The following is a 70,664-nucleotide window of genomic DNA, read 5'->3' as shown; positions in this document are numbered from 1 at the left end:
CCAGGAGCACCCACACCTCGAGGCTTCTCTCAGGTGCCACCTTGTGCCACCTTGTGCCACCTCCTCAGGGCTTTGTCTTCCCCAGCTGCTCCATCCTCATCCCAAGGAGCCAACCCAGCATCTCCTCTTTCCAGAGGAGGCTCAGCCATCCAGCATTCCCTCTTTCCCAGCATCTCCCTACATCCTCCTCCACTTCCTCCCTCTTCCCTTTCTCCCTCTCTCTCTTTTTTATTTTTTTTTTTTTTTTTAAGACAAGAAATGAGTTGTCTTCCCGCAGATGTGACTAAAAGCACTCTGGAAATGTCAGCCACTGCTGGAAAGGGACCCAGATAACATTTAGCTTTAGGTAAGAGAGTAGATTTTCTCTGCACTAATTCATATTTATAAGCTCTCGTGTTCCCGGGGAGAGCGCGGCGCTGATGGCACTCGCTGATTGCCAGCGCGCGGAGCAGGGAATTGTTTTCATATCCAAGATTAAAGAGTGCTTTCTGCTCCCAGTGGCACCTGTGTATTTACACTGGTCATTCTCAATTCATTCTTATAAGATTAAGATGGAAATGGGAAATGGTTATAAAGTGCTGAGCCCGGAGGGGTCGGGGGACGTGACGGGGACGGGGCAGAGCCCGGACACTGAAGTGGGAGCAGCCACGGGGGCTCTGCTCTCCCAGGGTGGGAAAAGTCTGTCCAGGGGGAAATTCCTCATCCAGATCCCATGGGATGGTCACTCTGAGTGACCCCAGAAAGGATGGATGAGGATGGATGAGGATGGTTGTGGATGGATGGAGATGGATGGGGATGGATTGGGGCAGAGCCCAGACCCTGCAACGGGAGCAGCCACGGGGTCTCTGCTCTCCTAGGGTGGGAAAAGTCCATCCAGAGGGAAATTCCTCATCCAGATCATCACTCTGAGTGACCCCAGCAGGGATGGATGAGGATGGTTGGGATGGATGGGGATGGATGGAGATGGACGGCTGGAGCAGTGTGGACAGCAGGATGGACACCGACTCACCACAGATTAGCTGAGAGCTTTATTTCTATTAAGATTAGGTAAAAGATTTATTTCTATTAAGATTAGGTGAAAGATTTATTTCTATTATGACTCGCTGGAAGATTTATTTCTACTATTATTATTTTTCAACACATCCCGGGGTTTGTGTCAGCTGATTAAAAGCAAACAAGTAAAGCTCCTCTTCTCCGTGGCGGATCAAGGATTTGGGAACTTTTAGAGCTTTATTTAGTTTTTCTCTGTTTTATTTAATTTTTTTTTTTAAATCGTGTTTGTGAAGTGGCTGAGCAGCTCCAGAGAGAGTTGGAGTGTAAATATGGGGGGAAAGGGAAAAAAAATACCAAAAACCCTGGGTTGTGTCAGGGATTGAGGGGTTGGAATTAGGGGGAGGAAAGGGGCAAAAAAAAGAGGGAGGAGGCGGTGGGGGATGCAGGAGGGGTTCGGGGTGGAAAGGGAAAAAGGCGAAAGGAGAAACAAGACAATGGCAGAAGGCACCCCGGGGACTTCCTGAGAGGTTTTAGAAATTCAAAATACGCCTTAGAGCCTCAAAGCTGTGTCAGTCACAGCCCCGGCGCAGGGATCACTAAGGCTGCGGCCAAACAATACCAGATTGTGTGAGGAAGGTGGGAAAATCGGGGGTCTCAGCGGCTCCCGCTCACACCAGCGGTTCCGCCCGTCAAGCACGCGTTCCACATGAATCAATTCTGGACAGAGCCGCGGCATAATCCCCGCCAGCCTCGCTATGACAACTTGAAGGAGAATTCGGCGGCTGAGTGACAGCAGACGGAGAACTGACAAGGCAAAAGGCCGCAGGACTTTCCTGCCCTTTTTTCCCCTTTTTTTTTTCTTTTTTTTTTCTTTCTTTTTTCTTTTTTCCCTTTCATTCTCCCTTTTCCCCCCCCCCACCCCATTCCCCATCCCAGGAACTTTTCCCGGGCGGCTCCTCGGGGCGCACACGTGTCCCTGTGCTGCTGCTGGGGCCTTTGCTCCCTCCCTGCAGCCCCTCTGCCCTTTCCTTGCTCCCAGGGACCCTTCCCACAGCGGGATGCTCGGGGCTGTGGTCACCTCTGCCACCCAGACGGTCACAGGGGGGACACGGGGCTGTGACCTCCAGCCAGGGTGTTGGTGACAGAGGACACGTGGCGCTGGCACTCGGCTGCAGCTGCAGCACAGGGTGGTGGGACCCCCAAACTGGGGGCTCACAGCATCCCCCTGCGGGGCTGGATGGAGCCTGGAAGAGCAGAGTGGCTCCCCCAGCCCGGCCAGCGAGGCTTTAATTACTCCAGGCTCATTATTAGAGAGGTGTAATGAGCCCTGTGGGTTTTCCAGTTTATCCTGGGCTGTGGTCACCCATGTTGGGGGTGTTTGGAGGTCGTGACAAATTCCACCCCTGAGCCAGGGGACATTGGCATCACCCACTGCATTGTGCCAGCAAAGCCACCAGCAGAGCCAGGGCTGGGGTAGAGTCCTGGGGGTGTTTCTGGGGAGGGGAGCAGCACCCCTGAGCAGCTCCAAGCCAATATTTAAAGATTCCAGTGGTTAAAGCTGCTCCTCCATCCCCACAGCTGAAAGGAGCACTAATCACCTCCCCGCGCCACCCCCCGCGCTCCCGCCTCGTTAGGTAAACGAGTGTATTATTAATAATCATATCAAGGATAAAAAGTGCTTTTGTCACCTTTGGATCCCGCTCCTTTCCGGGCTGCCCTGTTCCGGTTCCACATGCCTGCTCAGGGAGGAAGGAGGGAGAAAGGAAACTAATTAAAAATTGCCAGTGTCTTATGTCGGAGCGTTTGGGTGCGTTGGGTGGTGAAAGACGAGCGGCTTGTTGCAAGAAAATCAATTTTACAGTTACAGGAGCAGAATAAATAGAGGTGGTGCGTTAAGGCAGGAGGATGAGCAGCCCCTGAGGGCTCCGGCTCCGCGGGGATACGGAATGAGCCAGCCCGGGATGCTCCGGGTGTCCCCACCCCATCCCGCAGCATCCCAGCTCCATTTTGCGCACAACCTGGTGGAAAAACCACAAAAACTGCTTCTAAATTCAGGCTGGGTGCTGCAAACGGGGCAGAAATTAGGGAATTTTTTACAGGAAATTAAGAATTGGGACCCAAAAGCCACCCAGAGCATGGCTGGGAGGTGCACTGGGATTTAGGGGGGGGTCACCTCATCCCGACCCCGGGCAGCCCCGGCACGTCCCAGCCCCTGCTCGGACTCCATTCCCATCCCCGCCGCACGAGGCTCCATCTGTATTTTATTCCTCTCGCCTCTCCGCAGGCCTGTGGCTAAAATCTATTGCTGTCGTGCAGGATCTCATTGTCTTTTTGGGGTCAGGGAAACGCCGAGGCAGCCAATTCCCCTTGGCGGGGGGGTTAAACGCTGCTGGCCCCGCTCAGCCGTCCCGCGGGGGCCCCGATGCCTGGGAATGAGGGAGCAGCAGCCGGGGGTCCCCGACCAAAATGACTTTTATGCTAAACGGGATGCGGGAGGGCTGGAGCCGCTGGGAGCGCCTCGGGATCTCGCTGCTGCTTCCAGAGGCATCGCCCGGGACCCCTCCTGCTCCTCAATCCCTTCCCATCTCCTCTTCACATCCTTTTTTCACCCTTCCTGGCCTGGCTGGGCTCGCTGATCCTTTCCCAGCCTGATTCCAGCCCCATCAGATCTGTCTGTCCTTTACTCGTGGACATGACGATCCCTAATCCTCAAATCGTCCCTCGCCGGTTTTACATCCATCTCTAAGCTCCTCATAATAGATTTGTTTAAAAAAAAAAGGAAATAAAAACCCTCTGTGGGTTATTAGGGGATGTTTTGGTTTTAATTGAAAAGTAGCCAGAGAAGAGGGGCTGGATTTGGATCCTCCTCGGTGAGAAGGATGGGGCAAGTTTATCCCAAATGTTACAAGCATCCCTTTGCTGGGAAATAGAGGAGGGAAGGAGCTTGTGAGGGACTCCTTGGTGGGGTCAGGGAATCCCCAAGTGGGGTCAGGGTGTTGTGTGCAGGGACAGAGCCCACTCCATGCTGTGGATCCCTGGATGGAGTTTGCTGGAGCTGCTGCTCAGCTCCCAAAATGTTCCTGGAGTTTGCTGGGCTGGGATTTTTTTGACCAGGAGCTGCCTGGAGCAGGCTCTGGCCTGAGGAAAGGGAGGTCTCTGGGTGAATCAGCATTTCCGAGCTGTGCCAGGCATCCCAAATCCCCGCTCTCCATTAGCACCTAATAAAAACGCGGCTAATTAGGAATTAGCGCCGGGATGAAAATGTTTTGGTTTGTGCTCCCCGGGAGCTGCTCAAAACCCTCGGCCAATTTGGAGCGAAGGATGGACAGCATTCCTCGGCCTCAGGGCCAGCGAGGGGGGACAGAGCTGGGGACAGCCAGAGATGGGAGAATGAAGAGCTGGGGACATCCAGAACTGGGAGAATGCAGAATTGGGGGCACCCAGAGCTGGGAGAATGTGGAGTTGGGGGGACCCAGAGCTGGGAGAATGTGGAGTTGGGGGCACCTAGAACCCAGGGCAGAGCTAGAGACACCCAGAGCTGGGAGAATGCAGAAATGGGGGCATACAGAGCTGGGAGAATGCAGAACTTGGGGCACCCAGAGCTGAAAGAATGCAGAACTGGGGACATCCAGAACCCCGAGCAGAACTGGGGGAACACAGAGCTGGTAGAATGCAGAACTGGAGGCATCTAGAACCCAGGGCACAGCTGGGGGCACAGAGAGCTGGGAGAATGCAGAAATGGGGGCACAGAGAGCTGAGAGAATGTAGAAATGGGGGCACCCAGAGCTGGGACAATGCAGAACTGGAGGCATCCAGAACCCAGGGCAGAACTGGGGGCACCCAGAGCTGTGAGAATGCAGAACTAGGAGCACCCAGAGCTGGGAGAACGTGGAGCTGGGGGCACCCAGAGCTGGGAGAACACAGAACTCTGGGCATCCAGAGCTGGGAGAATGCAGAGCTGGGGGCATCCAGAACCCAGAGCACAGCCGGGAGCACACAAACTTGGGGACACTCAGAATTTGGGGAGCATCAGGACTGCACTGCACAGGGGATCCTTCCACGAGGAATCCCTGCACGAGGCACGTTGGGATCAGCAGCATCCCCAGATGAGCAGATGCTGCCCACACCAGCTGTGTGAAGGGCACAGCGGCTGCCCTGGTGCCACAACCCCTGCCCAGCGTGGCCCTTTTGGGGTCCCAAAGCCTCCTGGGCCACCAGGATCAGCCCCAGGCTGGCAGGGGCTGGGCTCAGAGCTCGTTGTGGATTCACGGCACTCCCCGGCACAAATGGGTTTAAACTACCTTAAGTGTTTCAGCAGGGAACTGGCGCTGGCGGTGTAACACTGTATTACCACAGCATTAGGAGTGAAGTATTGATCCTAATCCCCTGGTTCAAAAATAGGATTATCAGAAGGGGAGGGGAGGGGAAGGAGGGAGGGGGTGCGGGAGGATCCCCAGCCCCAGCCCCCGGAGAGCCGGTCCTGCGGTGAGGGGAGAGGTTGGGGCACGGGGGTGGCACCAGGGGGATCGGGGGGGTACCCAGGGATCCATCAGGGTGGTACCCAGGGATCCATCAGGGAAGTACCCAGGTATCCATCAGGGCTGTACCCAGGTACCCATCAGGGCAGTACCCAGGGATCCATCAGGGTGGTACCCAGGTACCCATCAGGGCAGTACCCAGGTACCCATCAGGGCAGTGCCCAGGGATCCATCAGGGCGGTACCCAGGTACCCATCAGGGCTGTATCCAGGTACCCATCAGGGCAGTACCCAGGTACCCATCAGGGCAGTACCCAGGGATCCATCAGGACAGTACCCAGGGATCCATCAGGGAAGTACCCAGGGATCCTTCAGGGCAGTACCCAGGTACCCATCAGGGCTGTAACCAGGTACCCATCAGGACTGTACCCAGGTACCCATCAGGGTGGTACCCAGGTACCCATCAGGGCGGTACCCAGGTATCCATCAGGGCAGTACCCAGGTACCCATCAGGGTGGTACCCAGGGATCCATCAGGGCGGTACCCAGGTACCCATCAGGGCTGTATCCAGGTACCCATCAGGACTGTACCCAGGTACCCATCAGGGCGGTACCCAGGTACCCATCAGGGCAGTACCCAGGGATCCATCAGGGCTGTACCCAGGGATCCATCAGGGAAGTACCCAGGTATCCATCAGGGCTCTACCCAGGTACCCATCAGGGCAGTACCCAGGGATCCATCAGGGCGGTACCCAGGGATCCATCAGGGCTGTAACCAGGGATCCATCAGGGCTGTATCCAGGTACCCATCAGGGCGGTACCCAGGTATCCATCAGGGCAGTACCCAGGGATCCATCAGGGCAGTACCCAGGTACCCATCAGGGTGGTACCCAGGGATCCATCAGGGCTGTACCCAGGTATCCATCAGGGCGATACCCAGGGATCCATCAGGGCAGTACCCAGGGATCCATCAGGGCGGTACCCAGGTACCCATCAGGGCGGTACCCAGGGATCCATCAGGGCTGTACCCAGGTATCCATCAGGGCTGTACCCAGGGATCCATCAGGGCGGTACCCAGGTACCCATCAGGGCAGTACCCAGGGATCCATCAGGGCTGTACCCAGGGATCCATCAGGGCGGTACCCAGGTACCCATCAGGGCTGTAACCAGGTACCCATCAGGGCGATATCCTGGCATCCATCACCCCTGGAATGGCTGCGTGCCCCCACATCCAGCCTCACCCCTCATGGATTTGCCCGCCCCGAGTTCTTTGGGGTGAGCAGGAGCTGCCACCGCCTTGGGGCTTCTCCTCCCCAAAGCACCACGAGGGGCAGCCACCGTGGCAGGAGCGGTTCCGTCTGGCTGTGTCCAACATTCCCGTCGCCGTGAAAAGCCATCTCCCCGCCTGATCGATCGCCACGCCGGTGCTCCTCATGGATTGATTGATTGACCGACGGAGCGAGCCCGGGGCTTGGAGAATTCCCCTTGCTGCCCCTCCTGTTACTTCTCTACCTTCTGGAGCAGGGCGAGGGGGGAGCAGCGGCTGCTGCGGGGCACAGCGGGAAGGGGAGGGTGCGAGGAGTGGGGTTACAACAGGGTTACACCGAGGAGTGAGGTGGCACAAGGGGCGGGTGACACCGAGGGGCTGCTGCCGTGATCGCCCCAGGGGTGATGGAGCTGGTGGATCAGTGATGATGGGGGGTGAATTCCTTGGATTCCCTGGATTCCCTGAATTCCCTGGGGTGTGTCCCACTCCCCGGGATCCTGGACATCCACCTGGAGCCGTCTCCTTACTGTGGATTAATGCACATGACACAGACTGGGCAGGGATCGGGGCTCTTCTGTGCGGGGCTCTTCCTCCATACCAGCCCCGCTTTTTCTTGAGCCATTCTTACTACAGATAAATGTGCATGACAGTGGATTCTCTGGATTCCCTGGATTCCCTGGGGCGTGTCCCATTTCCCGGGATCCTGGACATCCTTCTGGAGCCGTCTCCTTACTGTGGATTAATGTACACGACAGAGGCTGGGCAGGGATCGGGGCTCTTCCTCCATCCCAGCCCCGCTTTTCCTTGAGCCTTTCTCACTATAGATTAATGTACCTGACGGTGGATTCCCTGGATTCCTTGGGTTCCCTGGATTCCCCGGATTCCCTGGGGCGTGTCCCACTCTCCCGGGATCCTGGGCATCCACCTGGAGCCGTCTCCTCACTATACATGACAGAGGCTGGGCAGGGATCGGGCTCTCCAGTGCGGGAGAAAAGGGAGGGTCTGCGCAGCCCCCAGCCCATCCCAGCCCCGCTTTTCCTTCATCCCCCTCGGCACCGGAGCCGGTCCCAGGGTGACCCCCCCGGCCCCTCCCTGGCCACGGCCTCTCCCCGCCTGGCTGACTCTCCATACAGTTCCCATTTCGCTCCTAATCTCCTCTCTTAGTTTTTAATCCCCTCTCTCCTCCCAGGCTGCCTTTCCCTGTCCTCCCTCGCCTCCTCTCCTTCCCCTCTCCCTTCGCCTCCCCCTCCCCGCAAGACAAATTACCCTTAATGATATGCTGAAGGCCATGACACCCATGTTGTCTCTTTGTCATCCTTCGCGGTGCAGCGTGAAAAGATAATACAAACCGCGGCACTTATCTACAATTGAGCGCCAAGACAACCTGCTAATCCCTTAATAACGCGGCGCCGGCCCCACGGCTGCGCTCCCGCCGCTGAATGCCAAATCGGCCGAATCGCCGCCGCTGCCGGAGCCCACGGGCCGGCTCGGGGTGCCCCGGGACCCCACGGGGCCGTGGTGCCGCTAAACGGGGGGAAAAACGCGGTACTGGAGCCCGAAAGGTGCGGGGAGAGGGTGGGAGATGGGCACGGCAGAGGATGGGGGGATAATCAGCGATGGATGGGTGCGAAAGGTTGGGGAGATGGGGGGGAAAAACGTCGATAAATGGGTGAAAAAGGATGGGGAGATGGGGGTCATTGAGTGGTAGAGGATGGGGGGAAATGCCCCACAAATGGACCTAAAATGTTGGGGAGGTGGGGGGAGAAATCTCAAGAAATGGGTGAAAAAGGAGGGGGAGATGAGGGTCAATGAGTGGCAGAGGATGGGGGGAAATCTCCCATGAATGAACCCAAAAGGTTGAGGAGATGAGGGAAAAGTCTCGATAAATGGGTAAAAAAAGATGAGGAGATGAGGGTCGTTGATTGGCAGAGGATGAGGGGAAAATCCCCACCTAAAAGATTGGGCAGATGGGGGGGAAAACCTCGATAAATGGGTAAAAAAGGACGGGGAGATGGGCGTCATTGAGTGGCAGAGGATGGGGGGAAATGCCCCATAAATTGACCTAAAATGTTGGGGAGGTGGGGGGGGGGAATCTCAAGAAATGGGTGAAAAAGGATGGGGAGATGAGGGTCAACGAGTGGCAGAGGATGGGGGGAAATCTCCCATGAATGGACCCAAAAGGTTGAGGAGATGAGGGAAAAGTCTCGATAAATGGGTAAAAAAAGATGAGGAGATGAGGGTCATTGATTGGCAGAGGATGAGGGGAAAATCCCCACCTAAAAGATTGGGCAGATGGGGGGAAAACCTCGATAAATGGGTAAAAAAGGACGGGGAGATGGGGAATATTGAGTGGCAGAGAATGGGGGGAAATCTCCCATGAATGGACCCAAAAGGTTGAGGAGATGGGGGAAAAGCCTCAATAAATGGGTAAAAAAGGATGGGGAGATGGGATTATTGAGTGGCAGAGAATGAGGGGAAAATCCCCACCTAAAAGATTGGGCAGATGGGGGGAAAACCTCGATAAATGGGTAAAAAAGGACGGGGAGATGGGCGTCATTGAGTGGCAGAGGATGGGGGGAAATGCCCCACAAATGGACCTAAAATGTTGGGGAGGTGCGGGGGGGGGAAAAGCTTCAAGAAATGGGTAAAAAAAGATGGGGAGATGGGATCATTGAATGGCAGAGGTTGGGGGAAAATCCCCACCTAAAAGGTTGGGGAGATGGGGAAAAAGCTTCCATAAATAATGGGTAAAAGAGGATGGGGAGATGAGGGTCATTGAGTGGCAAAGGATAAGGGGATAATTAACAATAAATTTATGCAAAAGGATGGGGAGATGAGATCACTGAGTGGCAGAGGATGAGGGAAAATCCTCCTGAATGGATTCAAAGGATGCAGTGGTAGGAGAGGTGAGCATGGGGTGGGTACCAGCTCCGGGGGGGAAGGTGCTGGATCCCTGTGGGGCCCTCCTGATTCTGCTGGTGCCCATGGAAAACCCGTCTGAGCTGGCTGGTCCTTGTCCAGCTGCAGTCTGCAGGACATCTGGGCACATCTGGGCACATCTGGGCATCCCAGAGGGGTTTGTCCCTGGTGTCCATCCCCCAAGGATTGTCCAGTGTCAATGTGGGGTCAGTGACAGCCCCATGGGGAAAGGTGTGACATCCTTGCAGGTGCCATCCCCATCCTGCTGGTGACCCACCCCAGATGGCCAATCCCAGCAGAGAGCACGACACAGATTTGAGGTGCACCAACATCTGGGCACATCTGGGCATCCCAGAGGGGTTTGTCCCTGGTTTCCACCCCCCAGGATCCCAATTGTCCAGTGTCAATGTGGGCTCAGTGACAGCCCCATGGGGAAAGGTGTGACATCCCTGCAGGTCCCATCCCCAAACCTGCTGGTGTCCCACCCCAGATGGCCAATGCCAGCACAGACTCGAGGTGCACCAACATCTGGGCACATCTGGGCATCCCAGAGGGGTTTGTGCCTGGTGCCCACCCCCCAGGATCCCAATTGTCCAGTGTCAATGTGGGCCCAGTGACAGCCCCATGGGGAAAGGTGTGACATCCCTGCAGGTGCCATCCCCAACCTGCTGGTGTCCCATCCCATATGGCCAATCCCAGCACAGACTCGAGGTGCACCAACATCTGGGCACATCTGGCCATCCCAGAGGGGTTTGTGCCTGGTTTCCACCCTCCAGGATTGTCCAGTGTCAATGTGGGCTCAGTGACACCCCTGCAGGTCCCATCCCCAAACCTGCTGGTGTCCCACCCCAGATGGCCAATGCCAGCGCAGACTCGAGGTGCACCAACATCTGGGCACATCTGGCCATCCCAGAGGGGTTTGTGCCTGGTGTCCATCCCCCAAGGATTGTCCAGTGTCAATGTGGGCTCAGTGACAGCCCCATGGGGAAAGGTGTGACATCCCTGCAGGTCCCATCCCCAAACCTGCTGGTGTCCCACCCCAGATGGCCAATGCCAGCACAGACTCGAGGTGCACCAACATCTGGGCACACATCTGGCCATCCCAGAGGGGTTACACTCAACGCCCACCCCATAAATCCCATGGGAGGACGAGCGTGGCTGCGCCCAGCACGTGACATCGGCGACGGGGACACCGTGTGACACCACACTGCCCTGACAGACAAGAATTGCCGCTCAATTTCCGGCTCCCTTTCCCCTTCCCACCCTCGGTGTGATTTACCTCTCCCCAGAGGAGCCCAAAAGCTGTAAACACACTTTTATTTGTCAGTCGTGTCCCCGCAGCCGCGCGGCTGTTGGGAAGGTAATAAATGATTCCGGTCCTCTTGGCTTGATGATGTCGGGATTAGGAGCCCTACATATTTTATGGAAACCTCTACATGATCTTCCTTGATAAATCATTTAAATAGGAGTGTCTTTTCTTGGTGTGGGATATAAAATATTTACTGGAGCGGGTGAAGGCTGTTCATCCGTGTTTACCCTCCCGCTTCCCAGCCTGGCTCTGGTGACAAACAGCTCAGCCCTTCACCAGCTCAATGGCACCTCGGCTGTGACACGGGGACAGGCTCCTTGGGCTTGAAAGCCGGGAATTTTGGGGATTTATGTGTTCCCCAAGTTGTGTTTTGCTGCAAAAAGGAGTGATTTTGGTGCAGCATCAGAGCGTCCTCCCTGTAGCACCCACCAGCCCCATGCCAGGGTGTGTTGGGCATGCCATGACCAGATCCAGACAGCAAAACCAGGATTGCCACAAGGACAGGAGCTCACCAAGGGGAAATCTTGGCACCAACACATCCCCTCAGCTTGCGTTTTGTTGCAAAAAGAAATTATTTTGGTCCAGCACCCCAGAGCATCCATCCCGTAGCGCCCACCAGCCCCATGCCAGGGTGTGTTGGGCATGCCATGGCAAAACCAGGATTGCTGCAAGGACAGGAGCTCACCAAGGGGAAGTTTTGGGACCAACACATCCCCTCAGCTCGCATTTTGTTGCAAAAAGAAATTATTTTGGTCCAGCACCCCAGAACATCCTCCCTGCAGCATACACCCAAAACATTCCCCTACCAGGGCATGTTTTCCAGCAGCTCCAAACTGCAACCTCGGGGTTTCTCCAGCATCTCCCGCATCCCTGGGACCCCAGAGCATCCTCCCTGCAGGATCAGGGAATGTTTTCCACCAGCTCCAACCTGCAATCTCGGGGTTTCTCCAGCATCTCCCGCATTCCCGGGCCCTGATCCCCTCATCCTTGCCCACTTCATCCCCACCTCATCCCCACCTCCAACCCCCCGGCAGCCTCGGCGGCAGCGTCCTGCTCCCTCCTCCATTAGCATTCATGGCAATTCTTTTCATTTGTTACCTGGCAGGGGAATGAAAACACGTTGTTCCCCGCAGCGGGGGGTTTCCTACGGCGAGCCCCAACTTTTCAATCATTCCTTGGCAGCGCCGTGGCAGAGCGCGGCCCCCCCGCCCCCCGGGCAGGAGCCGGCGCTATTAAAAGGCTCACCCAGGGGCATGTATTTTCCATAAGACGCCGTGTACATGCTGTGCAACATTCAGGAGGATCATGCTGGAGCAATTGGTCCGGATATAATGCCGGTTACCTTGCGAGAGAGCAGCTCCGAGGGGAATGGATGCTCCCGCTCCGCGCCCGGGGGAGAAATCGCTCCCTGCGAAGCTCGGGGGGTTGCGGTGGGGATGAGCGGCACCGCTCAGGTCCGTGTTTGCCGACGGCCAAATTGGGCTTGGAAAGGGGGAAAAGGCGCAGGGAAGGTGATCTGGGGGTGGGTGAGACTCAGAGACTTCCCGCGGTGCCCTCACCTATGGGATACTGCGAAGAAATTCTTCCCTGTGAATGTGGTGAGGCCCTGGAATGGATTTCCCAGAGAAGCTGCGGCCGCACCATCCCTGGAAGTGGACTGGACAGGGCTTGGAGCAACCTGGAGTGGTGGAAGATGCGCCGGGCATGGCAGGGGTGGAATGAGATCGGCTTTAACGCCCCTTCCCACACAAACCATTCTGGGCTCCGCTGAATCGATGATTCCCAGGAATCTTGCACCACCCAGCAGCCCCCTCCCACCCCTCCACCACCCTCCCACCCCTCCACCACCCACCCTCCCACCCCTCCACCACCCTCCCTCCTCTCCCCGGCCTGCGGGGGGGATGGAACAAAACCAAACCTCCAGCGGCCCGAAAAGTTCCATTTCCTGCCCCGCCACAGAGGGAGCGCAATTACACACCCGGCTGGGTTGGCTCCTGCAAATCGATGGCCGCAAAGGGCCGGGGCTCCTTTGGCACCTGCACCCCCCCAGCACCCCCGGGCACGGCCCCGCATCCCGATGGGCCCGAGGGAGCCGCTGCTGCGCGCTCGCCTCCCCGCTCTGCTCTCCCGTTCTGTTCCCATAAATCATCCCCGCTCGGGGATTCTCCGGGTGCTCCGCAGCTCGTTGCAGAGCGCTCCTGCTTGTAGCTATCAGCAGATAAGGACGGGGGGAGAGCGATGGCCGGGCAGGCGGGGAGGGGACGGCGCTGACAGGAGGGACATCGCGCATCCCCTGCCAGCTGGATCGGGGCGGGAGCTGCTGGAGGGACGTGACAGAGCTCAGGATGTGCCGGTGAGCCCGCGGGTGTGCGGGGTGTGGGGGTCACCTGAGCGGGATGGGACAGGGGGACAAAGGGATGAGCCCTCCCAGCCCTGTGCAATGCTCAGAGGGGCCACTGTGCCAAATCTCGGTGCTCGCTGTGCCAATCTCAGTGGCCTCTGTGCCAATCTCAGTGACCTCTGTGCCAATCTCAGTGTCACTGTGCTAATCTCAGTGTCACTGTGCCAATCTCAGTGCCCACTCTGCCAATCTCAGAGCCCACTGTGCCAGCCTCAGTGACCTCTGTGCCAATCTCAGTGTCACTGTGCCAATCTCAGTGCCCACTATGCCAATCTCAGTGCCCACTGTGCTAATCTTGGTGGCCTCTGTGCCAATCTCAGTGCCCACTCTGCCAATCTCAGAGCCCACTGGGCCAGCCTCAGTGACCTCTATGCCAATCTCAGTGTCACTGTGCCAATCTCAGAGCCCACTGTGCCAATCTCAGTGCCCACTGTGCTAATCTCGGTGGCTTCTGTGCCAATCTCAGTGTCACTGTGCCAATCTCAGTGCCCACTCTGCCAATCTCAGAGCCCACTGTGCCAGCCTCAGTGACCTCTGTGCCAATCTCAGTGTCACTGTGCCAATCTCAGAGCCTACTGTGCCAATCTCAGTGCCCACTCTGCCAATCTCAGAGCCCACTGTGCCAGCCTCAGTGACCTCTGTGCCAATCTCAGTGTCACTGTGCCAATCTCAGAGCCCACTGTGCCACCTCCATCCAGGAGCCTGAGCCCTGCAGCACCCACCAGCCCCTGCAAAGCCACAATGCCACGGGGCACCCGGGGTGGCAAAGGGACAGCCTGGCCACTGGGAATTCATTTCAATGCAGCAAACTGAAGCTGGCTGTTGGATAAAAATTTATTTCCATCCCAGGGTATTGATTAAAAATTTCATTTTCATCCCAACTCCTTGCTCTGCCTCGAGCAGCCCCGCGGAGGGTTTGGCCTCCTCCTGTGGCACACAGTGGGCATGGTTGCCCTGAGCCACAGTGCCCTGCCCTGCAGCACAAAATGGGAAAATACCTCTGGAAAGCTGAGCAGGGATGGGTGAATGAATAATCCTGCCAGCCTGAATGTCCCTGCAGTGAGCACCAGGGCAGGGAGGGAGCTGGGCACCATCCTGAGCCTCCTCACGGTGCCAACCTGGAGCACAACACCACGACTGGGGGAGCTGCATCCCTGTGCTCTCCACAGCTGGAATGCTGCACCTGGTGGGATTGAGATATTCCACGGGCCAGCAGAGCACGGAGCACCCACTGCCTCCAGGGGATTAAATTTAAAAAAAACCTGATTAATGCTGAAATGCTGAAAGGAGCAGCGGGAGCGGAGACCTCGGAATGGTGCAGGATCACCCAGGGTGTGGGATCTCAGCACCTCAGGATGAAGGTGCAGAGTGGCGGAGACCACCCTTGGGGGGCTCGGGAGTCCTGGAATGTTGCCACAAGTGTCTGGTGGCAGGACTTTGATCCTACACGGGAGACGACACCTGTATGAGGATGGGAGGATTTCACTGGGTGAATGGTGGAGGGATAAGTTAATTAGAGTGTAAAACACAGGGTTTAGGATTTCTGTACAGGGGGGTCTGGAGAAGTAAGATGGAGGAATTGGGGCGTGTCCTGTCCTTCTTCTTCTTCTTCTTGGCCTCCATCTTCTGTGGTGATGTTGGCACTTTGGGATTGGTCTTTACTAGAAGTGCACTGGTTAATAAGGGTAGAAGGTATTGGGGAAAAATGATAAATATTGTATACATAACTTTGGGTATAAAGATAGGTGACCGCCCCGGGGGCTCTCAGTGTGCTCATGGCTGGCTTGCTGTGCAGACCTCTGTTGGGCTGAAAGAAAATCTTTTAGATAAACAATTAATAAACACCGAGACCGAGAACAGATCAGAAGTCTCTCCTCGTCCTTTGAAGCGCCGGGCTGTCCAAGGCCACCCTGGGCCTTTCCAGGCCACCTAAACAGCCGAGAAAGGGGTCCTGGTGCCTTTGCCCTGGAGCAGGTGGGGAGCAGGATGGCATCTCCCAGCCTGACTCCATGGAATCAGTCCCAGTTATCAGCTGGAATGACTCAGCTCCACTCCTGCTCTGACATTGCTGCGATGGGGATCCCGCAGCCCAAACAGGATCCAGCACACAGAGCATCCAGCTCTCCATCAGCACCACTCCTCGCATCAAACCTCGATGCCTCTGCAGAAGAGACTCTAAACGATGGCTCGGAATGGCTCTAAACGATCCCATTCAGGCCCTAAAGCCCCACGACTCCATTAATTAATTACTAACGACGATCCGTCTCAGCCTCGCGCCTGCCCGCTCGCTATTTTTACCTCCCTATTTCCAACTCCCAGCGTTAAAAAAATCATGAGCCAGGTCTCAGAAAACCTCCTGAGCGGGTCTAAAAACTCATTTTTTGGTCAATCCCTGCCAGGCTCTTTCGCTGGTGGTTCCCTGTGACGGAGGAGCTGGAGGTGGCACCCACGTCCCCGGTGGTGGGTGGCATCTCTCCCGCTCCTGGCACACATATGGCCTTTATTAAAAAGCAAAATTAGTCTTTCACCCTCTGGTGGCAAAACTTCAGAGCTCGGATCAGCTGTGGGAGCCTCAATTAATTACCAGCGGGTTGTTCCTATTGCTGCTAATTATGCTGGAATGGGCATAAAATGCCAGGAAGGAGCACGGGCTGCTCCAAAAAAAGTTTAGGATTTAAGAAAAGAAAGAGCAGGGGCAGAGGATGCTCGTGATGCCACCTCAAAGAAGCCTGTCCTGGCTTTGGTGGCCTGCCAGGATGTCACCTGTTGGTGTCTCATTGCTGGGGAAACTGAGGCAGTGGCAGGTGAGGAGCCGGGGCTGCGGGAGCTGCCAGCCCCGAGCGCCCACCCGCCAGGCAGCCTCGCCTCCCATAATTAAGTACTATCAACAATTGCACATTAATTAATTTAATATCCATTATTATTAATTAACAGGGTAATTAAGTCCTTCCTGTAATTAACACGCCACCCAGCAGAGAGGCCTGGCTGCAGAGCCAAGGGAAAAGGAGCAAGGATGGAACCCCTGGAGCCGGAGCCCTTTGGGGACACAACCCCAGCCACCCCCGCAGTGGGGACACACAGAGAGGGAAAAGTGATTCCTCAAAAGCAAGGGCCTCACACGACATTTATTTGTATTTTATTATAAAAAAATACAGAATCCAAATGGGCAGGTGGGGTGGGGGGTGAGAGATCCGGTTACCATCAGCACGACGTCGAGGACGAAAGCGGGAATGTCGAAGGACGGAGCGAGGCGCGACGGGGACCAGCACAGGGGGGGGGACAGCACCAGGGGCAGGGGGGGCTGCTCCAGGGGACCCCCAGCCCTCCCCCACCGCCGCCTCCGTCCTTCCACTCTCCCACAGTCGCTGTACACAATATAGATATTTATATATATAATCTATATATATATAAAACACAGACCGAAGGCCAGGCGGGTGCTGCCGGCTCCGTGGCAGAGCCCGGCGGGTGCCCCCCGCATCCCCCCCCCCCCATAAACACAATGCTTTTGTCACCTTCGGGAACCACGACCTGGTCTGGACACACGGGACAGGGACGGCAGGGAATGCGATTTTTTTTTTTTTAATTATGTAGGAATTTTTTTTTGTAATTTTCTTTTTTTTTTTTTGTAAATTTTTTTCTCTCTTTTTTTTTTTTTTTTTTTTTTTTTGGATGGTCGGGATGAGCTTATTGCAAGATTCCAGCTTCCTAGTCTAAAAAATAAAAATAAAATAAAAATAAGATAAACCCTTCCATAAAATCCATTCTCAACAATACATAAAAAAAAAAAAACGCTCACAGTATAGCGCTGTATGTACAGAGACAGAGCCCCCCCCGGCCCCCACTGCGGGATCCACTCGGAATAGGGGGGCTCCAGCCAGGTCTGAGCCCATCTCTGGCATCCTCCGGGACCACCGACCACCCCTGGCTCCTGTGGGATGAGCACAGCACCTCCCCAAGGTGGGACAGCCCCAGATTTAAGGCGAGGAGGGGTCAGGGCTGTGGGGTGACCCCTCCCTGGGGATCTGCCACCCCTGGGGTCACGGCCAACCTCGGATTGGGGGTTTGAAGGAGGGGGTTTCACTTATTAATGCAAAGGAAAATGGGAAAAATCCCCAAGCCCAGCCCTGCAATGTCGGGGGACAATGGGGGAGCACCAGGAAGGTCCCACACTGTTCACCGGCCCCCCCATGGGGGGCTCCTGTACCCCCAAGGCACCGGGGGCACACGGAGCAGGGTGGAGGAGCAAAATCCACGGCACACACTCCTCCCACCCCGGCGCCAGCCAAACGCCCTCGGAGCGATGCCCAAGGCTGGGTGAGCCCGGCCTGCCGGCTCCCAGCGCCCGCCGGTGCTCCCCGTGCCAGCCGCCCATTCCCGGTGCTCCCAGTGCCAGCCATTGGCAATGCCAGCCCTTCCCGGTGCTCCCCATGCCAGCCATCCTCAGTGCCAGCCCTTCCCAGTGCCAGCCATCCTCAGTGCCAGCCCTTCCCGGTGCTCCTAGTGCCGGTCATCTGCAGTGCCAGCCATTCCCAGTGCTCCCAGTGCCAGTCATCCTCAATGCCAGCCCTTCCCGGTGCTCCCAGTGTCGGCCATCCTCAATGCCAGCCCTTCCCAGTGCCAGTCATCCTCAGTGCCAGCCGTCCCCGGTGGTCTCCGTGCCGGTGTCCCCGGTGCTCCCGGTGCTGGCCGTTCCTGCTGCTCCCCATGCCGGGTGTGCCCGGTGCTCTCCCAGTGCCATCCTCGGTGCTGCCGTGCTGCCCACACATCCCCGGTGATGCTCCCCAGTGTCCCCAGTGCCTTCCTTGCCTGCATCCAGTTTGCTGCTCACGGAGCCACCCCGGTGTCCCACGGGGACGCGGTGACATCCTGGCACGAGTGGAGGGATGCTCAGAGGGGGCTGTGTCCATCCAGGCCCCCTGTGCCCGGGGCAGGGGGTGGCTGGGGGTGGCAGGTCCGGCTCCGTGACGTCCTGTGGCCGGGCTGGGAAGGAGCCCGTGCCCACGGAGCCGGTGGCACCACGGCTGTGTCCGGCGCTCCCGGTGGCTCTGCCCGCGGTGGGGACAATGAAGGCTCAGCGGGGACTCGAGCCCGGCCCGTGCGGGTCAGTCTGGCACCAGGGGGACCCGACGGGAACAACTCAACGAATAAAAATACTTTTTCTTTTTAAAAAAACGAACGAAACCAAAACGAACCAAAAATTAAAAAAAAAAAAAAACAAAAAACAAAGGGAAAAAAACCCCAAATGGACGAGGACTCTGTATTTGGTCTAGAAATGTAAAAAGCAACGCCCCACCGGGACAGCCGGAGCTGCGGGGCAGGGATGGAAATTCGGGACCCATTGCCCGGGGACAGCCCAGCACCGCTCCCGGCGGGACGGCCGTGCCACGGCGGGGACTTCAGGCGGCGACACGACCCTCCCGGGGCACCATTGGGGACGGGCGGGATCCGCGGAGCCGCTCCCGTGCCGGTGCTACGAGACCAGCAGCGTCCAGACGACCGGCACCACCGCCAGCGCCGCCGGCGGCACCCTGAGGCTGCAGCAGGAGTTGTTGCTGGTGAAAATGGGCTCCGGGGACTCGTAGAGGGAATCGTCTGTGGAAAAGGAAGGGACAGAGGGAGGGTGAGACGGTGGGATGGCTGCGGAGGCGCGGGGATGCTCGGCCTGGGATGGAAGCGGAGGTGCAGGGATGCTCGACGTGTCGGGATTGGGATCTGGCAGCATTCCCGCTGCTGACCCCTCCCCAAATTCCAGCTTCCACCCCCGGGATGTGACACGGGGACATCCCAGTGTGGCCCTGAGGGTGGGAATGCCGAGGGTGCTCCTGCTCCTGCCCTTTACTGGGATTAGGGAGCGTTGTCCCCCACGTCCCCGTGCGCCACGGGGAGGTGACATTGTCCCCGGGGTTGGACCCACTTGCCCACAGCCTGGGGGTCCTGTGCACATGGGGGGACACACAGGACCCCATGTGGCTGCTCCTCAACTCAGCTCACTCCAGTTTGCCACTGGATTATGGATTTTTATGGATCTGGAGGCAGGGAAAGCAGAGTCTGGTCCTGCCTGGGGATGCTCCAATGTTCCACCCAGCTGATCCCCCTGTGCCCCCAATTCCAGAGGGTCCAGGATGAAGTTTCCAGACTCATTTTTGAATGAGTCAATTCCAGACTCATTCCAGGGCCAGACCCAGTCAAGAGGTGCCCCCTCCCACCATCCCCCAGGCCCAGCCTCTCTCCCCCTTCCCTTCTCTTCCCCTCCGCGAGACAGAACAAAATCCCAATATTATTAAAATACTAAAAAATAATATCGGGAGAGATTTTTTTCTCCCCCCTCTCATCCTGAATGGAACATGATGAGTTTTTACAGATGGTTCTGTTATGTTGGGTTTTATTTTAAAGCCACCAAAGGAAGGGAGGCGAGAGCCATCGGTTACCCGGTGACATTCCGCTGTCCCCAGGGAGAGCTGCTGCCATTTGCTAATTACACGTTAACAGGAGAAGAAAATTATTAATTTGTTTTTTTAAATGGCTGATTTATGCGAGTTGGAAAAGTAGCCACTGAGCAGGGATGATTATTGTTATTCATATTTTTTTTTTTTTTCCCTATGTCTGGACAGTGCTGAGATGGCTCCAACAGAGCTGAGGGGCCCTGTCCCCATCCCTGTCACCACCAGGGTGGTAACCAAAGGCCACCACTCGTCCCCAACCCACAGGGCAGGACCTGGGGACCCCCCCAGGCACCCCCCCAAACCTCTCACTTACTTGTTGGCCGAACATAAACCTTCAGCTTCAGGCAGGGCCTGTCCACCGTGTTCGGGGGGGAGGCGGCTGCAGGAGGAAAAGGGGACAAAGGGGGTGGATTGAGGGGAAAGCAGCAAAACAAGGGTCAAGGCACTGAATAAAAATAATAAACATTGGGAGAGAGGGAAAGGGAGGAATGGCAGTAATTATCAGGGTGATACTTCCTCTCGGGATGAGAAAATGGGATTATTTTATATATATATAAAGAGATTTAATTTTCTCTTTTTTTTTAATTAAAGCAAGGGTTTTTTTTTTACCCATCCCTTTTATTTTCTGTTTTGGCGCTTCACCCCATGGAGGGAAGGGGGAGGTGCTGAGCTGAGCAGGACCCTGAGCACCCCAACTCCTCCATCCCAGCCACATCCCAGCCCCATCCCAGCTCCTCCAGGGCTCCATGGGAGTGGGGATATTTTTACCCTCCTATTTTCTTTTCTTTTTTAGTGCTGCACCCCATGAGGGGATGGAGAATATGCTGAAGTGAGAGGCACCACAGGCATCCCAGAGAATTCCATCCCACAGCATCCCAACCCACAGAATCCCATCCCACAGCATCCAACTCACAGAATTCCATCCCATAGAATCCCAACCCACAGAATTCCATCCCACAGCATCCCAACACACAGAATTCCATCCTGCAGCATCCCAACCCACAGAATTCCATCCCATGCATCCTATCCTGCAGAATTCTACCCCACAGCATCCAAACCCACAGAATCCCAACCCACAGCATCCCAACCCACAGAATTCCATCCCACACCATCCCATCACACAGAATCCCATCCTACAGCATCCCATCCTGCAGAATTCTACCCCACAGCATCCCACCCCACCGCATCCCATCCCACAGCATCCTAACTCACAGAATCCCATCCTACAGCATCCCATCCCACAGCATCCAGACCCACAGAATTCCATCCCACAGCATCCTAACTCACAGAATTCCATCCTACAGCATCCCATCCTGCAGCATCACATCCCACAGCATCCCATCCTGCGAAATTCCATCCCATAGCATCCAAACCCACAGAATCCCATCCCACAGCATCCAAACCCACGGAATCCCATCCCACAGCATCCTAACTCACAGAATCCCATCCCACAGCATCCAACTCACAGAATTCCATCCCACAGCATCCCATCACACAGAATTCCATCCTGCAGCATCCCATCACACAGAATCCCATCCCACAGCATCCAGACTCACAGAATCCCATCCTACAGCATCCCACCCCACAGAATCCCATCCCACAGCATCCTAACTCACAGTATTCCATCCCACAGCATCCCATCACACAGAATCCCATCCTGCAGCATCCAGACCCACAGAATCCCATCCCACAGCATCCTAACCCACAAAATCCCATCCCACAGCATCCTAACTCACAAAATCCCATCCCACAGCATCCTAACTCACAGAATCCCATCCCACAGCATCCTAACTCACAGAATTCCATCCCACAGCATCCTGACTCACAGAATTCCATCCCACAGCATCCCACCCTGCAGAATCCCACCCCATCCCGCTGCATCCCAGCTCCATCCCCAGGGCCAGCGCTGCCCTTGACCCGCTCCAGAGGCACGAGCGTGTCCCGGTGCCGGCGGGTTAATGGATTCCAATCCGTGGGCTCGAGGAGGAGGTAATTTCTTTTCTTTCATGTCTGCTAAATACGGTTCCTCAAAGAGGCATAATTTCTAATGTTCCGCATGACGGGAATTCTAACCGGGTTAGCAATGATCAGCTTCCCATTTACTCCTGTGTAATCTCTCCCTAACGACATTAAAAAATAAAAAAAAAATAAAATAAAATAAAAGCGGGGTGGAGGGGGGGAAGGAAGAGAGACAGAGAGAGTTGCGGCCGCAGTTATTGCGCCGGTGACATTTTACGGGGGGGAGAAGAGAGAAGGGGGGAAATGGTAATTTAATATAGATAAAAGGAACAAATTAAGTGGGCTGAAAACAGCTGCTTTAGGAAAAAGAGGAGGAATGATAAGGCGGAGGAGCGTGGCCGTGGCTCTGGAGAGGGCGGCGGGGTTGGGGTCGCGCTGCCGCGTTTGGGGTTGGGTTTTACCCCAGCACCTGCCCCCAGCAATGCTGGATTGTTTTTCCTGTGGGCTCCTCTCCCCCTCCTGTCCCTGTGGATGTTCTGGAAGTGGAAATTCCCTGCTGGGAGCCCCCATCCTGTGGCAAGCACTGGAGTTTCCTCCTGAGCGGGCCAGGCAGTTCAGGTTAGGGTGAGAATGGGAGCCCAGATTTGGGAGAGCACAGGGATACGTGGGAGAGCACAGGAATTCCATGTGAGAACATGGGAATTACATGGGAGAGCTCAGGTGTACATGGGAGAGCACACAGCATTACATGGAGCATAGAAATGCATAGGAGAGCACAGGAATAAATGGGAGAGCACAGGAATTACATGTAGCAGCATGGAAATATATATGAGAGGATGGAAATTACATGGGAGAGCACAGGAATTCCATGTGAGAACATGGGAATTGCATGGGAGAGCTCAGTTGTATATGGGAGAGCACAGGAATTACATGAGAGCACAGAAATACATAGGAGAGCATGGGAATAGATGGGAGAGCATAGGAATTACATGTAAGAATATGGAAATATATGTGAGAGGATGGAAATTACATGGGAGAGCACAGGAACTCCATGTGAGAACATGGGAATTACATGGGAGAGCTCAGGAATTACACAAGAGCACAGAAATACGGAGGAGATCATGGGAACAGATGCGAGTGCACAGGAATTACATGTAAGAGTGTGGAAATATATATGAGAGAATGGAAATTACATGGGAGACCACAGGAATTACATGTGAGACCACAGGAATATTTTTGAGAGCACAAGAATACACAGGAGTTTATGGGAACGCTGCACTGGGGCTGGGGACATTCCCAGTGCCATTTCCACTGGAATGAAACCAGTGCCTCTGGACAGTCCTGGTCATTCTCATGCTCGTTTCCATGGGATGTTTGTTTGCCCTGAGCTGGATTTTTTGAGAGGATTCTGCAGCGCTTTGCCTCAACCAACACCAACCCAGCCCACCAGGACCACCCCAAGCCCATCCCCACTCACAGATGTAGTAATACTCGTGGCCGGGTCGGAACTCGAAGCCCAGCGAGAAGGGGGTGAAGAGCTGGAACTTCTCGGAGAACTTGAGGGGCCCGTTGGGCGAGTCGGGGCGGTTGCACTCCCAGCGCTTGAAGCCGTGCTGCCGGTGGTCGCAGGACGCGTGGCCCTCGTAGTTGACCATGTAGAGGATGTACCTCTCCATCCGCTCCGGCAGCGGCTCCTCGTAGTGAGGGCAGTAGATGTCCAGGTAGTCGTTGATGCTCACCTCCACCGTGTAGTCCCCGCGGTGGAACCTGCGGAGATGTTGGGGCAAGAGGGTCACAAACTCGTCTGGAGAACCCTCCCGGCGTGGAATCGCACGGAGGTTTGGGTTGGCAGGGACCTTAAAGGTCATCCAGTGCCCACGGGTGTTCTGGTTTTGGGCTCTGTTTGGTGTCCTGGGATGGGACCCTGCCGCGCCGCTCTATTTGGGACTGAAAATCCTCCTTGTTTTGCAGGAAAAACCCAAGGAGAGACACTCCCAGGACATCAAGGGGTGGCTCCAGATGTTGGATATGAGTGGGTAAGGAAGGGCAGGTGAACACAGGACCATGGAATCCCAGGATGGTTTTTGGTGGGAAGCACCCTAAAGCCCATCCAGTGCCCATGGGTGCTCTGTTTTTGTGCACTTTTTGGTGTCCTGGGATGGGACCCTGCCACGCTGCTCTTTTTGGGACTGAAAATCCTCCTTGTTTTGCAGGAATGAGCCAAGGAGAGCATTCCCAGGAGGTCAAGTGGTGCCTTCAGCTGATCCAGGACTATCGGATATGAGTGGGTAAGGAGGGGCAGGTGAACACAGAACCATGGAATCCCAGGACCCTAAAGCCCATCCAGTCCCCCCTGCCATGGGCAGGAACACCTTCCACCATCCCAGGTTGCTCCAAACCCCATCCAACCTGGCCTTGGACACTTCCAGGGATGGGGCAGCCACAACTGCTCTGGGCACCCTGTGCCAGGGCCTCACCTCTGTGTGATCCAAAGCCTGATCCAACCCCACCAGCCCCATTAACCTCCAGATTAACCCAAATCCTTTTTGTTTCATGCCAACAAACCGGCACCATTTGGCAGGAAACCGCACAAAAACGGCGATTCCCGGCGGCGCCGCAATCCCGGTGTCACTGGTGCTCTTGGCACTGACAACCCCAGAGATTAAGGGATTATCAACACTGGAGAACTCCCTGGCACATGCCAGCAACCCCCCTCCAGCTCCTCAGGGTGGCCCCTGTGATCCCCTCCCCAAATTCCAGACCCCCAGCACCACAGCTGGTGGAGCTCAAGGCCAAATTTGCTGTTCCCCCATGGCAGCTTGGCTTCCTCTCATCGCCCAGTGAGGATTTTTTATATAAATTTAAGGGCTTTTCTTATCAATTTGAGGTTTTTTTCCTATCAATTTGAGGTTTTTTTCTATCAATTTAATGTTCCCCCCATCAGGCAGCCCCCCAAAACCTCAGCACTGCCAGTGGTCACCCCACAGTTCCAGGGTTTGGCCAGTGGATGGAGGGATCAGCACAGCCTTGGTGGGTTGGGGACAGTGACCACAACTCCCTCAACCTCTCAAAGCAAAATTTTGGGGCTCCCAAACACCCCCTGAGGCTGTGACAGCTGCTGAGATGGCTCCAGTTCATCCAGAAACACCCCAAAAGTGCAGCCCCATCCCTATGGGAGCAGAGAGTGACCCCCAAAAGGGAAGGGGGGCAAGAAGGGAGGAGGTGTGGGGAGGACTGGGGGGGGTCCTGCAGCCCCCCTCCAGCTCATTACCTGCCTCATAAGCTCTCTGATCACACAGGGAACACGCTAATTAAGGAGCAGGGTTTCTCCCTCTCCTTCCCTCTCCTTTCCCGAGCCAGTTGTGCCAACCCTGCCCCTGGCAAGGTAACATTGGAAAATGTAAAATTAATACAAAGGGCTGGAATTTACAGGGAAACAATTTTCAAATGCGCGGAGAACAATAAAAAATATTTAAAGGAGGAAAAAAACCAACAAAAAAAGCTTCTTCTCGCTGCCTTTTATTTAAAAAAAAATTATTTATTTTAATGATCGTTACTAAAGCCCAAAGAAAGGCGGGGGGGCCCCCACTTACCAGGGGAATAATAGTAGTAATAATTATTACATTTTGGGGGAAAAACTCACTTTGAGGGAGTGACAAATTGCTGAATTAAAGCTGATTAAAGCTGATTAATGGCCCAGACACAGATGGATGCAGGGGGGCCACGGGGAGGAGGTCACCCTTGTCTAGGGGGCTGTGGGGAGGAGTCACTCTCCTTTGGGTGAGGGGGTTTAGGGGACCCCCAGCTTGGTGCACCCCATGTTCTGGGCTCCCCCAGTGCATCCCAGTTTGATGCTATGGGATGGGGATGATTTCAGCACCAGGGATGCACCCAGGACAACCTCCAGATCCAGGGACACCCCAGCTCCAGAGCTCCATGCTCCCACCCTCAGGACATGTCACCCACTGAGCCTGGCTCCATCAGGTTTGGGTTTAATTTGGGTTTAACCAACAAATTCCCAGCACCGTGACACCTCTGTCCCTTCACGACAGGAGCAAGAATCCATAGAAAGGAAATTGTCTGGAATTAAAATCTCAGAGCTGGTGAAGCCCCTTTAGCAGTTCCCAACCCTGTGTGCCCTCACCATGCCGGGCAGGGTGGCAATTCCATGCTGGAAACACACTGGCTTCTCAAGTTTTTACCTCTTGGATATTCACCGTGGACGGGAGAAACCCTTCCAAGGGGAGAGGCACCCGCAGATGGAGACCCCAGACCCAACCAGGAGAGCAAATCCCACACCCAAACCCTGGTCCTGCTCCCCCAAAGCACAGCCAGTGCCTCAGTTTCCCCTCAGAGCTGCAGCAGCACCCTCCCAAAATTCCCAAATTCGGGCAGCGACCCAGCGCAGGAACAAAGCGGATTTGTCTCTCTACACCCTGCGAGACCAGCCAGTGTCCCAAGGGTTAAATAATTCAGATTTTTCTTTCCTGAACAGCTTGAAAAGAGATATGATTGCGCCCACTGGAATACAGGAGGGGGGGGGATATTATGGATGGAAAAGAGCTATTTAAGCTGAGGAACGGTGTTGGCACATAAACAAATGGGTATAAACCGGCCATGAATAAATTGAGGCTGGAAATTAGGAGGTTTGGAACCACTGGGGGCTCACAGGGGCAGAGGGGCGAGGGGGGGACTGGGGCAGGGGCCCAGGTATGGGGTCCCCCCCGCTCCAAGGGCACCCGTCCTTGCGGGGCCAGGCGCTGAGAGATTTAAAATCTCCCTTCCGCTTTCATCTCCCGAAATCTCCTTCATTCAAATAGTCACAGCGTGATCAGGAGTAATAAGCCTATTACAGAGCAAAATAAAACACAGCAGCCTCCCCCCCTGCCCACCCCCCCAAACCAGCCCCCCCCCGCCCCCCCCAGCCCTCCTGCCCTCTTTGGGGCTATTAAACACAACCTAAAGGAAATTCAGATGTGGAGAAACCAATGTCACCCCTTCCCCAGCTCCCCCAGATGTCCCCCTGCTCAGGAAATGGGGACAAAGTGGCTCCTGGAGCTGGGGGGGGTGGCAGGGAAGGGTCCCTGGGGTGCAGGTGCCCACTGGCCCCTCGCACAGCTCCTTTCTGCATTAATCCTGTTGCTCAGCTGGCTCTGTGGCCGGCAATGGAGTTCACACCGGGAATGTTTAAGGCGGTTTTCCATCTGCTTCTCCCTCTCCTTGGGCAGGAATCACTGCCAAGCCCGGAGCCATCCCTCGGGATGACAGTGGCAGCGCTGGGCAGGAGCAGGACGGGGCCACCAGGGGGAAATTGGGCCATGTGCTGGTCCCAGTGTCCTGGAGGCTGATCCCTATTCCCTGCTCGAGAGGCAGAAGTCACTTACGGAGCTGGGAGGGGATGGAGCTGGAGCTGGATGCACACCTGTGTCCACCCAGTTTAGGCCCAGTGGGTTTGGCCACCCCAGACCCCATCCCACTGCCCCGTCCCACCACCTCACCAGTGCCAAGGTTGGTTTTAACCACGTTTTCAAATATTTTCCATGGCAGAAGAGACCGTCCCCAAACTCCCTCCAGGCTGTGCCGGAGCATCCCAGCATCCCACCGTGGCCAAGCCGTGGCGCTGGCAAGGATGAGATGGCATTCAGGGAACGCCCTGTCCCCATCAACCCCAACCCCTGGGAGGGTGGCAGTGACAAATCCCAGTCCCCAGAGGCTCTGGGGTTGTCCCTGGTGGGACAGAGCGGGGACGGCGTCGTGGCTCACGGAGCGCCAGTAATGCGGGCCGGAGGGACCCCGCCGTACACACAGCACCTAAATTATTTAATTTCTCCAAACTGCTGCACCTTTATAAATCATTAAAAGCTCCTTTTGATCTGTGTTAATGAGGTTTCCTGAGTGTGGGGCTGGGAAATGCTTCGGTGCCAGAAAGCGACGCCGCTGATTAAAAAAATCAAGAGGGGGTGAGTGGGAGCATGGGGGGCACGGGCAGGGGCTGGGGGGCACGGGGAGGTGGGCACAGGGCAGGGGGCACAGGGGCTCCCCAGGGCCCAGCCAGACAGTGGAGGGGCTTTAGGGATGCCCATCATGTTTATGTTCTTTCTCTTTCAGTTTCCCTTTTCAGTTTTCCTTCCCTTTCCTCTTTCCTGGAGCTTTCCAGCTGGGGAATGCCAGGAACATGCTGGTACCTGGGAAGTGCTGGTGCCAGGCTGGGCTTCTTGGTCCTCCCGGTGCTCTGGGAAACAATTCCCTGTTTGGGGAGCAGCGGGATGGGATGAAAGCCCCGGGGCTGTCACTGGGAGCCTCAGGAGGGTCCGGTCCCGTCGGTGACCCCGTCAGTGACACCGTGGGAGCGCCGCGGCGCCGGCCCCGACAGCTTTAATGCCGATATTTATCTGTGCTCCAAAGCTCCGAGCCCGGCTCCACACCCAGGAGCTCCATCACCAGGATCGGGACAGCTCCCGATGATGGCAGCTGGGTTTGGGTTTGACATCGGTCGGGGACACGGTGGGGACAGACAGGGGTGGGGATGGGGACAGACACAAGGACAGGGATGAGGATAGGGATGGAGATAAGAATGTGGATAGAGACAGGGATGGGGACAGAGATAAGGAGAGGGATGGGGACAGGGATGGGAATGGGGACAGGGATGGGGACAGCGATGGGACAGGGATGGGACAGGCACGGGGACGGGGATGTGAATGGGGATAGACACAAAGGCAGGGACAAGGATAAGGATGGAGATAAGAATGTGGATAGAGACAGGGATGGGGACAGAGATAAGAAGAGGGATGGGGACAGGGAGGGGAATGGGGACAGGGATAGGGATGGCAATGGGGACAGAGATAGAGATGGGGACAGGGACAGGGATGGGGACAGAGATAAGGAGAGGGATGGGGACACGGATGGGAATGGGGACAGAGACAGGGATGGAGACAGGAGTGGCAGGGGGGGATAGACAGGGACAGTGATGGAGATGGGGATGGAGATAAACACTGGTATAGGTACAGGGATGGGGATAGGATTGGGGATGGGAATGGGGACAGCATGGGAATGGCGATAGAGACAAGGATGGGGATTTAGACAGGGACAGGGATGGTGATGGGACTGGGGATGGAAATAGGGACAAGCATAAGAACAGCAGGGAGGCAGGGATGTGGTGGGGATGGAACGGGGATAGAGACAGAGATGGAGATGGGCACAGGGATGAGGATAAGGACTGGGGCAGGCATTGTGGCTAACAAAACCAAATTCCATGCAGACCCAAGGGGCACTTCCCCAGCCCTGGCATCCCTGGAGCTGCTCAGGGAGCAGCACTGCCCCAGCTGGAGCAGGCGAGCTGCACCCCCAGCCCGGCTCAGCGGAGCTCACACCTCCACTGACGGATATTTCCCTTTCCCTCCTTTTAAGGTAAATGACAGAAAATCCCAGGACAGCCATCAGCCTCCGAGGTAACCTCGTCCCGCCTCGGCCGCGTTCCCACAGGACTCAGCGGCTCCTGTTACCTGGGGCAACGGCGGGGAAATGACGGCTGGCATCTAAATTGCCATCATTATGCTCCCGAGCCAACACTCCCCATTTACACTTTATTGTCATCTTTTGCTTTAGGGAGATGCTGAGATATTACAGGACGGGGTGACAGAGCGGGATGAGCGGGGACGCACGAGGAGAGAGGCGCGGAGATAAATGGGGACCCCCGGAGCTGTTATTCCAGCCTGATTGCGGATCCGCAAGCGGAGCCGAGCCCGATCCCGCAGGCTGTGGGGAGCTTTTAGCACACACAAGAAAATAAAATTTGTTTAAATGCAAGCGCCAGCCTGGCGGGGCCCGGGCACGTGGTAGCTGGGAGAGGATTCCCACCAAAACGGCGCGGAAGCAGCTCGGCCTCCTCCTGCTGCAGGGATGCTGATGGAAAAAGGGAACTGAGCCTCACCAACAGCTGCTGCTGGGCTGGGGCTGGGACCAGGCTGTGGGGCTGGCACCCCTTTGTGGGGTTGGCACCCCTTTGTGGGGCTGGTACCTCAATATTGGACAGGAATCCCATTGTGGGGCTGGTACCCCATTGTGGGGCTGGTACCTCAATATTGGACAGGTATCCCATTGTGGGGCTGGTACCCCATTGTGGGGCTGGTACCTCAATATTGGACAGGTATCCCTTTGTGGGGCTGGTACCTCGATATTGGACAGGTATCCCATTGTGGAGCTGGTACCCCATTGTGGGGCTGGCACCCCTTTGTGGGGCTGGTACCTCAATATTGGACAGGAATCCCATTGTGAGGCTGGCACCCCATTGTGGGGATGGCACCCCTTTGTGGGGTTGGCACCCCTTTGTGGGGCTGGTACCTCAATGTTGGACAGGTATCCCATCGTGGGGATGGCACCCCTTTGTGGGGCTGGCACCCCTTTGTGGGGTTGGCACCCCTTTGTGGGGCTGGTACCTCAATGTTGGACAGGAATCCCATTGTGGGGCTGGTACCCCACTGTGGGGCTGGTACCTCAATATTGGACAGGAATCCCATTGTGGGGATGGCACCCCATTGCATCTCCTGCACCCCACTGCAGTGAGGTCACTGGGGTCACTCCAAGGATACTCCTGGGCACCCCAAAGCAAAACCTGCTCTTGGTTCTCCAAATTCCAAGTTCATTCGGCCTCCCCGTCCCACTTTTTGCCCAAAGGAAATGCAAAGTTAAACTTGGGATGTCACCTCCCCATCCCCATAGGGGTGACTGCAGTGAGACAGGGCCAGGGGGAGGAACGGGGCCTTTCAAGTGTTTGCAGTGAAAAAAGAGAGAAAAAAGCAAAGAGTTCAAAACCTGAGCAACTTTCCAAGGAAGAGCCAGGGCGGCTTCACCCTCAGCCCCACAGTGCCATGCATGGGATTGAGACTGGGAGATTCCTTCCCACACAACAACAAAACACCTCCCTGAGTGGGACCCCAGAGCTCACAGTGCTTGGATAAACCCAACCAGAGCCACGACCCCATGGATGCACCCGGAGCTGGGAGCTCCACATGACCCAGCACGACACGGACACGCTGAGTGGATGGACCCTGCCATGATGCCAAGCATGGAGCACACAGGTTTTTCCCTCAGACTCATGACATCACCCTCTTGTCCAGAAAAAAAATGCAGGTGTCAGAAAGAAATCGTGTTTTTGGCACACAAATATTCCATTTTCCACATGCCACAGCCTACCCAGGGGAATGAACCCCCTCTTGGGCAGGTGGAGCCTCTTTTGGGGGAGCTCTACCAAAGCTCCCTGGAACTGCTCCAGCTGCTGCAATTCCCACCACTCACCCCTCATTAGCATGGATGCTCGTTAGCCCAGCGCTGAGACTAATCAATACTGCCATTAACCGACTCCCTGGAATTAATGCGCTTGAACCTGGCAGGCCGCAGGATATTGGTCATTTTTCCACTTAACCTGGCAGGAGGAGTTTTTCCCTGTGCTGGTGGCTGTGGATGACAGAGGGAAAGCTGGGACAGCTCATCCCTTCAGCTCCTGGCTGCTGGCTCACCACCAGCTTTGTGCTCACCACCACTTTTTGGTCGTCCCAAGCTTGTTGGAGACTCTCTGGGGTCTCCAACCCTGTCCCAAGCCATCGGGCTGGAGACCCTAGAGAGGGTTCTGGGGTCTCCATCACAGCATAGGGACACCCAGATTGTGACCCTCTGGTGCCACCCCATTCCTGCAGCTGCTCCATCCCTTCTGCCCCAGGTTCCTGGCCCTGGAGCCCCGGGCAGGCACAGCCAAGCTGCTCTCCAGGGCAGCCCAGAGCCACCCTCCCCTGCTGCTCCCGCCGCCTCGCAGCGCCTCTGGCTAAACAGAGATCAGAAATGTTAGATCTTTCTTAACATCTCCTGCCAGCACTGTCAGTGGCCCTCTCCAGAGTACCAGGGCCCTCTGTTATGTAAACACAGCACATTCTCTGTCAAAGATTAAAAAAAAAAAAAGCCTCATTTGCACATAAAAGCAGCCTCTGCACTAGTTACGGGCACTGTGGCATGTAAGGAAGACTGTAGGTTAAATTCAATAATAAAGTGGGGCGGCACAGAGGTCCTGCTCCAGCTCCTTCTCCCACAGCTGCTCCAGCCCGACCTGCAGCCACCAAGTGGTGCCAGTCACAGGTCCCTGGGATGGATGGGGACTGAGGAGGCACCCTGAGCCCAGGCTGGGCTGTGCCTGAGTGACCCCAGGCCCCTCAGACCACCCTGGTGCTCCTCTGTGCCCCCTTCATGCTCATGGCACCCCAGACTCCACCATGCCCATCTCCTCCCCTTGGCACCCCATCCAGAGCAGGGCCTGCTGCCCCACATCCCTCCCCACACGTTTTTGGGAGCTGGCACCACCCTCACACCCTCAGCACAGCTCTGCCATTGTCACGGAGCAGCTCCACACAGGGAACCACACGGATCACGGATGTGACACCGGATCATGGATGTGACACTGGATCATGGATGTGACACCGCAGATGTGACACCCCTTGCTGCCAGCCCTTGGTGACTGCTGTGGGATGGCACCGGGGGTATCTCTGGCCAGGGCAGGGAGTGCCAGCAGCCCAGCCGGCTCCGGGGATGGCGGCAGCCAGCCGGGCCCGCGGCCGGTTCCGCGCAAATCGAATCAAGAGAAACTGAACTGCCGGAGAGACGAGGGCTGGGAAGTGTCACGGTAATTGTGTTAGTGCCACAGCAGGGCTGTGGCTGCTCCAGGAGCCAGGGGCAGGGTGAGGTGGGCATGGCAGGGTGGCACAGAGAAATGGGCACACAAGGATGGTCATGATGGGATGGGCACGGCAATGCCAGCACAGGGGCTCACCAGACACCCACATCTGTCAGGCCCAGGGGGAGGGAGTGAGGATTCAAGAGGGATCAGGGCGAGGACCAGCAAACCCAGACGGCCACAGAGCCAGGTGGCACGAGGAGTCACAGCGATGGTTGACAGTGAAGGTGACAGGGACACCAGATTCCACCAGAGAGAGGCGATTCACTCCCAAATCACTGCATGTCACCATCCAGCACCCATGTCCCCATGGCCATCAGCCTGGGGATCATGTCACCATCCAGCACCCGTGTCCCCATGGCCATCAGCCTGGGCATCATGTCACCATCCAGCACCCATGTCCCCATGGCCATCCGACTGGCACGCATGACCCCAAAGACACCAGCCTGGCACCTGTGTCCCTGCGCACGCTCAGCCCTGTGCTCGCCAGCCCCGCTCACGTCTGTGGCAGCCGGGCACGTGCCAGCCGTGCGCGGGATCACGCGTGCTCATCCGTGCTCCGGCGGCTCACGCTGAGCGCCCTAATTACCGCGTCTGGCCAGGCGGGCGGGCGCTGATAACGGGCACGGGACGGAGCTGCCGGGGGTTATCAGGCGGCGACAGCCGGGCCCCCCGCCGCCCGTGCCGCAGCCCGCTGGGACGGCCGGATCAAGGCGCGCTTTGGGGGTCTCCAAGGGGCGGGGGATGGGGTAAACAGCCCCCCGAGGGGTGACCTCATTAGCACGGCCGAGCCCCAGTGTTGTTGTGGCTGGGCCTGGCACGCTGCAGGCAGAGCCTTGGGATGTGGGGTCACCACGGTGTCGGTGCCAGCCTCTTGTCACCTCCCTGCTGTGCTGGAGGTGAGGGACATCCACCCTGCCAGTCCCACTGTCACCAACCTGGAGGGAGATTTTGGGTGCTGTGAGGGCCTGGGTGGCAGCAGGAAAGGCCACTGAGGAGACAGATCAATGTCACACTCTGGTCTCTGAGCCAAACCAGCCACTGTCCTGGCAATCCCCAGAGCCGTTCCATTTCTCTCATCCCAGAGCCACAACCAGGACATGGCACAGTCCTGCTGTGACACCAGCATGGTATCCACCGCTTCCGTGCCTCAGTTTACCTCCCCCAGGGCTGGATCTTCCTGCATGCCACGGATCCAGGAGCAGGAGTAACAGAGAAGGAGCACATTCCCCCATCCTAACTGGCTAAAGACACACAAATTAACATGGATAAACACAGACTGCTGCATTATTTCACTTATTGGCCACTATTTTCAGCCAGCGGCCGAATTCCGGGCAGGGGCGAGATGGGTGGCAGCAGGGTGGGGGGGTTGGCAGGAGCACTGGTGACTCTTTAACCTTGGAGCACTTGGCCTGGCAGGGAATTTGGGGCGAGCAGTGTCGGTAATTTGATCGGCGGGAGCCGGGCGAGCGCTGGCCCCGCAATCACCGGGAAAACGCCGACGCGGTGGAAATCGGCCGCCGCTGCCCAGCGGGAGCGGGCACAGGGACACGGCTCTGAAGGAAGGACACAGCGGGCACCTGTGTGCCCCCCACCTCTGTTCAGCGCCACCCTGGCACTCCCAGGGGGGCACCGGTGGGTTCCAGACCCCCACCAAATGACACCACTGTCCCTCTGTCCCGGCAGTGCGGGGCTGCAGAGCCAGAATTTACCACACCCGCCCCAACAGCTCCCTTTGACAGGGTCTCCGGGGAGGCTGAGCAACGCCTTTTGTCTGCCCAACAATTAATTATTTCCTGGCTAATGATGAACTCCGACTTGCCAAGCAGGGAGCGGCTGCGTGGCAAACCCTCCCTTCACCCCACTGTGCCCCCTCGCCACCACCCCTCCCACGGCAGGGTGGGATGTTGGGGTACCCAGGGATAAGACTGGGCTGTGAAACCTCCCTGCATCTCACCATCCTTCTCACAGGCACGCTGCCCACCAAAAAGGGCGCCCCAAAAGCAGGAGGATGGTGCTGGGCAGGCAGGATGGGTCCCCTCTGGCAGTGCCAGCAGGTGGGTGCTGCTCTGTGCTGCGGCAGCAGGTGCTGGCAGCACTCTAAGTGCCACTGGCGGCAGCCCTGGAGCGCTCCAGGAGGGGATAACCGGCTGATGGGGCTGAGCTAATGGAGAAAATCCATTTAGGATCACTCGATACTCTCCCCTGGGCTTTCATTACACCTCAGGGCTCTGCAGGGCACCGGGCCCTGAGCCGGCCTCTGCCAGCCCAGATCCCATCGCTGCCGGCTGGATGTCTCGGCAGAGGGACTGGAGGGATGTGGGGAGGGATGTGCATGGGAAGGGATGCAGGGAGGGATGTGCATGGGAAGGGATGCAGGGAGGGATGTGCATGGGAAGGGATGCAGGGAGGGATGCAGGGAGGGATGCAGGAAGGGATGCAGGAAGGGATGTGCATGGGAAGGGATGCAGGGAGGGATGAAGGAAGGGATGTGCATGGGAAAGGATGCAGGGAGGGATCCAGGAAGGGATGAAGGAAGGGATGAAGGAAGGGATGTGAATGGGAAGGGATGCAGGGAGGGATGCAGGAAGGGATGAAGGAAGGGATGTGCATGGGAAGGGATGCAGGGAGGGATGCAGGGAGGGACGCAGGGAGGGATGAAGGAAGGGATGTGCATGGGAAGGGATGCAGGGAGGGACGCAGGGAGGGATGAAGGAAGGGATGTGCATGGGAAGGGATGCAGGGAGGGATGCAGGAAGGGATGCAAGAAGGGATACGCATAGTGAGGGATGTAGAAAGAGATGCAAGGAGGGATGCAGGAAGGGATGTGCATGGCAAGTGATGCAGGAAGGGACACAGGGAGCACAAAGCCTGCAGCCCGGAGCTTGTAGCTGCAGGTGACAAGAGCAACGCCAGCAATCCCTGCGAGGGACAGCGACAAACTGGGGTGCGATGGGGCCTTGCCCTGGAGCAGCTCCCAAGGAGCTCGGCCTGGCTCAGTGCCACAGGCAGCAACAGCGACCCCCGAGGCTGCAGGCGCTCAGGCCAGGCTCCCTGCAGTGGGAAAGGCGACAGAGCCATGAAAAGAAGTAAAATAATTATCGGGCGCTGGCGGCTCGGGCTCCCGCCCGGCGCGTTCTGTTTAAGGCTAGTTAATAGCCAGTGTTCTCTGGTTAGGCCTGAATGACATTTCCAGAGTTATAATAACTGAGCTATTACTCGCCGTATTGATGCATTCCCCCCGCCGGCAGCGGCTCATCCCGCGCCGTGCCGCCCGGCCGCCGAAAGCTCCTTTAGTCAATAGCACTTCTATTTTTCATTACTCCCTGGAAATGTGGCTCTTGGAAGCTCATCCGTCATTCAATTACGCCCTGGTTCAGTCCTATCATACACGTGTCATAAAGTTCCTCAGATCTGAACTGCTGTTAATTTTCTGCGCCATCCCAAGGGGATGCCCGGGACGTGCCTGGAAAGCAACCAGGCAGCCGAGGGCATGCCGGGTACGGGCGCTCCCGGGAGCGGGGGCTGCGGCACTGCCCGGGCACGGGGGGCTCCAGCAGCCCAGGGGTCACCCCAGAGCTCGGACATCGTCCCTTCCCCACGGCAGAGGCAGCGGGCCTGGCGCAGCACGACCTTGGCAGCGCTGGGAATTTATTCCTTGGGTTGGTTTATTCTTTTATCAGGTGTTGGTTTAACAGGGTGAGCTCCCCCCCCTTCCCCTTTAATCCTATCGGCATCTGTGTTCGGCACGTCCGTACCCAGAATAATCACCTGCCTGGCAGATTTGTCACTTCACCAGATGTAATCGGGGAACTTTTCTCTTTTTTTTTTTCCCTCTTTTTTTTTTTTTTTCTTTTTTTTTTTTTTCTTTTTGAAACTCTCCTTATTTTCTGTTTCTTAGAAGCTGCAGCTCGCGGGCAGAGGCGGCTGCTGCAGGCAGTACCTGTTCCAGGTCACCCTCCCCAAACTCAAGGGTTTGCTCTGCTCAGAGCTGGGGTTTGGCTGAGGGGAGGATGACAGGGCAGTGGCACTGAGGGTGGATGCCAAACGCTGTGCCATGATGGCTGTCCCTGCCATCCTCTGCTGGATGGGCACAAACCCTGAGCCAGAGGGGGAAAGGGGCACAGGATGAGGCTGGGGGATGTTGGGGATGGGGATGCTGAGCCAGGTCAGGAAGATGCCAGGTCAGAGGGACACAGAGGTTGCTCACAACATCGCCCTGCACAGATGCCAAGGACCATCAGGTCCTTCAGAGCCTTAAAAACTCACACCCAAGAGGTGATGTTGGTCCTGCTCCCCTTCACACCCCTGCAGGCACTGCTCCTGCTGTCCCACCATGGACTGCCTGTGGCTCTCTCCAAGCCCTGAGCATCCCTGTCCGTGCTCTCCCGTCCAGGGCGTCCTGTCCAGTCCCCTCAGCAGTGCCTGGGTGGTCTCAGCCACTCCACGTGTCCTCCCAGCAGGACAATGACCTGGTCACCGTCCTGCTCCTCCGCACTCCCACGCGCTGCTTTCCCTAAGCCCGGACGGACACACGCCCGGGTGGGACAGACACACTGTCTGGTGTTGGAGAACACCCTGCCACTTGTCAGCCCCCGGGACAGCCGTGCTCCTGCCAGGCCCCTTCCTGCTCCTTGGGATTGATAAACAAACATTCCCATCAGGAGGATGAGGCAGGAACAGCCCAGCCACGAGGGGACAATGCCCGGAGTGTCAGTCATGCTGGAACAGCTTTTACCTCGGTTCTGATCGGGGAAACTGAGGCAGGGAAAGGAACTGAGGCAGGGAAAGGGCTGTGGGTGTGCAGGGTGGGATGTGTGAGCTGGGCACAGCCTGGCATTTCCCTTCTCCCCTCCCACCCCGGGCTCCCGCTGCTCTCTGGGCACGGCTAATGACCGGCCTAATTGATCTCTGACGAGGCACCAGAGATCGATGCTGCCGGATCCCGCTGCAGGCTCTGTGAAAAGCCATTTCTCCTGCCCGGCCGGGCAGCACCGCCCCTCGGCCGCAGGGAAGCGCCCATCGATCGGGGCAGGGATCGATGGGGTGGGCAGGGGATGGAGGGGAAGGGGCCACCCCCGCCGAGGGGAGCATCCCCCGGCACCCAGCGGGTCCTTGTCACCATTGCAGGTGACACAGGGCACAGCCAGCAGCCGGGGAAGGGGAAGGGAAAGGGGAAGGGGAAAGGGAAGAAGAGAAGAGAAAAGAGAAGAGAGAAGAGAAGAGAAGAGAAGAGAAGAGAAGAGAAGAGAAGAGAAGAGAAGAGAAGAGAAGAGAAGAGAAGAGAAGAGAAGAGAAGAGAAGAGAAGAGAAGAGAAGAGAAGAGAAGAGAAGAGAAGAGAAGAGAAGAGAAGAGAAGAGAAGAGAAGAGAAGAGAAGAGAAGATAAAAGAGAAGAGGCACAGAGCCCAGGGGTCCCTGTGAGGTCACAGTGCCACCAGATCCACACCGATTTCCTCGCCTGACTCTTCCCCCTTTATCCCTTCCCCTTGTGTCCCACCGGCCAAATTTGACCTGATTTGGTGACACTGGCCGGGGTCTTTACTTCTCAGTGGCCCCATCCTCCCCTCTCCTTTCACTGGGGTTTAAGCCTTTTCACTCCATCCATTCACTCCAAGGCTAATCAGATTAAAGCCCTGCCCGGGGTGCTGCCTCCCCTCGCACAGATTCACCCCCTTATCCCCCCTCCCCTCGCTTCACCTCCTTTTTCCCCTGTCAGGTTTTGGCAGCCAACTTCAAGGGCCGGGCATGGCCATGCCAGGGGTCAGTGGTGGCACCAGCTGCCCTTGTGTCCCCAGGGAAGGGCACAGAGTGTGGGTCCTGGGGGTACACAAGGGGGAATATTCTTCTGGAACAATGAGGGTGCAAGGCAGGGATGAAGAGGGTGGCAGGGCGGGGATGAAGGCAGCACCAGCCACAGGTCTCCAAAGCCATCCTGCTCTTTGGAGAATCCCTCCTCCTCCTCAGCCTGGCTTCACACCCCAGGTCGAGTTAAAGGAGCATTTCATTCAGGAGAAACTTAGGGAAAAAAAGGGTACTTTTTTTTAACTTCTCCTCCTCTTTTCACCCAGAATCATGAGTGGGTGAGGGGGTGAGGCCAGGACCATGGTGCCCACCCTGGAGCAATTTCCCAATAGAAAGGAACAATTCCCCACTAGAAACTTCCTGGCTTCATCCCACGTGCTCCAGCCCCCCAAAAAATCACCCAATGCCCCCATCTTAAACCTTAACCATCGATTTCCATTCCCCTTGGCCCAGCCCTGCACACAAACGCATTCGCCACGGCAGGGATTGTATGCAAAGGCGGAGAGGGGAAATGAATAATTCATCTCCGCTGTCTTTCAGAATTACACTGTGGAAAAATAAATCTGAGACTACTATATTAAAAAAAATAAAAATAAAAAAAAAATTAAAAAAAAAAAATAAAATAAAGGAGAAAGGAGCCGAGGAGGGGAGGGGGGCAGCGCTGGGTTCGCGGCCCCGCGGCCGGAGCGGGATGCGGGGATGGATGGAAATGAAAAAATGAAAAGCGCCGGCGCGGCCGCGGCTCCTCTGGCATTGAGCGGCTCCGCATTGAGGCCGTGCGGAAACCGCCGGAATCCCTTCCTGTGCTTTGTTCTGCGGCCCTTTCAGCGGGGGCTTACGGGGCTGGGCAGGGGGCGGCGGGCAGGGCAGGGGGCTTTGAAGGAAGGCACTGATGCGATCGGATGGTTGAGTTCAAGGGGCGGCAAGGGGGGGCTGGAATGGGCGAGAGGGACTGGAATGGGTCAGGGAGAGCTGGAATGGGTGAGAAGGGGACTGGAATGGGTGAGAGGGGCTGGAATGGGTCAGGGGGCTCTGCTGGGTGAGAGGGGGCTGCCCAGGGTGACTGCACTGAGGTGGGTCAGGGGGGGCTGGAATGGGTGAGAGGGGCTGGAATGAGAGGGGTTGGAATGGGTGAGGGGGGCTGGAATGGGTCAGGGGGAGCTGGAATGGGTCAGGGGGGCTGGAATGAGAGGGGCTGGAATGGGTGAGAGGGGCTGGAATGGGTCAGGGGGGGCTGCCCAGGGTGACTGCACTGAGGTGAGTCAGGGGGGCTGGAATGGTTCAGGGGGGCTGGAATGGGTCAGAGGGACTGGAATGGGTCAGGGGGCTCTGCTGGGTGAGAGGGGGCTGCCCAGGGTGACTGCACTGAGGTGAGTCGGGGGGGTTGGAATGGGTCAGGGGGCTGGAATGGGTCAGGGGGGCTGGAATGGGTCAGGGGGAGCTGGAATGGGTCAGGGGGCTGGAATAGGTGAGAGGGGCTGGAATGGGTCAGGGGGGCTGGAATGGGTCAGAGGGACTGGAATGGGTCAGGGGGGCTCTGCTGGGTGAGAGGAGGCTGCCCTGGGTGACTGCACTGAGGTGAGTCAGGGGGGGCTGGAATGGGTCAGGGGGGCTGGAATGGGTGAGAGGGGCAGAGATGGCTCAGGGCGGCTGGAATGGGTCAGGGGGAGCTGGAATGGGTGAGAGGGGCAGAGATGGCTCGGGGGGCTAGAATGGGTCAGGGGGCTCTGCTGGGTGAGATGGGCTGCCCTGGGTGACTGCCCTGAGGTGAGCAGGGGGCTGTGCTGGCGATGGAGGGGCTGCCCTGCTCATGGGGCTGTGCTGAGCTGAGTTAGGGGCTGCTCCAAGACAAGACCCCACTGGTCTGGGGTGCAGTGTGCCCCCCCCAGCTCACCCAGAACCCCCTCATCACCACCCTGCCAGCACCCCTGCAGGAAGGAGGGATGCTCTGCCCCATCCCAGAGCAGTCCCAGCTGGGTTTAGGGCCATGCCCTGACCCCTCCTGGTGCCCAGAACACCCTGGATGGCACCAGCATCCCCCTGGCAGCTGGTGGGGGCCACGTGCTGCCGCACAAACGGGGAGGGGAGGAAGCGGGAGGCACTTTAATTTGGCTATTTAAAAATAAAGAAATAACGCAGGCTTTGAAAGCCCGGAGGGGTCCCAGCGGAGGGACCTCATCCCCCCTTCAAAGGCCGCCTCTGCTTTCTTCCCCCCACTCACAGCACACAAAGGTGCACGAGCACTTTCGTCTCTGTGGAAAGACCTTTTTAATTGGTTCCAGGCAGAAGGTTAAAATCTCTCCCCTTCCCTGTGCGCTTGGCTAAGAGGGGAAAGGGGGGGAAAAAAGGGGGAGGCAGGGAGGAAGGGTTGTGTGGAAGCAAAACAACTCTGCCTGGGGTGAGCAGGGGGGCACCCAGGGCCAGCGCCCCCAACACGGGGTCCAGGGTCACTGAGGGTGATGGGGATCCAGGTGGGAGCAGGGGGACACCCAGGGGGGCACTAAAGGGGCTGTGCCAGGCTCTGGGGCAGGAGGTGCTCAGGGGAAAAGGGAGATGTTGGGTGTGAGGCTGCTCGGTGCTTCCATGGGAATGCAGGGTTTGAGGGTTGTAGATTCCTAAAAAAAAAGCAGGAGGAAATGTGGTGCCTGGGGTCTTCTCATGGGGAGGAAGCTGGGCAGAGCAGGAGGGCACCCAAGGGGCTGCTGCCACCTCTGTGTGTCTCCCCAAGGCCACAGAGTACCCTGGGCACCCCAGGATGGCATCCCAGAGCATCCACCTGGAACCCAGCCCCTCACCATTCCCACTGCCATTGCCATCCCATGCCAGTGCCTCTGCCATCCTCCTGCTCCTGCCATCCTCCCAGGCCTGCCATGCTTCCAATATTTCCATCCTGATATTCCTGCCATTCTCCCAGCACTGCCATCCTCCTAAATTTTGCCGTCCTCCCAAATTTTACCATTCTCCCAGCACTGCCATCCTCCTAAATTTTGCCGTCCTCCCAAATTTTGCCATCCTCCCAAATTTTGCCATTCTCCAAGCACTGCCATCCTTGCAAATCTTGCCATCCTCCAGCACTGCCATCCTCCCAAATCTTGCCATTCTCCCAAATCTTGCCATCCTCCCAAATCTTGCCATTCTCCCAGCACTGCCATCCTCCCAAATCTTACCATCCTCCCAAATCTTGCCACCCTCTCAGCACTGCTATCCCCTATCCCTGTCATCCTATCTCAATCCTCCATCCTCCACCCCAATACTTCCATCCTTCTGGTCCTGCCATCCTCCCAGCCCTGCCATCCTCCCAAATTTTGCCATCCTCCCAAATCTTGCCATCCTCCCATCACTACCATCCTCCCTATCCTGCCATCCTCCCAGCACTGCTGTCCCCTGTTCCTGTCATCCTCCTATCCCAATTCTCCATCCTCCACCCCAGCACTGCCATCCTTTTGGTCCTGCCATCCTCCCAGCACAACCATCCTCCCAAATTTTGCCATCCTCCCAGCACTTCCATCCTCCTAAATCTTGCCCTCCTCCCTTATCCTGCCATCCTAAATCTTGCCATTCTCCCAAATCCCGCCATCCTCCCAACACTACCATCCTCATAAATCTTGCCATCCTCTTGTTCCTGCCATCCTCCCAGCCCTGCCATCCTCCCTATCCTGCCATCCTAAATCTTGCCATCTTTCCAAATCTTGCCATCCTCCCAGCATCGCCATCCTCCCTATCCTGCCATCCTAAATCTTGCCATCTTTCCAAACCTTGCCATCCTCCCAGCATCGCCATCCTCCCAGCCCTGCCATCCTCCCTATCCTGCCATCCTCCCAAATCTTGCCATCCTCTTGCTCCTGCCATCCTCCCTATCCTGCCATCCTAAATCTTGCCATCTTTCCAAATCTTGCCAACCTCCCAGCATCGCCATCCTCCCAGCCCTGCCATCCTCCCTATCCTGCCATCCTAAATCTTGCCATCTTTCCGAATCTTGCCATCCCCCCAGCATTGCCATCCTCCCAGCCCTGCCATCCTCCCAAACCTCGCCATCATCCTCTTGCTCCTGCCATCCTCCCAGCCCTGCCATCCTCCCTATCCTGCCATCCTAAATCTTGCCATCCTCCCAGCATTGCCATCCTCCCAGCCCTGCCATCCTCCCCATCCTGCCATCCCAAATCTTGCCATCTTTCCAAACCTTGCCATCCTCCCAGCATTGCCATCCTCCCAGCCCTGCCATCCTCCCAAATCTCGCCATCCTCCTCTTGCTCCTGCCACCCTCCCAGCCCTGCCATCCACGCAGCAACTTGGGTTTCCTTTCACGGAAGGGGGAGCTGAGAAAAACGCATCAATTATTGAGCCGGGGCGGCGAGCGCGCCGCGTCCCCCCTTGCTGATGCCGCTCAGGTAGAGCCGCGCGAGCCGCAGTCAGACACCTCTAACACGATTAAGCTGCAGGGCTCTGCCAGCGCGCTTCAAGGTCAACTTCTCTGAGGCTGACAAAAGGCACGGCGGGCAGCGGCTCCCCCCGCCCCCGCCCGGGGTGGCAGCGCGCCGGGCACGGGCACGGGCGGCACCCGGGGGTGGCAGAGGGGCAGGGGGGGAGCCAGGGCAGGGTGGCGGGGGTGCCACGGGGATGGGGAGGCTGCGGTGGGGTTCTGATGGGATGGGGAGGCGATGACGGGGTCCCCGCTGTGATGGGGAGGCAGTGCTGGGGTCCCTGCTGGGATGGGGAGGCAGTGTTGGGGTCCCTGCTGGGATGGGGATGCAGTGTTGGGGTTCCCACTGGGATCAGGGTGCAGTGGTGGGGCTCTGCTGGGATGGGGAGGCGATGATGGGGTCCCTGCTGGGATGGGGAGGCTGTGGTGGGGCTCCCAGTGGGTTCAGAGTGCGGTGATGGGGTTCCTGCTGGGATCAGGGTACAGTGGTGGGGTTCTGCTGGGATGGGGATGCAATGACGGGGGTCCCTGCTGGGATGGGGAGGCTGTGGTGGGGCTCCCAGTGGGATGGGGAGGCAGTGGTGGGGTTCTGCTGGGATGGGGATGCTGTGGTGGGGTCCCTGCTGGGATGGGGAGGCAGTGGTGGGGTTCCCACTGGGATCAGGGTGCGGCGATGGGGTTCCTGCTGGGATCAGGGTACAGTGCTGGGGTTCCTGCTGGAATGGGGATGCAGTGATGGGGTCCCCCTGGGATGGGGAGGCAGTGCCCAGGCTCCCAGAGGGATGGGGATGCAGTGGTAGAACTGCTGGGATCAGAGTGCAGTGGTGGGGTTCCTGTGGGGATGGGGATGCAATGATGGGGTCCCTGCTGGGATGGGGAGGCAGTGGTGGGGTTCCCACTGGGATCAGGGTGCAGTGGTGGGGTTCCTGTGGGGATGGGGATGCAGTGGTGGGGCTCTTGCTGGGATCAGAGTGTAATAGTGGGGTTCCTGCTGGGATGCAGAAGCAGTGGTGGGGCTCTTGCTGGGATGGGGATGCAGTGTCTGGGGTTCCTGCTGGGATGGGGATGCAGTGCCCAGGTTCCCAGAGGGATGGGGATGCAGTGGTGGAGCTCCTGCTGGGATTAGAGTGCAGTAGTGGGGTTCCTGCCGGGATGGGGAGGCAGTGCCCAGGCTCCCAGTGGGATGGGGAGGCAGTGGTGGGGCTCTTGCTGGGATGGGGATGCAATGATGGGGTCCTTGCTGGGATCAGAGTGCAGTGCTGGGGTTCCTGCTGGGATGGGGATGCAGTGGCCAGGCTCCCAGTGGGATGGGGATGCAGTGGCCAGGCTCCCAGTGGGATGGGGATACAGCAGTGGGGTCCTTACTGGGATCAGGGTGCAGTAGTGGGGTCCCTGATGGGATGGGGATGCAGTGCTGGGCTCCCAGTGGGAAGGGGATTTGGCACGGAGCCCCCAAGCCCAGGGCAGGGACCCGCCGTGCCCCTCTGCAGCAAAGCCACCCTTGTCACGCCGTGAGGCAGGAGTGGGCCCAGCCCTGCCGGCTGCACGTGGAGCAGGAATTGGATCCAGATGTTTCCCCCAGCAGCCGGAAACCGCCTCCCCCATCCCAGCAGTTCCTCCTACAGCCCCACAGGCCTTGGTGGGGACCAGCTCTGCCCAGCATGGAGTGGTGACAACAGGGCTGGGGTCCACCCCGGCCTGGCACAGGCAGCAGAGGGACCAGGCAGCTCAGGAGGGGACGGGGTGGCAATGCCAGCTCTGCCGTGGTGCTCCTGCTCCTGGTGTTTGGGTGCTCACAGTGACAGGACCCCCACACTCCACCCCCTGCTCATCCTCATCCTGCTCATTCCCTTCAAAAACCACCCTGCTCTCATGGCAAAGGAGGGACAGCCACCCCAACCACACTCCACAAGAACTCCCTGCAGGAGAACAGGGATGGGTGCCCATCAGGATGGGTGATCTCTGGGTTCAGCACTCACCATGCCAGTCAGAAGGCAACAAAGCCATAAAAAACTCGAAACCTCAGCAAGGGAGGACCCAGCTCCAGTATCTGGGCACACACAGGCTGGGGAAGGGCTGACAGGCGGCTCCAACAATGGGGTGCACAACACAGGTCACTCCCAACACCATTCCTGAGAGGTCTCCAAAGGACACCACACCCACAGGTCCCTGTCACCCCCTCAGGACATCTCCTGCTTTGGGGAGGGTTCCCAGGGCAGTGGGATGGAGATGCAGCTTTCTGGCCCTGCCACAAGACTGAGGAAAACCACTAAAAAAAACCCTCAAAAACCCATCTGAGAAGGCAGAACCCAAATTCCTCCCCTCTCCCATTATTTAAAGCCCATCCAGCTCCCAAGTCCTCGAGGATGCAAGAATCTCAATTACCATTAAAAGAATGCGTTCCTGCTCCTCCATTACGGAGAAAAGCATGAAAACCCAACCCCTGGGAATTCCACAACTCTAGAAAGAAGAAAAATAAAATATTCATGTAATTTAGATTATTTAAAACGTGGCACTTGGTAAACCAGTCTCTGCACTGGAGGGAACTGGGGGTGCTCACACCTTGCAGAAAGCCAGGACAGGGTCTGGAAAACCCAGTTGTGCCCACACAGATCCTGGTGCCACCCTGGGCACCCCACACCCAGGATCTGGTGTTAAATGGGTTTTTAAACACCTCTGAGCATGTGGGATGCTGCAGAAGGACAGCAGGTTATTTTTATCGCTGCATTAGTTCCAGTTTAATTGCCGGGACGTCATTAACGGCACGGAGCAGGGTCCAGGCATGGGGACACTGACATCAGCGTGTCCTGTCCCAAACCCTGTGGATTGAGAGCATCCACGTGCCTCTCCTCCCACCAACAGAGCTTGGTGACAATCAGGGACAGCAAATATCGACCAGGGACAGGAGCCACCAACCAGGGCTGGACCCTCCCAGCTCATTCCCTCCCTGCCCAGATGCTCCTTCTCCTCCAGCTCCACCCAGCAGCTCCAGAGAAGAGGATTATGGCTCCCTCCTCCTCTTCCTCTCTCCATGGCAGGTCCCAAATCCCTCCAGTGCTCTGCAATTGGGAATTGTCCTGTTGTCCCTGGTTCTCCAGCCCTGGGGATCCATTGTGTCCACCTGGGACCATCTCCCTCCACCAGCCCCTCTCGAAATTCCCGCATCTCCAACAGGGCCAAACACCCCTGGGTTTGTGCCAGAGCCAAAGGCTGGCATCTCTCGGGTCACCCAGAGCTGGCATGCACACTCAGCTCCCAACAGGAAACCTCCCATTGGTGCTGACCAAGACCTTCCCAGCACTGGAGCTGAGCTAATCCCAGGTTTCACACCCCAAAAGGCTGGGGGATGGCACTGCCATCGAGGGGACCCTCTGCTGTCCCTGTCTGCTCTGCGCTCAGGAGAGCACAGGGGAGCAGAGCCACTGCTGATAAACCACCCTGGAGGAAAGCAAAGCTGCCCATAAATAATGGCACGCAAATGGGGACACTGGAACTGCCCTCGTGTCCCAGCCAGGTGTGATCCCAACACCTTCTTTCCATTGGAAATGCCAGGATTGTGCTGCCAGTGGCTGCCCAGAGCTTTGGATCATGCCCAGCACAGTGTCCCCAAGCCACCAGGGACTGGCCATCCTCCAGCCAGGCCCCCAAAACGCCAGATGGGATCAGACACAGGATGTGGGGTGGTTTGCTGGGGGTGGTTTCCCAGCAGATCGAGGTTGCCACAGGTGCCCAGACAGGCAGAGCAGGGACGGGCAGTGTCACAGGAGGTGACAATGGCTTAATCCCAAAATAGGAATGGCTCCTAGCAGGGAAAGCCTGGCCAAGGAGCATCAGCCCCAGATGGACACAGAGCTGCACCCCATACTCTGTAACACCCCCAAACCAGTGCCCCTGCACCAGTTCAGCACTGGGGAGGTGACACCCGGCAGGGACAGGGCCACGTGGCTCCTGCAGAGCCCTGTGACGTTCTCGGGTGGGTTTGCTTTGTAGGGTCAGGGAGGAAGGAACCGGCGCGGAGATGTTTAAGTGGCGTTTCGCCATCGGAAAAAATTAGAGTCACAATATTAATTAATCCTCAAAGCACTTTACGAACATTAACTAATTAAGCCTCCCAACCCCTCTGCGAGGTGGGAAAGGTATCATTGTCCTCGTTTCACGGCTGCAGAAAACCAAGAGTGTGGAGGTGACGTGACTCGCCCAAGGTCGCTGCGAGCCAGGCAAAGGTGGGAACAGGTTCCCAAAATCTGCACCTCGCTCCTCAGCAGGGCAGGACCCAACAGTGCTGAGCATGCTGAGCACCCTGGAGCTCAGGAATGCTGGATTCCAGCATCCCCAGCCAGGTCTCAGCATCCTCATCCCCGTCCCAGCATCCTGATCCCCACCCAGGGCAGGGTGGAGAGGGACAAACCAGGACCTGCATCCCCAAAGGGACATCCTGGGGGAAAATCCCACCAAACCCAGGGGCAGGCAGTAAAAACAGAAACCACCGAGGGGTTTTATGGAAAGCCCCACCGACCCTGCGTGGTTTAAAAGCGATTAGAGCCCTGCCTGGGTTATCAACCAGCGTCTCAATCCCGCGGCATCGATCCGGATAATAGCCGGCAATTGTTCAGATACAATATCATAAAGTCACTTTAACTACAGCCATAAAGCTTCCCCGCCTGCAGCACCGCTGGGCTCCCCACCTCGTGCTGGGGACAGGCACCAGCAGCACGTGCTCAGGGCTGGGGATGGTGGGGGGACCCCTCCAGGACCCCCTGAATAAGGACAGGATCCTCAGGGATCGCCCCTCGTTTCCACTGCTGGGAGTGGAGGGAATGTGGAGCCTCCCAGGGCTCCCCTTGGGAATCTGCAGTGCTGGGGTTAGGGAGCTCCAGTGCAGCCACTGAGATCTGATATTTCAAGTTTTAATCCGTGGGATTGATAGGAATTGGGAGAAATGGGGGGGGGTTCTCCCAAATGTCCCCGTAGAGCAGCCTGGATCCCCCTGCTCCCCTGGTTTGTCATAGTCCCCAATACATGGAAATCCTGGCTGGGCAGTGCTGGAATCTGCCTCCTTCACCTCCTTCCCACTGCAGCCCCCCCATCCCAGGGTGCTCCCAGTTTGTGCTCCCTGCCCTGGGTCCCCAGGAGCGCCACAGGAGAGCAGAGCTCTGGAGGACACCGCTGGAGAACCCAGACTCCTCACCCGCCGCCTCCTCACCCAGCGCTTCCCACTGCTTAATGAGCACAAAATATTTCCATGTTGCCAATTACTTGGTTCGTTTGTGCTGCTGCGGGCAGCGCTGGCGCAGGGAAAATCCCCCCCCAGAGCTGGCCTGGCCCCCAGGGAGCAGGGAGAGCCCTGGCTGGGTCTCCCCAGGGCTGAGCATCCTCATCCTCACCACGCACCCCGAGACCCCCGAGCCCCGGGGTCACCATCATCCGCAGTGACATTCCCATGGCCCCAGCGTGACACAGTAGGAAAGCAATTCCTTGCTTTAAACAAACTTTTGAGAGACTTAGAAAAGGTTTTGGGACCCCTTTTTTTGTCCCCCAGCAGACAATGGGGTCCAATCTGTTGGTGCCACTTTCCAGCACGGAGAAAATCCTGAACAACACCAGAGATGTGCCAACCCCAGGCCATCCCAGCTGGGTCCATCCCTGCTCCCATCACATCTCCAGACAGGATTTCCCCAGCTGGAGCCCTGTCCCCTGGCCAGAATTGCTGCTGTGACCATCACCACAAAACCATTCCAGCAGGTCGATCCCGAGAGCGGCGTTCCTCCCACCTGCACCCATAAATCCTCCCTCCAACTGGAGCAAGGAAGTGATTTATAAGGTGGAATAAAAATCACAACGTTTAAGGAAAAAATATTAAAAAGTCACAAAAATCCATCCAGCTGGATTCCCCTCCCATGGGAATGGGGTCTCAGTGACACCAGGATTTTGGGGCAGCGAGGGACACGCTGGGAAGAGGCCAGAATGAATTGGGTCTGGCGCTGCCAAACCACCTGGATGTGGGATGCACACCGAAATAAGCCACAGATGTGAGCCACCGTGTGCCCACACAGATTCCAAACCAGTGTGGAAAGAGCTGGGGGGCTCCAGTCCCTCCTCATGGAGCCCTGGGCTCTGTGGACACGAACAAGGAACTTCACTGCCGACATCTCAATTTCTGCTCCCATCTGAAATTCCGACATCCAGCCCGGAGCGGGCGGACGCGCTGTACAGCAGGACATGGTGCTGTGAGAGCCACGTCCTTCTCCATCTCTCAATCACTCCACCAACATTAATTCCCTAATTTAGCCCCTGGCAGCAATCCTCACCTTACCCACGGAGAAACTGAGGCTGGGGGAGGGAGAAGCCATTTGTCTCCGAATAACGAGCTGGAAGCCGGATCCAGGATCACCCCCAGCTTGCAGAACAAGAGTCCCTGCTCCCGATCCAAAGCTTTCTATCATAAAAGACAACATTATGATTTATGATTATCATTGCTCAGCTTTGAAATGGAGTCCAGGTTCTCCTGGAGTCCAGATCCTGGCTGTGACACCGGGCCCTGGACATTCCCGCACTGCCGGCACTCCGCATCCCAATGTCGGGAAGAGCCGAGGAACAATGGAAAACTGCAGATGGTGGCAGGATGAGCCAGCAGTTGGGTGCTGGAACTGAGGTCCACTGACCCCAGGAGCCATCACAGAGAGGGGAAAGCTGGGAATGCCAGGAAGAGCAGGCAGGGAGAGCCGGGAGCTGGTCTGAGCTGAAGGTCACTGATGGCAATGAGCGTTAGGAAAGCCGGCACTGGTTGGGCTGGACGCTGCCTCCAGAGCACACACCCTGCAAAAGCAATCCCCGTCCCCAAACCTGCTTCCAACTCTGCCAATTTAGCCTTAAATCCCACCTCAAAGGGTCGCAAGTAATGCCAGGGCTGTGGTGGGGCACTGATCCTGGTGTTCCACAGGACTCAGCACCCGCGCGGCTCTGGCCAAACCAATCCCCGCGGTCCTGCGGTGATCCAGCGGAGACGTGGATGGAACTCGGAGCCAGGAGCCATTTCTATTCCAGACAGGCTCGGATTCTCTGTTGGAAACTACACAGGAGCACCATTTTGACCAGCATTTACAGCCGGGACAGGTGCCAGAATTCTGGTGTGCCAGTGCCGTAGCCGACGGCGGATCTCCAACAATGGGACGGTCACTGGGACAGTCACGGCACAGCCGCGGCTCCATCCCGAGCCCCTCAGCCAGAGCAGCAGATTCTCCCAACCACCCAGCACCAAAGATCTTAAAAAAGCCAAGGAGAAAGCTTGGAGCATTCCCAAGATCGACACCAAGCCCTGGAGCATGAGGCTGATCCTGAGAGAAGAACCTTGCAAGGTTCAGAAAAACAGCGATTTCCCAAATAAAGGATTTGTGATTTCCCAAATAAAGGATTTTGCAGCAAACCCAGCCCTCACCCAAACCCCTCAGCAGCAGCATGGAGAGGGGATGGGGGAGAGTCCTCACCCTAAAATGGGGATCCCAGGAGCTCACCCAGGGATGAGAGAGCGGCCGGACACACAAAGAGAGGGAATTCCAGTTACAGGATTTGTACAGGTTTTTTAAAATGCAGAAAAATGGTGGAAAGGCAGGAAAAAGCGGAATGGGAAAATTGAAACATACGAACACCAGGAGGGAGGGAAATGCTCCTGCGAAAGAGAATTTTTTCCCAGTAGTATCACTCCTACCTCCCACCCCACTCTCCTGGATGCCCTGCTCAGTCAGTGCTGAGAATTGGGCGAAATTTGGAAAAAACTCATTTGGAAGGGTCGGCACATCAGCTCTGGCTCAGGCAGCTCCAGCGCAGTGTTGGGTAAAAATAAAACACAATTTGTGGGCACAATGTAAGAAGAAGGGGTCGGCGAGCCAACCAGGAAGGTTTGTGGAATTCCAGCAGAAAGATTGTTCCAAATTCCTGGATTTGGAAAAAGCTGATATTCCAGAGGTGAAGAACGGCTGACGAAAGGTCCTTTAGATTTCAGGGAAAAGGGAAAACAACCGCTGTTGTATCGTATAAAAGCACCAACCATTCCAAAACAACCTTGGAATAAAAACGCCCATCCCAGCACAGGATGGGAACGGACAGACGGACACGGCCCAGGCGGCTCCACCAACCCAACCCGGCAGCGCTGGGGCTGTGCCAGCATCTCCCGACCCTTCGGAAGCCGGGTACCCCCGGCCCTCCCCGCCGTCCCGGGGGGCTCTGCCCCGCGTTTTTCCACTCAATTTCCTCCCCGCGTCGGCAGGAGATAAATCCCTCTGCTGAGGCAGGCGGCCGGAACGGCAAAGCCAGCGGTGCCAAGTTTAATAAGCAACCCTGATCGAGAATCCAGATAATAATTGGGATTATCGAGCTGGCTGGGAAAGAGCTTCCTCAGCTCCTGACGGCACCCGCGCCCGGCACCCGGGTGACAATGACACCCGCGGGGTCCCCAGTGGGGCTGGGACGTTGATGGGAGACTGGGATGCTCCTGAGGAGCAGCAGAAGCCCGTCCATCACTGAATATTAAAATAAAATCAAAATAATACACCTCTTTCTGAGTGCTCCGCGTGCTGTCAGAACCTGCGGCACAAGGGAGCCCCCAAAATTCCATGGGAAGAGCCTGGGGGTCCCAGCTCCATCCCCACCTCTGCAGGAGCTTCCCTGCATCCTGATTTTTGTGGGGGACACACGGAGCCAGCACCGTCCCAGCGCCTGTGGAGAAGCTCAGCCGCTGAAATAATCCCGTCGCGGTTGAATTTTGTGCAGGGCACGAGGTCCAGGGGCTTTCTTTCCTCAGTGGAAACGGGATTGGAAAAGGGAAGAATTGGGATTTTTCGAGTTCTCTACAGGGTCAGGCTGATTTTATTTTACTGCAAATATAAATAGGGTTTTTGATAAATAAAAAAAAAAAAAGTCTAAATAAAACCCCCCTGGAAGACATGGCACGGAATTTGGAATGCTGGCAGGAATTGCTGTAGCCGGGCTGAGTGCTCTGGAATATTTGTATTTGCTGTCTAAACACTTTATCTCTTTCCCAGCACATGGGTGAGTTTTGCTCCCGTGTAATGTTCAAGGAAAAATAAACCGAGACGGATAATTCCTCCTCTTCTGCAGATAGAAAAAGAAAAATCCGACAAAACTTGGTTGCACTGGGGGGAAACAGCAAAATATTTCCAGGGAAATTCGGCCGAACGCCAAGGAAATAGATGGGGGAGGCAATTGGGATGTGGCAGGAGGAGGAAGATGGGGATGGAATGGGGATTCCCCATTCCCAGCCATTAAAAACCCCCATAACCATTTATTCCCTTTTTTTTCCCAAAAAGTCAGCGGCGCTGGGAATTGAAGCCGAGCGAGGCTTGGCACAAAAGATCCGAAATCCAGAGTTGGATTCTTGGGAGATTTTGGTGCTGGTGGAGAAGGAGCTGAAACAAAAAGTCCGTTCCTGGAGTCGAACAAAAAAAAAAGGTATTGAGGGATGGTGTAAAACTCTGCGGATCTGGGAACGCTTCGGCAGCGCAGCGGGAGTACTGGGGTGGGAATACTGGTGGTGGGAATATCAGTGGGGGGAATACTGGTGGTGGGAATATCAGTGGTGGGAATACCAGTTTTGGCATCCACAGGGAGCGGTGGCTCCAGGTCCAGCACTAGGATGAGGTTTAGTGGGATCGACCTGGCACGGGCAGCTCCGGCGTTTGCACGGACACACACGCGTGTGCTTGGTGCTTCACAGCTGCAGGAAAACAGGAAAATCCCACAAAACAAGGCTGGAGAAGCTGGAAACATCAAGGAAAGAGGAAAATCGGGAGGTCAGGAAGAGGTGATGAGCTGAGGGAGCGTAGGGATGGATCCCACAGGGTCCCACCATGGCATAAATTAATCCCATGGGATCCCACCCCAGCACAGGTGTATCCCAAAGGATCCCAGCATGGCACGTGGGTATCCCACAGGATCCCACCACAGCACAGCCCCACCAGGACATGGTTCAGCCCTGTGGCTGTTCCTCTCCAGCAGCAGCATCACCCCCTGCTCCGCTGGGCCTTGGGAAGCAAACACGGGAAGAGGGGAAAAATTTAAAAGTGGAAGAATTAAAAAAAAAAAAAGTCTAAACCCCTGTTTCTGAATCCCTCTCATGTTGTTTCAAAATGAAGGATGTGCCCTAAAGGTGACACACCTGTCCCATACAGAGCTGGTGTCACACCAAGGGAAATGCCAGGAATGCTCCCACGCTCCGAGCACCACCTTGCCTTGCCAAAATCCACAAAGCTTTGATTTCTCCACGGGTTTGGGGCTCAACAAGAAAATTCTGGCAAAACCACTTCCCAGCCGCCCTTTAGGGTGAAGCCTCAGGCTGGCGGCTCCATGGCCGTGGATCTCCCCATCACCAGCCCTGAAGGCATCGCAGCTGAGGCCACAGAGTGACCCCGGTGGTGACCCCAGCCCTGCCCTCACCCCCTCCCAGCACAGCCCACTCACAACACCCCCCCAGAGCCCCCGCTCAGCTCTTTTGAGCCGGGAGCCTCATTAGGAGGTAATTAGCTGCGGAACAATGGGAAGCTCTTTAGCAGCCCAGGCACAGCAGCAGCAACAAGCCAAGGGGGGGAAAAGAGGGAGGAGAAATAAATAAATAACAACACTGTGACCACCCGGGAACAAGCCAGGACGGAGCAGGGACACGGGCTCCATCCACCTTCCCCGCTCTCAGCTTTGTCCCTTCCCGCTTCTCCTGCCGGGATCAAACCAACCCTGGTGCATCCCACACCCCACGGGCGCCATTTCCCCGGCCAGCCAGTGGGAACAGCCATGGGGCCCCCAAATCCACAATGGGGCAAAGAGTTTGGGAGCACAGATACCCCTAAACACAGCCCTGGCTTTGGGGAGGGCTTCTAAAATGCCTCAGGAATTCATCTGGCAAAGACCAAAGTGGCCAGCGGGTAATCCCAACACTCTGGAGAATCATGGAATCACTTGGATTGGGAAAGAGCTCCAAAATCCTGATTGCCAGCCATAATCCAGCCTGGACTCTTGGAGCACGGTGCTTCTCCCTGTATTTGCAGAGGCCAAACAGGGCCTGGTCCTGTTTTTGGGATGGATCTCCAAGCAGAGGGAAGCGACCATCAGGATGAGCATTGAGTCATGGCAAAGGGGGAAAAGGAATTGAAACAGCTCTCAGGGGCTGCAGGTAACATTGCTCCGAGCTGCCTGCCTTCCATAAATCCCATTAAATCCAAGGGAGTGGGGCAGGATCTCTGCCCCAAGTGGGGAAAACCAGCTTGGATCAGAACGGAGCCTCAGAAATCACGATTAATATCTAACACAAAAGAACCGAAATTGTCACCATCAGGAACGAGGAGCTATTTAAGGAACAATTGCTGCAATTTTCCAGCCAACCCAGCAGCTGAACCTTGTCAGGCACAGGCAGGTATGGCTCCAGCCAGCTCCTGATGTGGCACTGGGATGGACACAGGCAGACAGCCCTGGAGCCAGGTAAACCCACAGCCAGGTACTGCCTGGAGCCCCCAGGTAGGAATTCCAGGGGAATGTCACACAGGGGTGGCACAGCACTGCCAGACAGGGGAATTTTTGGCATTCGGATTATTTGTGTGCGTAAAGTGTATTTATGTGGGAGTGGGGTGGGGTGAATAAACACCTACATATGCAAATAAATCGATAATTTCTATAATAGATATTTATATATTTGTATGTAAATATATATAAAAATCAATATATATAAATGTAAATATAAATGTGCCTTTCTTTATACAGCAGCACTTTCAAAGCTTTCCATGGTACCCCCACAGGGCACCTTTCACCCCCTGGACTGTTCCCACTGCCAACCCTCTGTGTGTACCCCAGGATACCCCAGGAACCAGGGGGGATTCTGGGGGGATCCAGGGGGGGATTTTGGGGGGATTCTGGGGGGAATCTGACCCTCCAGCAGCTCCACACACCCCCAGCCCATCCTCGCATTAGGATGCGGCGCATGGCCGGCATTTGGATACCAAATGTGCAACCAGCAGGGAATGTAATTGCGGTCCCTGGAAAGGGACAGGCGGAGACGGCGACGGGCACGGAGAGAGAATCCTGTCAGCGACGCCGGCCTGCTGGTGTCTGCTCTCCATTAACCACTCGCCGCAGCCCTGGGCTGGTGAGGAATTGCTAACACGGCTTAACGGGCTGGAAAAGAGGGGTGGGAAGGGCTGGGAGTGATCTCGGCACAAAGGGAGAGCAGAAGGAGGAAAAACTCAAAGAGCAGGAATTGCACAGGACGAGGCTGAGAGCTGGCACACCCAAACACCCAGCGCCGCTCTGGCACGCCGAGAGGGGACTGGGGCTGATGGTGACACAGGAATAACCCAAGTGCCAGGGTTAAAATTCACATTAAAAGCACTTCAAGGGGGGGGAAACAGGGCAAAATTCACATTAAAATCACGCCAAAGAGGAAACAGGGCAAAATTCACATTAAAATCACGCCAAGGGGGAAACAGGGCATGTTTCTGATGTGGGCCTCAGTACGATGTCCATGGGAGCAGGGAGGGGAGACACAGAGAACTGGGGACCCCAAAAGTCCCAGCCAAAGCCAGGACAGAGAGGTTTTGGGATCCAGCCCCAAACCAACATGGAGACATGGGTGGGATCACCCAAGCTGAGCCCTCTTGCTCGGCCACCCCTCTGCAGCACCAAATTCCCATGAAAAAAACAGATGTGGCATCATCTTCACTCCCTTCATGGAGAAGTGGGACATGCAGCCTGGCCACAGCCCCTCGTGACACACAGGTGGGCAAGTTGGCCCTGGTTTGGTGGTCAGTGGGTCACGGCCACGGCTTTCCTGGCCACGGCCACCACGCTCCAGCCTCTTGGACAAAGCACCAGCGACTGGCAAGCGCCAGGGCTGCAGCTCCAGGAGATGGGAATGCAGGAAAAAGGGGCACAAAATGCAATGGGATTGGCAACATGATCTAAATCCCCTCTCCAAGATGTGCCCCGCTCGCCTCAACCCCACCACCCCTGTGGCAGAGGCACCTTTTTCCCCCGAAAAGTCCTGCTCTGCCATCACCCTGAGCATCACCTGGCTCGGTAAATCCCCCTGCCAGAAACCATTTCTCCGGTTCTCGATCCCAGGATTGGGGAGTGCAGAGGAGCAGAACAGAAATCCCAGCTGTGCTCACAAACCACGCCGAAAAATAATACAGAAATCAGCAAAAGAGGCGTTCGGAGGCAGCGCCGTGACCTCGGCGCTGAACCAGGCCACGGGCACGATCCCGCCCGGTCCTGGGGATCCGTGCTGTGCACAGAGGGAGGAGAACCCCTGTCACCGTGCACATTCCTGCCGTGGATCCAGGCACACGGCAGTGACCATGGGATTGCTGCAGGAACACCGACCAGCGCTCGGGAATGACGATTCCCTGCCCGTCACCCAGCAGAGCTGGGCACGGCAACGAATCCCAAACCCTCCGTGCTTCCGTGGCTTCCCAGGGGTTTCCAGCATGGCCACAAGACCATGGGTCATGATCACAGGCCTGGGGACCTTCTGAAGACAGGTCACTCCATCCCACAGACCCTTTCCCCCATAGCACGGAGGTTTTCCCATATCCCTGATTTTTTGTCGCGCGGCGCCGCGTGCCGAGACATCCACCCTAAACCCGCTGTGGGGGTGGGGGGGAAAATGGGGGGCCAAAACTGGACACCCCAACCCGCTGGTGATGCTGGACACTCCAGCACACCCAAATCGCCCCGGTTGGCTCCCGTGGAAAATCCACCCTGGAATGCTACGGGTGAGCGGCTCCTGCACCAGAAAACACGGAGCGATGAGCCCTGGGTGTTGTGCCAGAGCCCTGCCCGCAGTGCCAGGCCAGGGAGGAGCCCCAAGGTCCCATCCATGGGCACATCACCCTGGACACGAGCAATGGATCCACCCATGGCCGGCCCAGCCATGGCCAACAGATCCACACCCGGGGAGCGACCATCGGCAGCGCCCGTCCGTGCCGCGGAGCAAAAACCCACACTTCCACATGGCAACAAAACTGCCCATTATTATATAATTCTGCCTTCATCATCCTTCATATTTTTTTCCTGGATAACCTAGGAGTTTCAGCCAGCCAAACGTTTTCCTAGCGCATCCTCACGAAACCATTTAAAAATAAAAATAAACCTTGTAAATCCACAGCGAGTGGTTAAATCTCTCCCCAGAACAGGGAAATTGCAGCATCCCGAGGTACCACTTATTTTTAATTTAGCCCCAATTATGAAATATAGAATTATTCTAATCTGGGCAAATCATATCGACCATGAGATTTATTCCTGTCTTTTATAAAATGTAGATTGCTGTATAAACCTGAAGAAAAATATTTAGCGGCAGAGAAGGTCTGTGGGTTCAAACAGGACATTTTAACCTTGGGTCTTTTCCCCCTTTTTTTTTTAAACCCCTTTTAATTTCCCCTTTACTAAAGGAGATGTTGGCAGGGGGGGAGAAAAGAATGAAAACAAGCGACCAGAAAACACAGAAATACATTTTTTCCTTCATTTTTAAGAATGAGGCGGTCTTGTAGTAACTCCAGTGGAAAAAAAAAAATAAACCCACCGCTGGGTTCAAAAAGGGAATAAGCAGGAAACTCAATGGCAATTTCAATCTTTGCAACCCCTAATAAATTGCCTCGAATTCCGAGAGCCGAAGGCGCAGGCGGGGAGCGCTGGCGACACGGGGCGCTCCCACATTGGGGAAATTTGGGTCACATCCCGGAGCCAGGCGCTGCGGACGTGCCTGCTGAACCCACCAGCCATTGTCTGCTCTTCCCTCCCAGCCCCTCGCTCTTCCCCCTCCACTCCATTTTTTATTTTTCCCCCCCCCCCCCACACCGTCCTCGAAAATATTTTCCCTGCCAACAGCAGATTTAGAAATGTATAAATATATATATATATATATGGGATAATGATCCACCGTGGATTTTTCCAGGAGAAATTGTCGGCGGCTTCTACGAAGGGGTGAAGGGGATGGAGGTGACGCCATCAGCGGTGCTGGGTCCCGGGACGACCCTCACCACTGGCCAAGGGGCCACTTTTGGCTGTTGGCACCACCATCAGAACCCTTGGGTGCCAAATCCCATCCCCAGGAACCCCTGAGCGCCAAATCCCGAACGTCAGAACCTTTGGGCGCCAACTCCCAGCCATTGGAACCTTTGGGTGCCAAAATCCCAGCCACCACCCCAACCACCCTCATCTCCAGGATGCCAGAGTTGGACCCGGGGGGGACACCTCACACGTGGTTGGCATTTGGGAGAACAAAAACCACAAAGTGTGGGAGCACCAGGAGCTAAAAAAAATCAAAAAAACTTCGCAATGGGCAAAGAAAAAAGAAAAAAAAAAATAGGGAAAAAAACAAAATAATTCCCTGGCTCTTACAATCCCCCACAAAAATGTGAGGGAGATAATAAAATCCATATGCACCGCAGGCGGCCCGCGACGCAGGCACCACCGCCAAGGAACCACCAGCAAGGCACAAAGGGACGGGCTGGCCCCAGTTTTGGGGAGCACAGAGGGGCACGGGTGGGTCCCCCCAAAGGGATGTGTGGAGGTTGGGTGGACACCAGGTGCTGCTGAGGGTTCTCAGCCCTGCGCACGTCCCAGCGCCGAAATGGAACTTTATGCAGCTGCACTGGTGACATCGAGGGAGAGAAGGTGGCACCGAGGGTCCCCTCATGGATGGCAGAAGGGGATGAGGCACGCAGAGCTGGAGGAGCTGCCCCACATCCCTGGCAGCTCTGGGGATGAGGACCAGGCCACGCCGTGCCCCACAAGGCCACTGTCACACAGGGATTGAGGGGGACAAAGAACTCTCTGCTTGACCCAGAAAACAGGACAGCCCAAAACCAGGGACCACGGGGGCTGCACCCACCAAGCTCATCCCTCACCGCTCACTGACACTGCCAGGCTTGGGAGAACTTTGAGGAATTTGGGGGGAAATGAGGATTTGGTGGCTGGTGCTTGTTCTTACAGGAATCCCCAAAACCAGGCCCGTTCAGACCACAAAGAATGTCCCCAACAGGGAGGGTTGGGGGGTCCCAAAGGTCCCAACCACCTGAGCATCCCCAGAGCAGAATTCCTCCCGCTTCCAACTCACCAGCAGTTTTGGGTTCCTCAAAATCGCGAACAAAGAAACACGACAGAAACAAAACTCTTGCCCCCAAAGAAAAAAAAAAAAAACACTTGGTGGGGATAAAAAAAAAAAACACACAGAAAAATCGAAATTCCAACTAGAGTCAGGAAACGAAGCCAACTGTGGGGATTGCGCTCCCAGGATGGGAATGACTCGGGAGCAGCAGGGCCGGCCATCCCCAGCCCCGCACGCCCCGTGCCCCCCTCGGGCCCGTTTTGCCATTTTCCCCCCAGATCGTTCTTCCCGACTCCCCCGCAGCCGCACCCGCCGCTTTGGGCGGATTTCGGGGTTTTTCTCGCAGAACCTTCATCCCCGGAGAGGGACCGGGATGGCGGGGGGGGAGGAACTTGAACTTCCCCGAAGTTGGGCGCGGAGGGGCGGGGGGGGCCGAGCCGCAGCCGCCGCCGCCCCCGGGAACGCGCCCCGCGCCCCGCGATGCTCCCGGCGCTGCCGCAGCCCCCGGGGACGCTCCGCCCGGGGCCCCGCGGGAACTTTCGGGGAAGGGAGCCCCGGGGACCACCCCCCCTCCCCGGGGCCGCCCAGCCCGTTCACCGGACCCCACCGGGGGCTCGAGGGGGACCCGAGCGGCCACGGGCGGCGGCGGCCGCTGTCACCGGGCGCTCAGCGGGTGTGCGTGCGGGGGGAAACACCGAGTGGAAGTCGGGCGCCGAGGCCGCCCCCGCCGCCCCCCGCCTCACCTGGGATTGCTCCGGTTCCAGTAGACGGCGAAGCGGTCCGAGATAACTTTCCCGGTCTCGTCGGTCCAGACGCAGACGCCGAGGAGCGCGGCGAGCAGCGCGGCCGCCCCGCAGCGCACCATCGTCCCGGCGGGCGGCGGGCGCGGCTCCGGCCGCTTCAGGGGGCGGCGGGGCCCTGGGGCCGGCCGGGGACGGCGGGCGGGCGGCGGGCGGCGGCGGCGGCGGGCGGGCGCCCAGCCCTCACCATCGCCCGCGGCCCCGGGCGCCGTCAGCGGGGGGACTCGGGGGCGGCCGCGGTGCGGCGGCGCCGGGGCAGCCGCATCCCGCGCTCGGGCGGCGGGGACCGGCCCGGTTGCCGCGGCGCCCCGGGATCGCCCCGGTACCGGGAACCTTCCGCCACCCCCCACCACCACCTCCCGCGCCCAACTTCGGCCAAGTTCCTCCGAGCCCCGCGGCGCCGCCGCCGCCGCCCGGCGCCGAGCCCCCGGTGCTGCCGCCGCACCTGCGGGCTCAGCCCCGGGCCCCGCCGCGGGCTGCTCCGCCCCGGGGGACACCGGAGAGACAAAGGCCGGGCCGGGAGGCCGCCGCTCGCTCAGTGCCGCCGCGCCATGCTGCGCCCGCCGCCCGCGCCCCCCGCGCCCCCCGCCCGGGCCCGCCCCCGCGCCGGGCCCGCCCCCGGCACCGGCCCCGCCCCGCGCCCCGCCCCCGCCCCGCCTCTGACACATTGTTGCCACCGGCGGCCGCGCGCGCGCTCCCGGCGCGCTCCCAGGGCGGGGCTCCCGCGCGCCCCCGCGGCCACGCCCCTGCGGGGGGGAGGGGGGGGGTCGAAGATTGAGGGGGGGTCGAAGATTGAGGGGGGGTCACAGCGGCGGGGGGAACGGGCCCGTACCCCGGGGGAGGGGGATCTGCATGGGGAGGGGGTCGCAGACACACAGACACCGTGGGGGGGTCTTTGGAACGGGCGGGGGTCGCACCGGGTGGGCTGGGAGGGATTTGGATTGGGGGGGTCACAGCGGCGGGGGGGTCTTTGGGAGGGGATGGGTCGCACTGGCGGAGCAGGGGGGCTTTGAAAAGGGGAGAGGTTCGCTGGCAGGGGGTTGGGAATTTGGAGGAGGGGGTCACATGGGTGGGTGGGGGGCTCTGGAAGCAGGAGGGAGGTTTGGGGGTCCGTTACCTTGAGGAAGGGTTGGTTGATGGGGGGGTTTGGGGTGCCCGGGGGGCGATGGGCAGGAATTGTTGGGAAGGGGCAGTGAGGGGCTTGCGCTGGAGGGGACAGGGATGGGGATGGGGACAGGGACATGTCCTGCGGCCCACAGGTGACAAGGAAAGACAAGGAAAGACAGACAGACAGAAGGTCCCACCCTCTGCAGGGACATTTTTGCACCTCTGATATAAGGATAAATTAAACAATAATTCGTGTTAAGGGATCACTCTGCTTTGTGGAAATCTTGGAAAACAGTGATGGGAATAACACAGAGCCCCAAAGCTGCTGTGGGGCCATGTCCGGCTCTGGGGAGGACTTTGGGGACAACACAGAAAATCCAGCGGAATTTTTGGCCACAGGTGTGCCACCCAGCCACATCCCTGAACAAGGACACCCCACGGTGCCAGAGACGCATCCCCAAGCCAGGACACCCCACGGCCCTGGGGTCACATCCCCGAGCAAGGACGCTCCTCTTGGGCTGTCTAGAGGAGCTGCTCCTTGCTGCACAGGACCTGCTCTGCTCCCAGAGCCCCCCAGGTCCCCCCAAGTTCCAAAAACTGCTTCAGAAGGATGAGTGAACACAGAGAGACTCCCAACCCTCCTCCCCAGGACCATGGAATGTCCCCCTGAGTGTCCTGGAGTGTCCTCCCAGGTGTATAGGTCCCCCCTGAGCCCCTCAGAGCCAGAGCAGAATTCCTCAGGTGCCTCCAGATGCAAAGACGCTTCCAGTTGGATTCACAAAGCACCAAGGTGCCCATTAAGTCCATCAGGAGGAGCAGTTCCAGCACATCCCGCTGCCTGTCCTTCTGCTCAGCATCCAAATATCCCTGCAAATCCATCTCCATCTCACGAGCTCTTAGGAGTTTGTCCGTGCTAAAAGGGAGGGAGCGGCCCAGCGTAAAACACCTCCAGCGCCACACGGAGAGGTGGGATATAAATAAAATATGGATCCTCCTCATTATTTATTTAGCAAATCTGTTTAGGAAAAACTCCACGGACTGTGGGGCTCAGCATCCCTCCTCCCACCCCAAACCAAAACAAATAAAAACCGAATGATTTCGGAATAATGCCGGCGGAGCGTCCTCCCGCGCCGCGGCTCCATCAAGGTTATCCATCTCCTCATCCTGCTCCCATCAGGATCCGTCTCCATCAAGCCCCCGACAGCCAATCTCCCTCCTGTCAGCGGACGCTGCCATAAACGCCGACACTTGTCTGTCAACTTCATTTGTTTCCATCTCTCCAGCCAAGGCACTAAAAGCCTTTCCGGGCTCTCCAGGAGGCCTGGCCACGGTTCCTCCCAGCCCTGGCAGAGCCACATTCCAGGGGCAGCTCCAGGGGTGTGGTAAAACCCACGGCTCTCACCCCACGGAGCAATCCCATCAGGGTCTGTGGATTGGGAACGGGGATGATCCAAAGGGCACCGTGCTGGCCAAGGGGTCAGCCATGCCTTGTGGTGCCAGGTCACCGATGGGCACAGAGATTCACAGTTCATCCCAGCTCGGCCCAGTGCATCCTGGCTTAGCTGAGTTCAACCCAGGGCATCCCAGCTCAGCCAAACTGGGCCCAGTGCATCCCAGCTCAGCCCAGTGCATCCCAGCTCGGCTCAGGGAATCCCAGTTGAACCCAGTGCATCCCAGCTCAGCCCAGTGCATCTCAGTTTAGCTGAGTTCAACCCAGTGCATCCCAGCTCAGCCAAACTCAGCCCAGGGCATCCCAGCTCGGGCCAGTTCAACCCAGTGCATCCCAGCTCAGCCCAGTACATCCCAGCTCGGGCCAGTTCAACCCAGTGCATCCCAGCTCAGCCCAGTGCATCCCAGCTCGGCCCAGGGAATCCCAGTTGAACCCAGTGCACCCCAGCTCAGCCAAACTCAGCCCAGGGCAACCCAGCTCAGCCCAGTGCATCCCAGCTTGGCCCAGTGCATCCCAGCTCAGCCCAGTACATCCCAGCTCGGGCCAGTTCTACCCAGTGCATCCCAGCTCAGCCCAGCTCAACCAAACTCATCCCAGCTGAGCCCAGCTCATCCCAGTTCAACCCAGTGCATCCCAGCTCATCCCAGTTCAACCCAGTGCATCCCAGCTGAGCCCAGCTCATCCCAGTTCAACCCAGTGCATCCCAGCTCAGTCCTACTGGAGCTGTGGGGGACCCCAGATGAAATTCCCTGGAAAATGGGACGATCCATTGGGATCAGGCAGGAGCAGCCCCACCCCTGCTCCAGTGCATTCCCTCCCTGCCAGGATCAGTCCCAATCTGAGGGAGGGCCCATCCCAGCCCTGCTTGGCATGGAATGATTTCTCCTTCCCCACTCCTGGTGAAAGGAAGGAAAACCTTTTCCAGGATTTTTATGGCTTCTCCAAACAGCACCAGGTTGTTTTTCTAACCAAACAAAACCAACTATTTGCCTTAATTACTGCAAATCCTGCAATTTCCAGCCCCCAGCTCCATGCAGGGGGCAAGGCTGGATGCAGGGAGGGATAATTCACACCCGCCTTCCTCTGCATTAATTGGATCGGCCAGGAAATTATGGAAAATATTTGTTCCTGATAGAAAAACCCTTCCCATTAAAAAGGTGAAGGAGTCACAGGGAAAAGGCTGAGAAGTGCAGAGCAGAGCCAGGTTGCTGGGAATGGAGCTGCAACAGGAGAAAAAGGGTCCCTTGGAGCTTCCTGAAGTGGAAGGGATGGGTGTGATGGGAAATCCCAGCTGGCAGCAGGATCGAGATGCCCGGCATGGACACAAGAGGGTGGTGGTGATGCCCTCAGCCAAGGGGCATCCTTGGCAGTGTGTGGCATCCAGAGGCACCAGCCCCCATCCATGGACTCTGATCCCATCCAAAGGTCAGGGAGGGGCCCATCCCTGGCTCACAGCGCTGGGGACACCCATCCATGTGGCCAGACTGTGGCACTGCTCTGGCTCCCAGGTTTTCCTCCCTGGAGCCTCCCACTCTCCTGAGTTTACTCAGAATACCAAATAAGCTGCCGTAGACATGCAAAACCGCAAAACCCCACCATCACACCCCAAATGTGGGGGCACCCTGAGCTCTTGTGGATCTCGGGCAGGGTCTCCTCTCCATCGGGGTGGGAGAGAGCCCCAGCCTGAGGCTCAGGGTGGGAACACAGAGCTCGGGAACACCCAAACCCCTCCCGCAGCCCGGGGCCGTTCACACCTTCCCGAGCAGCACCGGGCTCGTTCTGCCGCCCCATCCGATGCTCGTTAAAACGCCCAGCCCCAAAATCCAGCTGCGGATAAATCCTTCCCACGAGAGACAGCGGCTCCCCCTGGGCTCGGTGGCTTTTGGCGACCGCTGTCCCTCGTCCATCGGGGATGGTGGCACCGCTCCAGCAGTGTCCCCAAAACAATTCCCATCACGAATTAACCCACAGTTCCCCGGAGAAGGGGGCGGGAACGGCACCTGCACATCAGCGCACACCTGGAAAAGCAGCCGGGAAAGCGTCGAGGGCCAAAATCCCGAGGTTTCGCCCCAAAGCTGAGGAGACGGCGGAGCGGCAGCACCGCATTGCTTAGGCAATACCCCCCTCTAGTGCCGGTGCCCCTCGCGGCCCCCCGGGGTTGTCACCGTGCACTCGGGTCGCCGTTAATGCGACACAACCCCGGACACTGCTTGGATTGGGGAAAACACCCGAGAAAACAAAAAATCAAACCCGGAGATCGCAGCCCTACAACCCGCTGGGGCAAGCCGGGAGTTTTGGGAAGGGTCTGCATCCCCTCATCCCTCTGGGATCCCTGCACAGATCATTCCTAGAACCCCATTAACGCCACTAAACTCAGTGCCACGGCCACCGTGTCCCTGTCCCCGTGTCACCGTGTCCCGCACACCGTCCTGAAGCCCCGCAGCCCCCGCTGCCCATCCGGCTGCGCTCCGGGAGCTTTTGAATATGGAAAGCGCAGGGGGAAAAGCGTCTCCTGTTCGGCCAAAACCCACCCAAGTGGAATGGGGAGGGGCGGGGGGGGAGCGAGGGCAGCCCGAGGAGTTAATCCACTTTGAATTGCAGCGGCTCCGGCCCGCGCTCCGGGTTTGACAGCTTGACAGAGACGGATTGGCAGCTCCCGAGGTGAAACATCCCGGCCGAGGCGCGGAGCCGCAGGAAAACCCGGCTTGGAGGTGGCAGGTTCCGCCGTGTGGTTTTGCATGAGTGGGATGGGGGGGGGGGGGGGGGGAAATAAATTAAATAAATAAAGGTGAGAAGGGAGAGCAGGGAGCTGGAACAGGCCCTGGCAAGGGGAATGGTTCCCTGGAGCTTCCCTGTCACAGGGACCCCTCGGTGGCTCCTCAAGGACTCCCAAACCTGACCGTGGGGTCTGCAGGCACAATCCCCCAGAGACCACCACAGCATCATCCCGATGTCTGAGACACCTCTCAGCTCCCACAGGACTCGGGGCAGAGTTTTCCCATCGGGATCCTCGAGGAGCTGCTGGAATATAAATGAACAACAAACGGGGTGAAGGAGAATGATGCACCGTGGGGTGGGTCACACACCTGCTCAGGGGGGTGATAGGCGAGCACAGCCGCAGTTAAATCCTTTAGTTTGGCAGGAAAAAAAGGCATTTTCCAGGCAGGGAAGAGCCGGGAAGGCGAGGCCCGGCTCTGCCTCCCAGGGCTGCTGCCTGTCAGCAGCCGGGAATCACTGAACTACGACGGATGTCTCGGAGGGATGATAGGGCAGCGACCCTCATATTTTCTGCGGCGAGCGCTCCTGTAAGCTCCCTTTGTGCTGGAATGATGGGAATTCATTACAGAGCGCCCCCCGCCGCGGGCTGGCTCCCGGGGGAGGGATCTGCCGGCTCTCTCCGAGGCTAAATGGGATTAGGTTATCTCCAGGCACGGATACCCAGACAGGAGCACGCCAGGAACGGTCCCGGAGCATCCAGCCCGCAACTCAGGCTCAGGTATCACCATCAGCTCCTCCAGGTGGGGATCCGTGATCTGCTCCCAGATGGACACAGCAGGGAGATTTACTGGTGATGCTGATCCTGGAGGTGTTTGGTGTTGCTGTGTGTTTTGGGGGAAAAGTCACTCCAAAGGACGCTCACCCTAATCCTGACTCTAATCCTGCGATCAACCACTCAGCAAAGTGTGGCACAGGCTCTGCCAGCCCTGTTCTCCCAGTTTTGGTGCCAGCAGCCCTGATGCCACTGTCAGTTCTGCATCATGGCACAGGGAGTGGGGCTGAGCTGGGTTTCACCCTGGGAAAGGTGGGAGAAGCCAGAGGGAGCATCCAAGTGCCCAGCCTGGCACTGCTGGTGACGCTCCCAGGAGGACCCACCATGAGCTGCTGCAGGAGCAGGAATCCTCAGACTGGGCCAAAACAGCTTAAAACAGCAAAAACTCCATCTCAGGGGCTGGCAAAAGCAGAGGTTGAGTTGGGGTGGAAGCACCCTCACTCTGCCCTGCCCACAGCAGGGCTTGGCCGCTCCACTCTGGAGGCATCACTACCTCTAAAGGCCATCACAACCTCCTCCCAAAGACCACCACAACCTCCCAAAGACCACCACAATCTCCTGAAGCCCCCACCACCGTGACCACCTCCGTGCAGATCCCAGCACAGCCCTGCTGGGCCCCCCCAAACTCCTCCAATGCCCCCTCTCAGCACAAGCAGCAGCTGCAGGGTTGGTGTGAGCATGGCTGCACTTGCTCCACACTCCCTCTCCCTGTGGCTGCTAGATTCCCTCAATCATGTCAAACAAACCCAGAGAAAAACACGTTTGACTGCATCAAAGTTCAAACCTCCACCTGGCCGCGTCCCCGAGCTGGGACCCTTTAAAGCTGCAAAGATGTAAACTCCCCCAGGTCTTCATTATGTCTTACAGGCCCGATATTATATCAGATTATGGAATCATTAAACAAAAAATTGTACTCGGCGCTGTCCGGAGGGGCCTCCAGTTACCTTGTCTAAATATAACAGCATCATTTTTAACTGAGGAGCTGCTACAGTCCCTTGGGCCTTCATTATATTTCATGGGTCTGGGCTGGAATATCATCTCCCTCCTCGCAGAACTCATCCTGCACTCGTGCCAAGGCCAAGGCCAGCAGTGCTGGATGCCCCCTCTCCATGGGACACCTCCCGCTCCGTGGGGCACAGAGCAGTGGGATGGGCTGAGAGGACTGAACAAAGGATGGAGATGAAGGGAGAACAGCGTTGGGGAGGGGGGGAGGATCAGAGCCAGGTATGCGCCCAATTATTTTAATTGCGTGTAGGTGCCCTTCCGGCTCGCTGATGCGACACATCGGTGTTTACTGCGCCGAGCAGAACCAATTATGTTTGAACATCGAGGGGCTGAGAGACAGCAAATAAACACGGCGGCGTGCGGGGGGCTCCGTTTGCACCCGTCTGTCAGCGCCCAGCCAGGCATGCACCGGGAAAAGGGGGGGGATGATCCTGGCATGGCTCCGGGCAGGGAGCCCCACGGAGCAGCCCGGAGGGGAGAGGGAATAGATCTGTTTGGGGAGAAAAAAAAATTTAAAAAAAAAAAAAAAAAAAGGGGCAAGAAATGAAGCTGTAAAGCGATAGTTTCTGGCGGGGCTTTGACACGAGTTGTCAGAGGCGGTGGTGCGTGTGCTCCTGTCTTTGCAGTAAATAACTGTCAGCAATTAGGAAGTGGAGGTGGTTCCAGGGAGTCGGGGCGGCTCCGTGTGTCACTCACCAGGGGTGGGCAGTGGGGACCACAGGCCCTGGGGCTGTGTCCCCTCAGGGAGGAGCTGCCTTTGCCCCCAGCTTAGCCACAGCCCAGGCTCAACCCCCCAGGCCTGCTTGAATTGCCAAACGTTGTGGAGAGTGGCACGGATCCTAAGGGTCTTTCCCAGCCTAAATGATTCCATGAGTCACGAAATCTCAGGATGGTTTGGGATGGAAGGAACTTAAAGATCACCCACTCCCACCCCCTGCCATGGGTGGGACACTTTCCACCATCCCAGGTTGCTCCAAGCCCCGGTGTCCAACCTGGCCTTGGACACTTCCAGGGATGAGGCAGCCACACCTGTGCCAGGGACACCCTCACAGGGACAGATTTCTTCCTTAAACCTTGTCTAAATCCACCCTATTTTAGTTTAAAACCACCACCCCAGCCCTACAACACATCCCCACGACCCGGCCTCAATGATCCTTGTGGATCCTTCCCCCGGGACATTCAATGATCAGTATTGAACCCAGCCCTGAGCCTCATCCTCCCCACCGCTGACATCTCCATCACCTTCCTCCTCTTCCTCCCACCCCCTGGCAATCATTTGCTCCAGCTCCCAGCTCTCCCTTTCCCTCCTCCCGGCTTTCACTCCCCTCTCTCAGAGCAGCTGTAGCCGCGGCTCAGCCTCGGGAGCTGCGAGTTCTTTGACACCAATAACCTCTGTCTTTGTGCTCCGGGGTTCCTCCCGCTCCCCCCGGCCTGGAGCAGCTTCAGAGGCCCCGGGGACCCCCAGCTCCCGTTCCTATGGCGACCGAGGATGCCGGTGTGGCAGCCCGAGGCGGTGCCTTTGGTACTCGCCGATCAAACCGCAGGGCAAGCGGTGCCGGGGAGGGGACGCGGAGTGCAGGGAATGCAATGACTTGAATTACGAGCAGGAGAGCTGGCAGCTCCACCCCGCCCCGGAGGCCAAACTTCCCCTGGGTGGGTTAAAACTCGATTTTTTTTTTTTTTATTTTTCCCCCCCTGTTCTTGGCATCTCCCAAGCTTTGGGAAGCACGCATCGGGTGAGGACAGCTGGGATCACCAGCGTGGGATGCGGGGCATCAGTCTGATGGATGTTGTGCTCACCAGGGGAGCCAGAGGTCAGGAGAATCCTGACAGGCTCCAAATATCTGCCCCTCAGTGTCCCAGGGACCATCTTCATCCCCCTCATGTGCTCATTGGTGTGGGACAGAGCCCAGGAAAGGCATGGAGAGGGTGAGCAAAGCCCAGGAGGAGCAGCAGAAGCTGGGGGGACCCTCAGTGTCCATCCAGCTGCCTTCACAACAGCCAGGACCAGGAATATGAAAGGGAAAAGGTGACTTTTCCCTGATTTTTTGTCTACTCACAGCTTCTTTTCCTCTCTTTTCCATCACCCTCCTTCCTCGCTGCTCTTTCCGCTCCGGAGCGTTCAGTGCTTTGCTGGGGCATTAAGAGGCGGCAGCTCAAACTGTTTAGTGAAGCATTAAAGGGGCATGAAAACACTCACATCACGGGAGCCGAGAGCCCTGGAGCATCCTCAGGAAAAAAAAGCACCTCCCAGTGCTGGGAAATAAGACATATTTCTGTGCTCACGGCACCAGACAAAACCCATCTCCCTGCTCTTGCCAGCCCTGGCCCGGCTATCTGACATTCCTCTGCTCCTAAAGTCAATCCCTGACATTCCTCTGCTCCTAAAGTCAATCCCTCCCCATTCCCATCCACTTGGGCCACCACCCTCCCCAGCCACCATCTGCCACCATCCAGTCACTCAGCAGCCCCCCAGGATTCCTCAGACATGCCCAAACCCTGGGATTTGCATGATTTAGACACGTTTAAACCATCACAGCTTGAGCACGTGAAAAGGAGCCAATTCCTCACTCCCTCCTCCCCATATCCAGCAGAAACCTGCAAACACCCCAAGGCTAAAAAGGGATTTTCCCCCTTTTAAGGGGTTCAGAACCCATCGGGCACATGCAGAGCTCAGGTGTCTCCTGTGCCCCATCCCAGGCTCTGAATGCAGCACCAGATCCAGGAAAATCAGGAAAAATCTGGAAACCAGAAACCTGACTGTTCCAAGGAGGGGAAAGGACTGTTCCACATGAGCCCCTCAGCAGCTGGCTGAGAGTTTTTCCTTCTTCCTTTAAGCAGCCACAGGGAAATTGGATTCTTTGGGTGGGGCTGCTGTCCTTGTCCCAACACCTGGAGGTGGGAGCAATGCCTAAATCCCATCACCAGCCCTGCTCCCTGTGGCAACCATGGGGAACATTGTGAAGCAGGAACAAGAGGATTTGGGGCTCCTTCTGAGAGACCCCCATCCCTTCCCAAGCTCAGAAATCAATCCCACTCCCACTACTGCAAGGGGCGAGGGCGTCCCAAGCATCCCCCAAATGGGGCATCCCTCAACTCCAAGGATTCCAGATAAGAAATGGGATAGAACTGGAGAACTGTCCCAGGGAAGCAGCGTTCCCTGTGAGCACATGGAGCTGGAGGAACCAAGCAGGTGCCCTGGGTGTGCTGCTTGGTGCTCCAAGCTCGGAGAGGGTTTGGCACAGGCTCTGCTCCGAGAGAGCTGGACCAGCTCTCCCATTCCAGCAGGATGAGGCACAGCTGGTGCTGCTCCTGAATCTATCTCCCCCTTCCCTTGTCGTGGATTTGCATCTCTCCTTTGGGCAGCTCCTTTCCAGCACAGAAAGGGAGAAAAGGCTCTGTTGGGGTCTCCTCCCTCCAAGGGTTCCATTTAGGTTCCCCCCACCAAGGGCTCCGTGCAGGGTCCCCCCTTTCCTTCGCCAGCAATTGTTATGTTAAAATCCCCAGGACATGTTTCTGCAAAGAATTAAAGGAGGGTGAGGAGGGGATTGTTTTCGTCAGTGTCTCACCGAGTCTCTGACCTTGAGCGTGAACAAAAACAAGAAAAAAGGAACTTTATGCAAATCTCCCTCACTCCGCACAAGGGGGAAAATAATAACGGAAAATGGAGATTAGGAATGCAAATCGACTTAATGAAGAGGCAGGGGCTGGGCAGGAGCTTGTTTTGCTCTTGTAGAGACGACTCACCCCCGTCTGGTCCTGCTGCACCCCAGGTCTGATCGCTACAAATTTCATCAGGGTGGGGAAAGAGAAGCACAGGAAAGGTTTAATTCCCTCATCATGGCATTGTTCATCTCCCCTGCTCATGGCTGCTCCTTCCAAAGGCCTCTCACACCTCCCCTGAGCCAATTCACCACCCAAAACTGACCCACCCTCCTG

General features: G+C 57.1%; 1 protein-coding gene across 1 annotated transcript; it reads right to left on the bottom strand.

Annotated features, from left to right (window-relative positions):
* Nucleotides 1-17,027: 17,027 nt before the first annotated feature.
* EFNA2 (ephrin A2) lies at nucleotides 17,028-59,678 on the bottom strand. Its single transcript, XM_063161044.1, has 4 exons — nucleotides 59,557-59,678; nucleotides 23,245-23,534; nucleotides 20,122-20,187; nucleotides 17,028-18,957 (listed from the first exon to the last, which is right to left on the bottom strand). The coding sequence occupies exons 1-4, from the start codon at nucleotides 59,676-59,678 to the stop codon at nucleotides 18,836-18,838; spliced, it is 600 nt and encodes a 199-aa protein (XP_063017114.1). The 3' UTR covers nucleotides 17,028-18,835.
* Between the last annotated feature and the right edge of the window lie 10,986 nt (nucleotides 59,679-70,664).

Source organism: Melospiza melodia, chromosome 7 (genome assembly GCF_035770615.1).
Source record: "Melospiza melodia melodia isolate bMelMel2 chromosome 7, bMelMel2.pri, whole genome shotgun sequence".
In the NCBI taxonomy this organism is placed as follows: Eukaryota; Metazoa; Chordata; class Aves; order Passeriformes; family Passerellidae; genus Melospiza; species Melospiza melodia.
The sequence above is the reverse complement of the archived record's forward strand: the minus strand, read 5'-3'. Positions and strand labels throughout refer to the sequence as shown.

Excerpts from the sequence above, each read along its gene's own strand:
- EFNA2 (XM_063161044.1), bottom strand. The coding sequence starts at position 59,678 with ATGGTGCGCTGCGGGGCGGCCGCGCTGCTCGCCGCGCTCCTCGGCGTC. Across the intron at positions 23,535-59,556 it reads TGGAACCGGAGCAATCCCAG|GTTCCACCGCGGGGACTACA; the intron begins GTGAGGCGGGGG and ends ACATCTCCGCAG. Across the intron at positions 18,958-20,121 it reads GGTTTATGTTCGGCCAACAA|ACGATTCCCTCTACGAGTCC; the intron begins GTAAGTGAGAGG and ends CCTTTTCCACAG.